The sequence below is a fragment of the Acomys russatus genome, chromosome 29 (assembly GCF_903995435.1).
Source record: "Acomys russatus chromosome 29, mAcoRus1.1, whole genome shotgun sequence".
Classification (NCBI taxonomy): domain Eukaryota; kingdom Metazoa; phylum Chordata; class Mammalia; order Rodentia; family Muridae; genus Acomys; species Acomys russatus.
The window spans coordinates 27,572,390-27,638,078 of record NC_067165.1 but is presented as its reverse complement, the minus strand read 5'-3'; the positions used below and the strand labels follow the sequence as shown (position 1 = coordinate 27,638,078).

Genomic DNA, 65,689 nt, shown 5'->3' with positions numbered 1-65,689 from the left:
TGTATGGTTGTCTTGCCAGCATGCACGTCTGTGCGCCACATGCATGCCTGGTGCCAGCCGAGGCAGGACGCAGAGGAGGGCGGGAGGCCCTGGAACTGGAGCCACAGAGAGCTGTGAGCTGTTAGGTGAGTGCTCGAAACTCGAACCTGCCTCCTTGGAACTTGGACAAGCAGCCAGTGCTCTCTCAGCGGCTGAGCTATCTTTTCAGCTCCACTTATGAACGGGATCTGCTCCTGCTTAGCTTCGAGGTCAAGATCGGACGAGATCAGGTGTTTTCCATAGACTGTTTTTAGGTTTTCTGAGCCAAAGCCTCACGTATCCCAGGCTGGCCTCCAACTCACTATGTAGCCTAGGCTGGCCTCAAACATTTGCTTCTCCTGCTGTTACCTCCGGAGTGCTGGGATTACAGGAGTGCACTGTGACGCCCAACACGGCCTCTGATTTCTTTCTTTGCTCTGGGACAGAGCTAGGGGCTCCCGGTTGCCTGGTCAGTTCACCTTTTTCATCAGTTTTTTGCAAATATGCAGCTGAAAACAGGTGCCTCAGGTACAGAGACCTTGAGCTCTGAATAGAATGGAGGAGTCTGTCAGGCAGTGTGGTCCTGAGAGACACGTGGGAAATCAGCAGAGGGATCCAAAACCCACCATAATCACTGCTTTCCTTAGGAGGGCCCCTGTAAGAGGTAGTGGGTAGCAAGAAGTTGGGGCTTACTCTACCCTGACCACCTGGTTTCCTTGACAACAGCTGAATAACTGGACAACAGTACCGATCGTTAGGAGCGTTGAGGAGGATCTCTAGGGTGCATGCTACACCCCTCACTTGCATAGTATTAGTCAACCTTTCATTAATCTGTGAGACAGAAATATTGTTCATAAAGCCGGGCAGTGGTGGCACATGCTTGTAATCCCAGCACTTGAGAGGCAGAGGCAGGGGGATCGTTGTGAGTTTGAGGCCAGCCTGGTCTACAGAGTGAGTTCCAGGACAGCCAAGGCTACACAGAGAGACCCTGTCTCAAAAAACAAAACAAAACAAAACAAACAAACAAACAAAAAACAAAAAGAAAAGAAAGAAATCGAGCCAGGCGTGGTGGCGCACGCCTTAATCCCAGCACTCGGGAGGCAGAGGCAGGCGGATCGCTGTGAGTTCGAGGCCAGTCTGGTGTACAAAGCGAGTCCAGGACAGTCAAGGCTACATAGAGAAACCATGTCTCGAAAAACCAAAAAAAAAAAAAAAGAAAAAGAAAAGAAAGAAATCATACCACTGGCAGGAGTTAAAGAAATGTGGAAAATATCTGTGAGTCAGGGATTATTACACGCACACCACACACACACACACACACACGCATGCACGTGCGTGCATACACACCATTGCTGATGTCCAAACTGAGGCAGAAAGAAGACATTGATCAGACAGTTGCAGGAACTGTGTGACGTGGGAGCAAGTCACTTTCTGTCTTTCAGTTTCCTTTGTGTGGATATGGAATTGACTCTAGCCAGATGTGGTAGTGCACACCTTTAATCCCAGCACTTGAGAGGCAGTGAGAGCTGTATTTCTGTGAGTTCAAGGCCCAGCCTGGTCTACAAAGTGAGTCCAGGACAGCCAAGGCTACACAGAGAAACCCTGTCTTGAAAAACCAAATAAATAAATAAATAAAATAAGTAAACAAACAAATAACAAGAAGGTACCTTTGTCACCTGGGGAGGATGAAAAGAGCCACATAAAGAAATAATAGATTCGAGAAGAGATACATGCGGGCGTGCTGCCCCTGATGGCCAGCCTTTCTACCACAGCTCATCTGCATTTCCTTCTGGGGTGTAGAGTGGCTCTTCTGTGTACTAGAACCAGCAAGGCCTGTTCTAGGGCATGTTCACAAGGAGCTCTTGCCACACTGTGCCAGGAGCAAATGTGTACAAGGGGCTGGTAGGAACTGTTCAGCTATGTGGTGGCAGCATCTGGAGGCAGAGGCAAGCGGATCTCTGCGAGTTCGAGGCCAGCCTGGTCTACAAAGGGAGTCCAGGACAGCTAAGGCCACACAGAGAAAAGCCAAATATGGATAAATAAAATAAAACCCAAATGACCACAAACCAGAAAGCCTGAGCGAAGTGGCTTAAGGAGAAAGGGTTTGTTTTGGCTTTCAGGTGCAGGTTCTGGCCCACTGGGGTGAAGTTGTGGAAGCAGACGCTGGAGACAGATGCTCACATCCTGCCCGCAGGAAGCCGGGAGCAATGAACACAGGTACTCACATCCTGCTTCTTACACAGTTCAGGATCCCAGCCCAGGGAATGGAGCCGCTCATGCGGGACAGGTTCCCCATCTTAGCTAACCTAGCCTCAAGACAGTCTCTCACAGTCATGCCCAGAGGCAACTCTAGCTCACATCACACTGACAGTGGATTAACCATCACACATGTTGTGTGGAGTGTTTTTTTTTTTTTTTTTAAATAAACTCAAGGTAACTGAGAGCTAAGCAGATATTTATAGGTCATTGTTCATTGTAACAGTATTTTCTTTCTTTCTTTTTTTGATTTTTCGAGACAGGATTTATCTGTGTATCCTTGATCAGGCTGGTATTGAACTCACAGCAATCCACCTGCCTCTGCCTCCCAATCGCTGGGATTAAAGGCATGCACCACCACTCCCAGCTGTTGTAATATTTTTCACATTAACCAAAACAACTCAAGTGTCCAGTAACAGATGGGCGGATAAGCAATATATATATAAATATTGTTTTGTCATAAAAAAATAAATTTCTGATTCATGTTACTCTGTAGATGAACCTTGAAGACATTTATGCTAAATGAGCTAAGGCATATAATAAAGGATAAACACTGTATGTTCCTACTAACAGGAACTATTACTGTCTGGCATATAACTCAGTGGTGGAATGTTTGTCTAAAGTGCATTAGACTCTATGTTCAAACCCCAGTACTGCATAAAATAAAATAAAATAAAATAAAATGACAATGTGAAGTTTTTTCTTTTTTGTTTTTGTTTTTGTTTTTGTTTTTTGAGACAGGGCTCCTCTGTGTAATAGCCCTGGCTGTCCTGGACTTGCTTTGTAGACAGGGCTGGCCTCACAGAGATCTGCCTGCCTCTGCCTCTTGAGTGTTAGGATTAGAGGCGTGCGCCACTGTGCCTGGCTTTTGACTATGGGAAATATTAAGAGTAGTCAGATTGTCAGACACAGAAAGAGTAGGTGTCATTCGCTGCTAGCCTAGAGGTCATGGACGGTGGCTATTGCTTCATGAGGTACAGAGTTCTTGTTTGAATGATGAAACATTTTTGAAATAGAGGTTGTGTAATACTATAAACGCAGTGATTGCAGTTAAAGCGATGCTTCAAAGGGGCTTAAGGGGTCTGGTGTGATGGCTCAGTGGGTAAGAGGCTTGTTACAGCAGCCTGAGGGCCTGAGTTCAAATCCTCTGGCCTCTGCATTCACACACACACACACACACACACACACACACACACACACACCAGCAGTGTGGAAGGCTGGAAACTGGAGGGTTTCAAGTCTGAGGACAACTCCAGATGCACAGTGAGCTTGAGGCCAGCCTAAGCTATACAATGAGACCTAGCTCAAAAACCATGAAAAATGAGAATAAACAAACAAACAAAATCACAAAGAATATGCACAATTTTTTACTTCTCGTTAAAAGCCAACAAAACAAAAGAGGACATTCTGAAAACAAAGCAGAGTGTCTCCCTGGCCTGGAATCCAGCCAGACAAAGAAGTCTGGGATGAGAAGTCCAGATTAACACCCTCTCTCCTAGAGTGTTTGTTTTTGTTTTTTGTTTTGTTTATGAAACACTTTTTTTTTTTTTTTTTTTTTTTTTTTTTTTTTTGAGGCAGAGGAGACAGAGTCTCAAGTCACCTAGGCTGGCCTCAAACTCCCTGGTGACTGAGAATGACTGAAGTTGAACCTCTGATCCCACTCCCTCCCCCAAGTGTCAGGGTTAAGGACCTGCCTGGTTTACGCTAGGATCTCATGCCTGCAGGCAACACTGTCTACATTCCTAACAGAAAGCATTCTTTTCTGTTTTAATTAAAAGAAATTCTCTAGTATTAAAGTAAAAGCCCCAGCACTGAAATAGCTTTTCTTTTTTCCTCCAACTCTTGTGCATGCTGGGCAATCCTCTGCCCACCGAGTCGCTCCTATCCCCCCTGGCCTAGAACACCGGCTTTGTAACCAGGGTCTGACTGCCTTGACTTGAGGTCATTGTCCAACAGCAGTGCTGCTCTGCTGTGTTGGAGTATGCTTTTTCAGTCACCTTCGCTGGTCTCTAGTTCAGCCTCCTGGCTTTGCGGCCTTCTCACCCAAGAGAGATCATCTGGATAAAGATGCCGCTTGTGCGGCTGGACTGACAGAGAGCGCAAGTGGGGTGTAAGGACGCTAACGCAGGTTGGACCTGTTGGGTTTGAGGGTCGTGAGGCAGTCAAGCATGTTACAACTGTACACACGAATGGCTGTTTTGAAGCTGATACACAGCCACTTTGGGGTTCAGGGGACTATAATCAGGCTCTGCAAGTTTCCCGGGGCGTCTTCCCTCGAGGGCTACCCGCCTCTGCTGTATTCTCTCACAGGAGCACTAGGGGGCAGCACATAACAGTGGAAATGGCCAGACAGGGCTCATAGGCTCTGAGTTGGATTTCTGGGTGTGCACCTATCCAGCAGCTGTGTGAACATCTGTAGTGCCCTTAGAGGACGGACTCAGCTTCTACTAAGAAAGCACATTATTTACAGTGTGAACTCTGAAGCCAGGGCCTCTACACTGTGCCTAGCTCTGTTACTGGACTTGTGAATTTGGTTAAACCACTGAATTGCTCTGTGCCTCTGAAATATCTATAAAGTAGTGGGTGGTAGCACACCAGCCTTTCCCTGATTGCAGCTTCCTTTTCTACAGTAACTATTAACGGTATTACAGAGAAATTTCACAAATGAAGCTCAGTATGGAGCCTTCCACCTGTAATACCATAATACCCGAGAGGCAGAGGCAGGCAGATTCTGCCAGTTTGAGCCCAGCCTGTCTTAAGCATTCCAGATCAGCCAAGGTTAAATAATGAGACCATGTCTCAAAACAGCAAAACAAATGGGCTGGAGAGATGGCTCAGTGGTTAAGAGCACTGACTGCTCTTCCAGAGGTCCTGAGTTCAATTCCCAGCAACCACATGGTGGTTCACAACCATCTATATTGAGATCTGGTGCCCTCTTCTGGCATGCAGGCTCACATATGCAGATAGTATACTGTATAAATAATAAGTAAATTGTTTAAACAAACAAATAAATCTTTAAAAAACAAACTCACAAAATTACAAAACAGAAAATCAAAACAAATTCTAGAAATAAACATTCCATGATTTAAAAAATATTTATTTCTTTATTACATATACAGTGTTTTGCCTGCATGTAGGCCTGTACACCAGAAGAGGGCACCAGGTCTCATTATAGGTGGTTGTGAGCCACCGTGTGGTTGCTGGGAATTGAACTCAGGACCTCTGGAAGTACAGTCAGTGCTCTTAACTTCTGAGCCATCTCTCCAGCCCCTCCATGATTTTTTTCAAAGATATTTTTAAATGGTGGGACTGGAGAGATAGTTCAGTCACTGGTTTCCTTTGTAGAGGACCAGGGTTCAGTACTGAGCACCCACATGGTGGCTTACAACCACTCATAACATCCAATTCCAGGGAATTGGATGCCTTCCTTTGGCCTGCAAGGGTACAATGCATGTGTGTGGAGCACATACATACACACATGAAGGCAAAACATGCATGCCCATAAAATTGAATAAATATTTTAAGGGCTGGAGAGATGGCTCAGTGGTTAAGAGCACTTGCTGTTCTTCCTAGAGGACCTAGGTTTGGTGCCCAGCACCCGCACCAGGGGGCTCACAATCACCTGCAACTCCAGTCCTAGGGGATTTGATGCTCTCTGGACACTGAAGACACCTGCACGCACACCATACTCACAGACTCACACACGTTCACATACGTTTAAATGGAAAAAAAAAATAGACAAGCAGTGGTGGCGCACACCTTTAATCCCAGCACTTGGGAGGCAGAGGTAGGAGGATCTCTGTGAGTTCAAGGCCAGCCTGGTCTACAGAGCAAGTTCCAGGACAGCCATAGCTGTTACACTCAAAAACAAAAAACCTCCCCCCCCCCCCACCACCACCAAAAAAAGAATGATCTAGTAGCTCAACTGGTAAGGCTTCAGACTGTGAACTAAAAAGTGTCATAGATGTACACATGTTTTTGTTTTGATCCCAAGTGTGGGATGGAGAACAGACTTGTGAAAGAACAGGTGAGGTTTATCCACTAGAAGACAAACCACCTCCTGCGGGGGCTTTGTTTTTTGCCAGCTGAAACACATCTTAGTACAGACTCTGAGAGGAGATATTTATATGAGGCCAAAACAGGAGGTGAGGCTTTTTGGGTCTTGGTATTGTTTGCCTGTTCATCGCTCCACTTCGAGACACTCCTAGAGAGAACTGTGCCAGAGGACGCTTGGGGCCTCCAGGTTCCAGAAGCAACTTTGGTTGAATTGCTGGTCTGCTGAAATCCTGTTGACTACGCCAGGGGACTCGCTCCCAAGAACTGAGTCCAAAAAGGTCTACTTCTCCTGTTCCCATTAACCTCTTTTCTTTCCTATCTAGGGTAGGTGGGTTGGAAGGGTGTATAAGCATTAAAGAACCTCAAATAAAGTAGGTTTGGAAAAGGTCAAAGCCTACAAAAAGTTTCAGGGTTCAAAACTTCAAAGTGAAATGAAACCAACAAATTAAATCAACAACAAAAACTAAACTGAAAAAAATAAATATTTAAATAAATAAGCAGCCTATTTTGCTGTCTCAGATGAAAAAAATAAAATAAATTATCTGGGCAAGGTTTTGTGCACAGAGGTCTGTAATTTTTTTTTTTTTTTTTTTTTTTTTTTTGAGATAGGGTCTCTCTGTGTAGTCTTGACTGTCCTGGACTCACTTGTAGTCCAGGCTGGCCTCAAACCCACAGCCTGCCTCTGCCTCCCAAGTGCTGGAATTAAAGGCATGCACCACCACGCCCGGCTCAGAGGTCTGTAATTTTATTTTATTTTATTTTTATTTATTTTTTCGAGACAGGGTTTATCTGTGTAGCCTTGGCTGTCCTGGGCTCGCTTTGCAGACCAGGCTGGAGAGGTCTGTATTTTTAATACTTGAGACATAGAGGCAGAAGGATCAGGTAACCCTTTCCTACCCAAGACTCTATTTCCAAAATCAAAAACAAACTAAAATAATGGATAAACTATACAATTATCTTTTGTAAGACACTGATGACAGCGTAATAAGGGAGGTATGGCTTGAGATGTAGCTAGTGGTAGAACATTTATTTACCCAGCACAGGGGAGGTCCTGGGCTCCACCTCCAGCACTGTATAGTAAAAACCCAAACAAACAAAAAAGGTCAACTGGACTGTCTTACCAAGCTATTGATGGGGGCTGGATACTCAAATTCTACATAGATAATGCATACATGTACATATGTGTGTGTGTGCTGCTTATCTTTGCCTTCGATTACCTTTGGAATAGGCTTTCTGTTTTTTGCTGCTTGCCCACCAGGATAGCTGTCCTGAGAGCCTCTGGGAATTTTCCTGTCTCTGCTTCCACTCTCACCACAGGAGTGAGGGAGCGAGAGAGATATAAGTAGACAAGAAAATGCCAAAGTGAGCTCCCTAAGACTGTGACTTCTATTTTTTTTTTAAAGATTTATTTATGTATTTATTGTTATACAATGTTCTGCCTGCATGTACACCTGCATACCAGAAGAGTGCACCTTAACGCATCATAGATGGTTGTGAACCACCATGTGATTGCTGGGAATTGAACTCAGAACCTTTGAAAGAACAGCCAGTGCTCTTAACCTCTGAGCCATTTCTCCAGCCCCAAGACTGTGACTTCTTTTTTTAAAAAAATATTTATTTATTTATTTATTTTTTAATTTATACAGTGTTGTGCGTGCACACAAGAAGAGGGCGCCAGATCTCATTATGGATGGTTATTAGTCACCATGTGGTTGCTAGGAATTGAACTCAGAACCTCTGGAACAGCAGCCAATGCTCTTAACCTCTGAGCCATCTCTCTAACCCCAAGACTGTGACTTTTTTGTTTTTGTTTTTTCCGAGACAGGGTCTCTGTTAGCCTTGGCTGTCCTGGACTCGCTTTGTAGACCAGGCTGGCCTCGAACTCTCAGCGATCCGCCTGCCTCTGCCTCCCAAGTGCTGGGAGTGTGCCACCATGCCCGGCTTGAGACTGTGACTGCTTATGCCCACTGTCTTTTAGCATCAGGCTGGTGGCCTGGGTTCTTTGTCCGGAGGGTCGGACCAGGTGCTGCTGCTTGCTTCCAGATGTTGAGATCAAAGGTCCTATTTTTCACTTAGGGGCAGTTTAGGGTGCTCGGTGTGAGAACCTTGCGCTAAGCCAGGATGTGGAAAGAGTTTTCCATGGAGTGTTACAGTTAGCCCTTTTAGAATGAGATTGCTAGTATCAGTCCACAAGCCCAAGATGATACCAAAATTGTCACAGCCCTTTGTCAAACTGCTGTGCTAAGCATGGCAGAGGAAGTAGGTGAACACCCAAAGTCAGCAGGGGTGAAACCAGCCGGAAGGCAAGTCTGGTGCGGTGAGACGGTGAGACGCAGGCCTGGCGTTCAGCACTGAGCTAGTAGCGATGGAGCAGGCTTCAGCAGCTGCCAAGGCCACTCTGCCATCACTGCCTTGATGGGCAGTCAGAGTCCGGGTGTCCACCAGCAAATCCTCCCCAGAATAAATGATGAGGTTCAGATGGTGACAGTGGAGGAACAACGCGAGCACGCGCGAGAGAGCAAGCCAGCTTTTATTTTCATGAATCAGGGATTTATAAACTTTGGGCAGTGGGGAAGGGTTTGAGGGTGAATGTTTCTGATTCGTTGGGCTCAGAGATGCCAGGATACTTAATCTACCATGCAGTAGGGAGGGGTGGGGGGCAGAGGGGCGGTCCGATGACAAGGAGGAGAACACAGTACTTATCCTATGGGTGAAGAAAGATCTTCCAGGTACAATTAAAGGTCATTTGCTGAAGTCCGAGATCTCCTTAGCATAGGGCGGGGTTATTTCCAGGAATCCCCAGGTGCTTGCTGAACAGGCTCTATCAAGAAAAGGTTGGGCCTGTAATCCTCTCTGAGGGCTGTGTGACACTCCTTAAGGGATCTGAGGCTCCCCAGGTCAGGTGAAGAGAGAACTCTCTGAGAAAGAAAATCTGTCAGAACAGACTGAACTCAGTTGGCTATCCCGGTATGCTCTGACTTCGACCTTTCCAGAAGATCCCTCACATCCCAGAAGACATTGCAAGAAGAAATGTCTGGAAGGCACAGGTGTGTGTGTGTGTGTGTATTGGTATCTAAACAGAACCAGTAGGGGAAAAGGGAGGATCCAGGGTCCCTGTGGAGCACCCAACCCAGATTCTATTTAGCAGACTCTAGTTAAGTGCCCATGCCAGAGGAAGCTGTTTGCACTAAACCTATTTTTTATTTTGTTTTGGTTTGATTTGGTTTTGGTTTTTTGAGACAGGGTCTCTCTATGTGGCCTTTGCTGTCCTGAACTCGCTTTGTAAACCAGGGTGGCCTTGAACTCACAGCGATCTGCCTGCCTCTGCCTCCCAAGTACTGGGATTAAAGGAGTGTGCCACCATGCCTGGCCTACTAAACCCATTTTTCTCTCTTTCTCCAAGGTTGGGGCTTCTAGGTTTGTTGTTGTTGTTGCTTTTTTGTTTTTTTCCCTCGTTCTGTGTCCATCCCATGGGGTGGGCTCTGCAATTCTCTAGATGGCCACCAGGACCCCATTATAGGACCACTGGGGTTACAGGCAGAATCTAACACACTCAGCTGACGTGCATTCTGGAGACACAAAGTGAGGTCCTCTGAGCCATCTTCCTGGCCGCACCCTTTCTTTCTTCCTTCCTCTCTTTCTTTCATTTTCTTTCTTTTTTTCTTTATGTGCATTGGTGTGAGGGTGCCAGATCTTGGAGCTACAGACAGCTGTGAGCTGCCATGTGGGTGCTAGGAGTCGAACCTGGGTCCTCTGGAAGAGCAGACAGTGCTCTTAACCACTGAGCCAACTCTCCAGCCCCCCACCCCCTGCTTTCTTAATAATCTCTTAACCAAGTGTGGTGGCGCATGCCTTTAATCCTAGCACTTGGAAGGCAGAAGCAGGGGGATCTCTGAGAACTTGAGGCCAGGCTAGTTTACAGAACAAGTTCCAGGCAGCCAGGGCTACATAGAGAGACCCTGCCTAATAGAAATATGAATAAATAAATAAATAAATAAATTTCCCCTGATCAATCCCATGAGTGTACCAAGGTGTTCCTACAACTTGGAATTTCACTCCAGCCTTTACGTACATACAATTTATGGTCTTGTACTGTTCATTTCCAGAGCCTTCTGAAACTCACTACTGCCACTGGGAGCCTGCAGCCACATAAGCAAGGAGGAGGCATGGCGTGGAGTGAGTAGAGCGTGGTCTCTGCTCCCCTTGCCACCGTACTGTCTGAATCAGCATCAGATGTCAAGAAAAGCTTGCTCAGCCAGTCTCAGAGGAGGCAGAAAATGCCAGTCACCCTAAACCCAGATGGCAGGGGTAGAGCCGTGGGCTGGCACCATCATCGACTGCCTGTCGAGTCATTTCAAGCAGATGGCAAGGCCTAGAATGCAGAAGCTGATCCAATGTCACCGGCCAAAGTGTCACAGTTGCATCTTATGGGTGGCAGGCCACACAGAGGGGACACACACACAGAGGAACTATGGGTGTGACTTGGCTGAGCAGGATCGCAGCAGCAGCAGTGGGTAGAGAGGACGAAGTTTGAGAAGCCTGGGTAACAGAAGGGCTTGCTGGTCAACCTGGGGCTGAGAGAGTGGACTTTTCTAGGCTCTCATTTTGTCAGTCAGGTAGATGAGACTTCAAGTTTAAAAAAAGTCACCTCAGGGCTGGGGAGATGGCTCAGAGGTTGAGAGCACTGTCTGCTCTTTCAAAGGTCCTGAGTTCAATTCCCAGCAACCACTTGGTGGCTCACAACCATCTGTAATGAGATCTGGTGCCCTATTCTGGTGTGCAGGTGTACATGCAACAGAACACTGTATACATAATAAATAAATACATTTTTTAAAAAATCGCCTCAAAGAGGCTCCACATGACTGTCCCTCACAGGATAGCAATCAGTGCCATCTACAAGCCACTGTGGCGTAGCTCTGGTCTATTCCCCCAGCTCTGGCTTTTCTCCTGGCCCAGTAGCCAGCACAGTTTTGGGACATTGCACTTTGTGTAGATTGAGTCATGTGAGGAGGTGCTGCTTGTGTTTTTCTGTATGGTGGTGGTGGTGGTGGTGGTGTGTGTGTGTGTGTGTTTCTGCTATGTGAACTTTGCTTGGAGAGATGAACAAATGTCTACTTCTTCAAAGGGACCCAGTGAGACAATTCCATCCTAGCTGAGCCTGGTAAACCAATGAGATTAAGTAGGGGTGCTTATAGGAGCAACTGTGAGAGGTTATTTGCAGGAATATGTACACTTAAAAGTGACTATACCACTGGAAAGGAATGTCTCTATATCCTCAGAGAGAGGTGGAGCCTCACAAACTCCTCTCCTCCTTGTGAAGAAGAGGTAGTGGGTTCAGTCTTGGATCGGTCTCTGCCAGATACTTGCCAGCCACTGGGAGCTCAAGATGGCCACTTCATGCTCTGTGAAGTTGCCTAGAAGTGTAGCCGGCATTTACCACATTGTGGGATCTTCTTTCTTCCACCCTTCACCCCCTTTCTTCCACCCTTTCAATCCCCTAAAACTAGATAAGAGAGAAAAAAGGATAGAGAGGAAAGGAAAGAGATCCCTGAATAAAGTCAGAAAGGGGGCAACATTATCCTTAGACTATCTCCTGCTGAGGGGGTCGAGTTCCTTGGAGCAAGGCTGATCCTCGCTGTCAGGATTTCTAATTTCTTCTTTTTGAAGGACTACTTATCAAATCATGACCAATAGCGACCAACAAAGCCCCCCCCCAATCAGTGCTCCAGCATTTATATACCCTCTGAAAAGTCTCCAGGATTCCAAAGGCCACAGTCAGAGAAACTATCTGCAGCTGGCAAATTCACGCCTCTGCTAGAGCACAAGGCAAATCATAGTCAGTTGCTCTAAAGTAGCCCCATATCCCCCCACCCCTGGGATTAAAATGAAAATGTCTTCTTATAATATTTCTGTGTTCTCATGTTTAAGCTGTGTGTAACAAGAAATTGTTTTAAACAAAGAATTTTTCAATAAAATAAATGCTTTTCAGATCAGTGGCCAAGATTTTCAGAAGACCTCTCCTGCTCAGTTCTAATCTTTGTCAGTTTTGTTGGTACCCACAGCTTTTCGTTTCCTGTGGAAATACTAGCAAACACGCATTCCCAACACAAAACTTTTGCAGCCTTTCATTCTGACGTTAACACTTCCTTAGAGTATATAGACCGATTCAATTCCGCAGGGTCTCCCCCCACCACCCCCCCTCTATAAACTGGTGACTCTTCGGCTGCTCCTGTCTGAAATGGCTCATAACTTTTGCTGCGGGCTCCAGCCAGGCCCCCAGGGCCATTTCCTGACTGCAAGAAATTGCGTTGGATATCTCCCTTGGATCTACACTCATTGGCCCAATGGCAACACCTTGTCACATCACCTACACACTCCTGGAAACCTAGGCCTTCTTTCTGGTTTATATTTAGAGAAGCCATTGCCAGCCGGGTGTGATGATACACACCTGTAATCCCAGCACTCAGGGAGTCAAAGGCAGATGGATCTCTGAATTAGAGGCCGGCCTGGTCTACAAAGTGAATTTCAGGACAGCCCGGGTTACACAGAGAAACCTGGTCTTGAAAAACAAAACAACAAAAACAAACAAACTAGGGCATTTCCCTTAGCAATGCCTTGCTTGCAATTTTGTTGCAAATGATTATATTTCCCACAGTTAAGGCACCAAGCATTTCGACATCTGAGACCTTTAGCATCTTGGTCAGAGTCTCTTTGCAAATGACTATATTTCCCACAACTGAAGCACCAGCCATTTTGATGTCAGAGACCTCTAGCAATTGCTTGACCTAGTATACGAGCATGGTACAGGTTAGAGCCAACATTGGCCATATCCCTTATCCACTAGTCCATAGGCGCTGCTCACGCCATTAAAGATCTAACAACTGATCTCTTACTATATTGATTCCCCTTATTCTATTTCACTGTTCAATATTCGTGGCTTCTCCCTTCCACTATGTTAACCATTGCAGCTGTGGACTGGCCTCTAGCACAGTTGTGACCAATCAGCCCCTTCCAGTGTTGGGGAAGAATTCTACTTTGAGTAGCCCAGATATTTAGAATTTGTCTCATATAAGGCCAGTGCATTCCATGTGAAATCACACCCTCTTTCGAATGCCTTAGATCTATCTTTTTTTTTTTTTTTGGTTTTTCGAGACAGGGTTTCTCTGTGTAGCCTTGGCTGTCCTGGACTCGCTTTGTAGACCAGGCTGGCCTCGAACTCACAGCGATCCGCCTGCCTCTGCCTCCCGAGTGCTGGGATTAAAGGCGTGTGCTACCACGCCCGGCCCAGATCTATCATTTCTATAGGACACCATTCTATCTCATCATAACCTTTTCCCACGACATTAGCAGTCACATGCTGTATGAGTGCTGGGAAAGCTGACAGTGATTTCCTAACCCCAAGCCACCCCGCCTCCACTTCCAGATTAATCCTTTCTCTCGGAACGGGCTGTTTCACCAGATTTTCCTCCCTGCCCTCCCAGCTTTTCTCTGACCTGACTGCCCTGTGACGCAGTTTCTTTCCCTTTTTCCTCGTGCAGGGAAACGCTCACTCTCCTGCTCTGTCACCCACCATGACTGAGCCTCTTTGCTTTCCTTTTCCTGGTACTCCTCACTTCCCAAGGGCTTTCACCTCCACCCTCAATCTCTCCAGTTGCACAGCCTGTTCTGCAGCCCTTCCAGCCATGAGAAAGCAAAGTGACCACTTTTATTTTCCCATTTCAGCTGTTGTTGTTGTTGTTTGGGACAGGGCTTCTCTGTGTAGCCGTGGATGCCCTGGACTCACTTTGTAGACCAGGCTGGCCTCAAACTCACAGCGATCCGCCTGCCTCTGCCTCCCCACTGCTGGGATTAAAAGTGTGTGCCACTATGCCTGGCCAGGTCCCTTCCATTTTTATTCACAGTTTTTCCAGCTTCTTAGCCATTCTCCCAATCTTTTTTTTTTTAATAGAATATAGGAAGAAAAGAAGAAGAAGAAGAAGAAGAAGAAGAAGAAGAAGAAGAAATAAGAAGAAGAAGAAGAAGAAGAAGAAGAAGAAGAAGAAGAAGACCCCCCCAACAAAAAAAAATCTCCTCTGGGAGCAAAATGGAGGATACCCCAGTGGTAGCAGCCACAATTAATTTTTAACTGGCATCTTGGGGCATCCCTTTGCCCCCTGCTGTTTTCTATATGGCATTTGAAACCGAGTCTCCCGTTCTACCTTGCCCCATATTGGGTGCCACTTGTGGCTAGTTGTGGGTCTCTGCTGTTAAGGTTGAAGTCTAGCGTTTCCAGATAGCCTCTGAGCTTGATATAAGATGACTGACTCCCTTTCTCAGCTGGGTTCCCTCTCCACCTGGTCTGGGGAACCCCAGAACCTCTAAGGAGCACCACATAGCCCTCAGGGAGATTACAAGCCTAACCCTTTCTTCACAAAAACAAACAAACAAACAACAAAACCCAAAAAACAGTCCATAGAGCACCTGGAGATACCCACCCTATGCTAGTGAAATGTCTTGGTGTCTTGGCTTTCTCAACCAATGACCTTTAACCATACCTGGAGTTCTTCCCCCACCCATAGAATAATTAAGTACTGCTTTCCCTCTTTTACGATAGGGCTATTTTCTTTTTCTTTCTTTCTTTTCTTTTCTTTTCTTTTTTTTTTTTTTGTTTGTTTTGTTTTGTTTTTTTGAGACAGGGTCTCTCTGTGTTAGCCTTGGCTGTCCTGGACTCGCTTTGTAGACCAGGCTGGCCTGGAACTCACAGCGATCCGCCTGCCTCTGCCTCCCGAGTGCTGGGATTAAAGGCGTGCGCCACCACGCCCGGCCATGGCTATTTTCATACATGCAGATCAAGTATTCCTGGCACTCCAAGCCCTAGCGAATCAAATACATTCACCCTCAAAACCCTTCCACTACCCAAGGTTTAAAAGTTCCTGTTTCACACAAAATAAAGGGGCTGCTATCATCCTTTCACCATGACTATCTGAAACTCATCATTTGCTCTGGGGAAGGAAGGGTTCCCCTCCTCCCTGAAGAATCGCCATTGGACTCCTGGGGTTTGGCTGCCGGTCAGTCAGCCACGTGCTGCTGGCCACCTCCAGCTTCTACTATCCACCAGCGGGTTGCTGCTGCGGTCTTTCTAGCACCTATCCACAAACAGCAGTGCCCGTCTGCGGGAGCAAGTTTCTGGCTCTTCTCAAAAGACATTTTGTCTGCCCACACAGAAGCGGGCTCCCACCTCTGCCTTTCTTGCTTCCGGAGCTCAGAGGGAGCCGCCGTTACTAGCAGCTCATGAAGCAGCCACCAACTTGCCCTAGTCAGCCCTTGTTGCTGTCTGGCTCGGGTTCCGCCGCCCTGAGCTCTTTTGACTCAGTGCTTCACCCTTTTCTGCCTGGATCGTGCACTTCCGGTTTCATGCTCAACGGAGACCATGCTTGCCAGGACAGTACCGAAGGACTGACAAAGGCCAGGCTCCTGCCAGGCTCAGAGCGACAGCCGGCCTCTGCTACTTTGTGTGTTCTTCTTTCTTCCACCCTTCTCTGCTTCTTTTTTCTACTCTTTCAGCCCCCTAACCCTAGATAAGAAAGAAAAAAAGGATAGAGAGGAAAGAGATCCCTGAATAAAGTCAGGGGCCAGAAAGGGGGCGGTGTTATTGTTATTCCTACTGATTTTTAAAAAAATATTTATTTATTATGTATACAGTATTCTGCCTGCACACCAGAAGAGGGCACCAGATCTCATTATAGATGGTTGTGAGCCACCATGTGGGTGATGGGAATTGAACTCAGGACCTCTGGAAGAGCAGACAATGCTCTTAACCTCTGAGCCATCTCTCCAGCCCTCCTGCTAATTCTTATAATAAAGAATTAATTCTTATAAATAATTTTTATAATAAATAATAAAATACAATCTTATAATATTAGTGTGCTTTTTAAATTTTTTTGATCAAGATTTATTTATTAATTATTTATACAGTATTCTGCCCACATGTGTGCCTGCCCCACAAGAAGGCACTAGATGTCATTATAGATGGTTGTGAGCCACCATATGGTTGCTGGGAATTGAACTCGGGACCTTTGGAAGAACAGACAATGCTCTTAACCTCTGAGCCATCTCTCCAGCCCTTGTGTGCTTTAAAAAAAAAAACAAGATTCCAGTATTGTCCCTGCATACAAGTTTTGTTTTGTGTTTTCAGTTTCTGAGACATGGTCTCACTAGGTAGCCCAGGCTGGCCTTGAGCTCACAATTTAGTTAGTAGAGGCTGACCACAAACTTGAAATCGTCCTGTCTCATTTCTCACTCCTGGGATTGCAGCTGTGTGCCACCGTTCCCTGGCCTCTCCTGCATAGCGCCTGTGCTGCTTTCACCAACCTGCCCTCCCTGAAATACTGTCTCAGGTATGTTTCCTTCCCAGTTCCCTTTCTCTCATTACACTTTTTCCTGAGGCCATTCGTTCTGTCCTCTGGCTGTAAGTACCATCTGTGTGTTGAAGCTCAGGACGGCTGGACGTGTGACTGCCTGATTGGCAGCCAAACTCAGGGCATTCAGTGGCAATTCTTCAGGGAGCCCTTCCTTCCAGAATAAATGACAAGTCTCAAGTGGTCATGATGGAGGAGTGGAGTGAGAGAAAGTTTATTTTGTGAATCAGGGACTGATAGCCCTTGGGCAGTGGGAGGATTTTTTTTTTTTAAAGTGGGAGGATTTTTGAGGGTGGATATGTTTGATTTGCTGGGGCTAGGGGTGCCAGGGATACTTGACCTACATGAAAAAATAAAACAGCCCTATCATAAGAGGGGGAAAGCCATGCTTAACTATCTTATGGGTGGGGGAAATAACTCCAGGTACGGTTAAAGGTCATTGGTTGAAAGTTAAGACACCAAGACATCTTATTAGCATAGGGTGGGTGTTTCCAGAAATCTCCAGGTGCTTGATGAACTGGTTTCTTATCAGGAAAGGGTTGGGCTATGTGGTGCGCCATGGAGGATCTGGGGTTCCCCAGATCAGGTGGAGAGGGAACCCAGCTGAGAAAGGGAGTCTGTTGTCTCATACCAAACTCAGGAGCTATCTGGAACTGCCAGACTCCACCCTCAATAGCAGGATCCCACCTATCTGGAACTGCCAGACTCCGGCCTCAATAGCAGGATCCCACAGCACGTGATGGGGCAAGACAGTGTAGAGGTTTCTCACCTTATAATCTTGCTGAAGCCATTTCAGGTTTAATCAGGTTTAACTAGAATTTGTTCTTCTTGATGGAGGATCCCATGGAAAACTACCCAACTCTATCCAAGAATCAAAGGCCAGGATAACCCTATCTTAGCTGCTATTAAACTGCCTTTTGGCAGGAACTCCTCCAGCTGACTGCTTGCTTATTTCAGCTTCTGTTAAACTTGCTTGTTTCAAACCGCTTACTTCTGAGAGGCTCCCCTACAACTGTCAAGCAAGATGCCAGGATGTGTTTTTTTTTTTTTTTTAAAGATTTATTTATTTATTTTATGTATGTGAGTGTTCTATCTGCATGTACACCTGCATGTCAGATGAAGGCATCATGCCAATATAAATGGTTGTGAGCCACCATGTGGTTGCTGGGAATTGAACTCAGGACCTCTGGAAGAGCAGACAGTGCTCTTAAACAGCTGAGCCATCATCTCTCCAGCCCCCAGGATGTGGTTTTAAAGCCCCCCATATTCTGGACACTCTGGAGCACACCTAAATTCCCCAAACACTCAGGTATAGTCCCCAGATAGCTGTGCCTGAGTGATTGTCTTTGGTGGGCTCGCTGTAACAATGGCTGGGATTACAGTGTGTGCCACCACGTCCTAGCTCCTCCTGCACGGCTCCATGCTGACTTCTGCATGCCGCTCCCAGCTATTCCAAGCGGTATTTACATCTTTGCCACTGACTACTCACCTCCTCCCAGGGAGGCACAGTGTGCGTGTGGGGGTCAAAGGTCAGTTCCGTAGCATTGGTTTTTTTCCCGTTCACCTTCACTTGGGTTCCGGGGATCAACTCAAGCTGTCAGGCTTTCATAGCAAGTGCCTTTACCTGGAGACCCATCTCATCAGCCCTAACATAAATCCCTGACCTTAATTTCTCTACCCACCTGCCTCTCCCCCTGTTCTCCTCTCTGCCAGGAACACCATAATCCATGTGCTGATTTGTGGGCACCCCCACCCCACTAATCCATTCTCAAGCCCTCTCCTTTTCAAATTGAACCCTAACCCATCCCCTCTGGGCCCCCCTAGCCATTAGGCCTGGCACTGGGCTCTCCCCCATGGATTACTAACGAAATCTCCTAAGTCATCCCTCGTGGGGCACCCCCTGTCCCCTGCCCAACCCCTTCCAGTCTAGTCTCTCCACTCTACCTAGCAACAGCCTCACCTTTTAGAAATGAATTAGATCGCATTGATCCCCAACCTGTAGGCTCTAGCTGCACAGAGTAACATCTGAAGTCTTCCCTCTTGGCTGAAGGGTAGGCTCCTTCTCAGAGCTCAGTCCTCCCGTTCTCCTGCAGGCTCAGCAGACAAATGAGCACGCTGACCTTTCTGCATCAGGGTCTTTGCACTTGCTATTATTTTTTGATGAGAAATCTGCCTCCCCGGTTCCTTAAGTCTATTTGCCCATCATCACCTTCCAGGTCTCAGATTAAATGTCACCTTCCTTCGCGGAGGAAGCCCTCCCTGACTGCCTTTCTTACCAAGTCACCAGCTCCCCCCTGGTTTCCTGGGAGGCACCTTCACACTAGAACTAGATGGTGTGGGATGGGATTCCACACTCTTTGGCCATGTGACACTGGCCACTCCCGTCTGTCTTTCTTTTTCTTCATTTATAAAAAGCCAAATGCAACAGCATCTCTGGGACCTGTTCCCGGCAGAGAGGGAGCACGTGGGAAATGATGTGAGATATTTCATTATCCTTTTAAGGTACCTTCCCTAAGACTTGGTTGTTTGTTTGTTTGTTTACTTCTGAGACATGAGATTTGTCAAACGAGGACCTTTTAACTTCACACAGTGGCTGTTTTTTTTTTAATAGAAGTTACTTAATTGGGTTGTTGAATGAATACATGAGAGGAGGCATTTCCCCCCCTCCTTTTGTCCAGACTGTTTTAGTGATGTGAAAAGTGGAGCCCTGTCCGAGGGTGCGGCTCAGTGGTAGAGTGCCTGCCTAGCACGCAGAGGCAATTAAAAACAAAACAAAACAATACCCTCCCTGGAAAGAAAGAAAAAAATTAAAAAGCCATGAGATCCTAATGGAGGCTTTGAGAAATGCTGCTTAGAGGGGGAGAGAACATGATTTCCTACTTGTCAGAAATGTGATAAGAAGTCAAAAGCATGTGGCACCTGCCGCCTCTACTGTGAACAGTCACAGCCTTTTTATTCCGGGAAGAATAAGTAGGGCAAAATTTTCATCACAGAAGAGATTAAAAACAAAGAAAGCCTGAGTTCCCTGTGTGCAGCAGCAGGCAGAGTGCAGGCTGTGGGGTAGATGACATTGGCAGTGTACTTGTGGCTTGCTGGGGAAGACAGCCAGTCTCCTGTCCAAGTACTCCCCCACCCCACCCCCACCCCGGACATTTAGGAACCAGAGGTCTCATATTACCAATGCAGGCAGAGAGAGAGAGAGAGAGAGAGAGAGAGAGAGAGAGAGAGAGAGAGAGAGAGAGAGAGAGAGGAGGAGAGGAGGAGAGAGAGAGAGAGAGAGAGAGAGAATATGCCACTGTGAATGAACCCAAAGGCAGGATAGCTTTAAGCCTTAGCAGATTCCAAGGCTCTTAGTGGATTCCAAGGAGAGAAAGAGCAGGTGAGCAGAGGATGAAGTGTGAGGTGTCGTTGGTAGGCCAAGTGCTGACTGTTGTGCAGAGCAACACGAGACACCTTGGAAATGCCTGGCTGTCTTATTTTCAGAACTGCTATCTTTGTCTGCATCCGCTAAATTATTAAACTGCTATCACATCCTCGAGGGTGTCAGGCCAACTTGCCAGGAAGATGCAAAGGTGGGGGGTGGGTTGGGACCTCGAATCTTCTAGGTGGGAAGAGAAGTGGATTTCTCAAGACTTGACTTTTCTCTTATCCCATGCTCAGCTGATGGAGGGTCCTGGTAGGACCGCAGCCACACTTGCTGTTCCTTCTATGCCCCCCCCCTCGGTTCCCCTCACAACCATGCTCCCCAAAGGTTGTTCTGAGAGGGGCTGGTCCATACTGGGTGGGACTCTGGAGACTGGTCTACTGGCTTCTTTGCCTCCAGTGTCTTGGACTCAGACCACAGGCTTTGAGTCAGGTAACTAGGAAGAACTCTAAGATCTTGCACAAACAGGACCAGAAGTTCCGAGAAGATGCCCTTCTCAGCTTCGCTGACATAGGGAAGGGCCAAACAAGCTCCCTGCTCACGTGCTCTCCCACACCACCGTTTACTTTCTAGTCATTTTGTTGTTTCTGCTGTTGTGAGATAATATTGTTTTGAGACAGAGTCATCTCGAAGTAGCCAAGAATGATCTTGAACTTCTGATCCTCCTGCCTCCACCTCCTGAGTCCTGGGATTACAAGTGTGGGCCACCTTGCCCGCATACCCAGTTTTGTTTTGTTTTGTTGGGTTTTCAAGACAGGGTTTCTCTGTATAGCCTTGGCTTTCCTGGACTCTCTTTATAGACGAGGCTGGCCTCGAACTCACAGCGATCCGTCTGCCTCTGCTTCCCCAGTGCTGGGATTAAAGGTGTGTGCCACCACCACTCCTGGCCTAACACCCAGTTTTTGTTGTGCTAGAGAGTTGAACCCAGGGCCTTATGAATACTAAGCAAGCATTCCACCAACTGATATCTCCAATCTTTTTTGTTTTTTAATTTTATTTTTTTCTATAAGAAAAATGTGTAAGTTTTATAAAGGTCAGAAATATGTAATAGTCATAATAGCCCCTCAGAAACATTTCCTAGCTGGACATGGTGGCAGACATGGGCATTTCAGCATTAGGAAAGTGGAAACACGTGTGTCAGGTGTTCAAGGCCGGCCCCACATGTCCAGCATATTTAAAAGCAGCCTGGAGGGCCGAGCGTGGTGGAGTACCCCTTTAATCCTAGCACCAGGGAGGCAGAGGCAGGCGGATCGCTGTGAGTTTGAGGCCAGCCTGGTCTACAAAGTGAGTCCAGGATAGCCAGGGCTACACAGAGAAACCCTGTCTTGAAAAAAATAAAATAAAATAAAAATAAAGGGCTGGAGAGATGGCTCAGAGGTTAAGAGCACCATCTGTTTTCCCGAAGGTCCTGAGTTCAATTCCCAGAAACCACATGGTGGTTCACAACCACCTGTAATGAGATCTGGTGCCTTCTTGTGGTGGGCAGGCACATGTGTGGGCAGAATACTGTATAAATAATAAATAAATCTTAAAATAAATAAATAAAAGCAGCCTGGAGTCTTGGCACGGTGGAACATGCCTGTAATCCCAGCACTTAGGGAGGCAAAGGCAGGTGGACCACTGTGAGTTTGAGGCCAGTCTGGTCTACAAAGTGAGTCTAGGACAGCCAGGGCTACACAGAGAGACCTTGTTTTGAAAAACAAAAACAAAACCAACCAAACAAATAAATGCAGCCTGGGTACATGAGCCCCTGTCTCAATAAGACAAAAGTAGTTCAGCAGAGTGGTACAGAGAGGCAAAAGCACTTGCTATGCAAGGTTGAGGACCACAGGTAAATCCCTGAGACCCATTGGTGGAAGGATAGCATCACCTCCCACAAGTTATCCTCTGACCTCCAAATGGGACAGTAGCATGCACATGCAGACACACACACATACACACACTCACACACATACACACACTCACACACATACACACACGCGCACACACAAGTAAGTAAGCAAATAAATTAAAAAAATCTTAGAGCTTTAAAAAACAAAAATTAAAAGTACACTTTGTAAGGTTGGCCATGGTAGCTCACACCTTTGATCCCCACACTAGGGAGGCAGAGGCAGACTCTGTGAGTTCAAGACCAGGCTGGTCTAAACAGTACGTTCCAAATGCGGTGAGACCTTGTCTCAAGGGGGAAAAAAAAGTATCGTTCTGGTCTGAATTACATCCTAAACTCTGGAATTATAGGTTGGTGACACCATCCCTGCTTCAGTGGTGCTGGGATGTATCCAGGACCTCAGGCATGCCTGGGCAAGCTCTCTCCCAACTGCGTCACATCCTCACCACTCAGCTTCCTCAGCTTGGTAGGCTAGCTGTGTACTAGCAAGTAGGCGGCTGGCTGTGGTTCCTGTCAGCTCTTTGGAGTTTGGAGATGGGGGAGGAAACGGGCAGTTGCCAACCCTCTCTCTCCACTGGTCTTTTGCACATGGTTCTCCTACCCCGAATCTTCCCCCACCTCACCTCCATATTATTCACATTGACTCATCCTGTGGTTCTCAGTTGAAATGTCACCTCCTGTACCTCATCTTCTCCAGCCGGTCTCACTGGGAATAATGTTCCTGCAGCCTCCAGTTTCTCCCGTGAAAGTACAAATGATACTGAGCCGCCATCCAATCACCTGTCTGTTTGCCCCGCCCCCTTCAGTCACCATGGGCGGGGCTTATCCCATTATGGCTGTGCCTCATATCCCGCCTGTCAGCCCAGCAGAGGAAGTGAGTAAAATGAGTGAAAGAAGAAAAATGAGGAATGAATGAAAGATAGAAGAATGGATGAATGAATGAATGAATGAATGAATGAATGCCAGAGGGGATGTCTCCATGGTGATGATGCCTCATTGTTCTTCAATTCAAACAAACGCTTGTTAGGCTGGTGGTGAATCTCTGTGGTAAAACTCTTGCCTACTGTGCACAATGCCCCAGGTCCAAGTTCCATATCTAGCAACACACACACACACACACACACACACACACACATGTGCTTTTAGACCCAAACACTCTACTAAATGTCAAAGGATTCTAGCAATAAGGAAAACTAGTATAGGAGGGAGACTCCATCAAGTATGAAAAAAAATTATATATATCACACATGTATCAAATACCTCAGAGAATAGGAATAAAATATTGAATGCCTGATGTGATGGTATCGACTTTAATCCCAGCACTTGGGGGGCAGAGGCAGGCGGATCTCTGTGAGTTCAAGGCCAGCCTGGTCTACATAGTCAGTTCCAGCTTAGCCAAGATTACATAGTAAGAACCTGTCTTTTAAAAATGTTAACTTTGGGCAGGAGAGATGGCTCAGAGGTTAAGAGCACTGTCTGCTCTTCCAAAGGTCCTGAGTTCAATTCCCAGCAACCACATGGTGGCTCACAGCCATCTATAATGTGATCTGATGCCCTCTTCGGTCATGCAGGTGCACTTGCAGGCAGAGCACTGTGTTTACAATAAATACATCTTTAAAAAAAAAAAGTTAACTCTGCTGTGTGATGGCGGCACACACCTTTAATCCCAGCACTCGGGAGGCAGAGCCAGGTGGATCTCTGTGAGTTCGAGGCCAGCCTGGTCTACAAAGCGAGTCCAGGACAGCCAAGGCTACACAGAGAAACCCTGTCTCAAAAAAGAAAAAAGAAAAAAAGGAAAAAAAGTTAACTTTAAAACAGTTGTTGTTTATTATTGTTGTTGCCTCCCCCCTTGTGTGTGTGTGTGTGTGAGACTGTGTGTGACTGTGTGTGTGTGTGTGTGCGCGTGTGTGCGTGCGTGTGCGTGCGTGTGCGTGCGTGTGCGTGCGTGCGTATGTGCGTGTGTGCGTGCGCGCGCGTGCGTGTGTGCGAGTGTGTGCGCGTGTGCGTGTGTGTGCTATGTGCGTGTGCGCGCGTGTGTGCGAGTGCGTGTGCGTGTGTGTGCTATGTGCGTGTGCGCGCGTGTGTGCGTGTGTGCGCGTGTGTGCACATGTGTGTGTGTGTGTGTGTGTGTGTGTGAGAGAGAGAGAGACAGAGAGAGAGAGAGAGAGAGAGAGAATGCCACACAGGGAGTTTTCAGGAGTTGGTTCTTTTTTTCCATCATGAATTCTGAGGATCAAACTCATGTTAGTTACCCGGCTTGAGCCGCATGGACTTTTAGCTGACTAGTCACCTGGCTGGAACATCAAAAAGATGCTCTCCATCTTTTTGAGACAGGGTCTCACACAACACATTACACTGGCCTGGAACTCAGTATGTTGCCCAGACTGGCCTCTGACCCAAGGCATTCTTTATTACCTAACCCTCCTGACCACTGGGATTACATCTGTGAGCCACTGCACCCAGATCAATAAGGTAGCTTTGAGGGCCTTTAGTTTCCTATTAAGAAGAAAAGCTTTTTGACTCCATGAGACAGACAACACTATGGTGCTGGGGATTGAACCCAGCTTGACTACTGAGTTCCACTTCCAGCCTGTAGTAAATATGCTTGGACCATCTCCCTTTAAAGAGACCAATGCCCAGCCGGGTGTGGTTGCACTCATCTTTAATCCTAGCACTTGGGAGGCAGAGGCAGGTGGATCGATGTGAGTTCAAGGCCAGCTTGGTCTACAAAGTGAGTGTAGGACAGTCAAGGCTACACAGAGAAACCCTGTCTCAAAAAACAAAAACAAAACAAAAAAGAGACCAATGCCCAAGGTCTCTAAAGGAAGTGTGTGGAGGTTGCTTGTTTGTTTTTGTTTTTCTGAGACACTGTTTCTTTGTGTTGTCCTCACAGACTGCCTCTGCCTCCTTGAGTGCTGGGATTACAAGCATACGCCACTGCACCCACCTTAGTGTGTGTGTGTGTAGGTTTTGAACTCAGATCTGACAGGTTCTCTGGATGTGACCAACGGTGGAGTTCTGTCTTGTTCCCCACATACACACTTTTTAGGGTTTTTTGGTTTAGGTTTTCTTTCTTTCTTTGTCTATTTATCTATTTTATTTTTTAATGTTTTAATTTTTTGGTTTGGGTTTTCAAGACAGGGTTTTTCTATGTGTGTGACCCTGGCTGTCCTGGAACTCGCTCTGTAGATCAGGGTGGACTCGAACTCATAGAAATCTGTCTGCTTCTAGCTCCCCAGTGCTGGGATTAAAGGCACATACCACCACCGCCCAGGTCACTCTCATTCTTTTTCTTTTTTCTGTCTTTTTTTTTTTTTTTCTTTTTCTTTTCTGAGACAAGGTTTCTCTTTGTAGGTTTGGCTGTCCTGGACTCACTTTGTAGACCAGGCTGGCCTTGAACTCACAGTGATCTGCCTGCCTCTGCCTCCAGAGTGCTGGGATTACAGGCATGTACCACAGCACCCTGGCTCATTATTTTTCTTTAAAAGAAGTTACATTGGGGCAGTTAAGAGCACTGGCTGGTCTTCCAGAGGTCCTGAGTTCAATCCTTAGCACCCATATGGCAACTCAGAACTGTCTATAACTCCAGTTCCAGGAAATCTGATACCCCCACACAGACATACATGAAGGCAAACCATAAACATGCACATAAAACATAAATAAATACATAAAAAGTTAGAGCAGGTGCCTTTATCTATGGAGCCATCTCAACAGCCCAAGATAGGCTCTTGCCTGTCTAATACTCAAAATGTATTAAAAAATATTTTTAAAATTACAATATAATGACACCATTTCCTCCTTCCCTGTGTTTCCTTCTTCTCTCTCAAATTCAGGCCTCTTTTTGTTTTTTAATTGTTTATATTGTAGGAATTTTGTATTCCTAAAAGTGCTGTAGATGAGTCATTTGGGGCTGGATACCACATGACCACTTGTTCTCTACATTTGATCACCTGTGGTTTTCTTTCTTTCTTTTTTTAAGACTGAAAAAAGGTATTTTACTTTATGTGCATTGGTATTACAGGTATCACATCCCTTGGAACTGGAGTTACAAACTGTTGTGAGCCACCATGCGGGTGCTGGTCATTGAATCCAGGTCCATTTGGAAGAAGAGACAGTGCTCCTAACCACTGAGCCATCTCTCCTGCCCAAATCACCTGTGGTTTTCTATAATGGTTCTCTATTGCAAATAAAAGTTTCTTTGATGAGGAGAGGAGGAGCTACAACCCCACCCATCTCTATTTGAGGCTAGTAGATTCAATAATCTACTTTTTATTCTATAAATCCCTACCCTCCCTTATATCCTTCCCCTATTCCCCCTTTTTCTCTAATGCTAGATAGGATAGAAAGATGAAAGAGAGAGCCAGGCGTGGTGGCGCACACCTTTAATCCCAGAACTCGGGAGGCAGAAGCAGGCGGATTGCTGTGAGTTCGAGGCCAGCCTGGTCTACAAAGTGAGTCCAGGATGGCCAAGACTACACAGAGAAACCCTGTCTCCAAAAACAAAAACAAAAAGAAAGAAAGAAAGAAAGATGAGAGAGAGAGAAGGATAGAAGAATGGAATCCTTAAGTGAAATTTTTATTAACTTATAGCTAGCCCATCCCCCAGGCAATTTTACACTGAGAGATCAAAGGTTGATCTTAAAACAAACCCATATTTAGGATGACACCATGGGAGACAGAGGGCATTCCTTCTAGCTAGAGACAACCTGACATTTCCTGAGCCCTGGGTTTCCCTTTACCCCCACAGTGCTTGCCTCTTACCCCTCACCCCCATCGCTCGCCACGCACCTACGCATCGATTAACCCACAGCCTTGGGTCCTATTATTGAACTGATCACACTGAGCTGAACGGCTCTTCCTCTTCCTCTGGCGGAGTCATCTCCTCAAGCCAGTCTCTCCTCTGGGCGCGACTCCAGTTCTCTGAGCATCCGTTTACTACCCGCGAGTTGTCCCTCACCTCTGACTCTTAACTCCCCTCACCCTCCTTTCCTCCCTCAACTCCCTTCGGGAGCTGCATCTCTGGAGACTTGGCAGTGATGCCCAGAGTCCCCGTCATTTAATCAAAGGCACTTAGAGGAGCGGAGGGGGGAGGCACTAAGGCTTTTCCCCTCCCCCAGCCAGACTCGTCTTCATACGCTTTGACCTTCAGGGCGCTGACCACACATTTGGCAGATCCTCTGAAACCCGGCGGGCCGCTGCAGTCCTTTCCAATGGGGTGCAATGGGGTTCAGAGCTGCTTTCCCGCCCTCGGGACCTTGCCCCCACCCACCACGGACCCCTCCCATCTCTGATGGCACTTTCAAATAGATATTATCAGAGGCAGGGCCTTTGTTGTTAGCCAGTGTTTGGAAGGGGAACAGGAGAGCTACTTCTGCTGTGGGGAAAGAGAGTGCGCAGCCAGGATGATTAAAATCCTAGATATGGAGTCACGCGCTTGGGCATTGGGGGAATCCAGGTATTTCAAAGGCCTCTGATGAATGGTTGAGCTTGCTCATTTCCGTCCAGATTTACCCACTACCCAGCAATTTGACCTTGAGCAGGGCGTCGCGCCTTCTTCTGAGTCACCCCCCGGCTTCCCCCCCCCCATGTAAAAGGTATTGGGGAGGTGTCTCGTGTGCTGGCAGGTGCGCACACGGGCAGAGTTGAAGCTGGAGAGAAAAAGCTCGCACAACTTCGGGTTCTTTAAGGGCCGCACGAAGGTTGGCGGATGCAGCAGCAGCGGCTGTGGCGTTTGCTTGGCAAGCCAAGTGCCTTCTTGGTATGCAAGTAATCTAATCATTCGCCCGTCCTCAGGTGGACGCCAGTCGTCCCACTAGCTTAACCACCCCCACAACCCCAGAGAGATGGTGTAGGGGAGGTGGGGGGGGGGGAGGATGTCCCAGCAAATCTTGTGACCTATGCGACCCGCAGCGCTAAATTCTAGACTAGACTCTCACTGCCATCGGGCGGGGATGGAAAGCGGAGGGCGGCGGGGGGAGGGGGTGACGCCCAACTAAAACCCTCCTCTGGGTGGAGACTGAAATGTATGACTTTTAAGCATTACCCTTGAAGTTTACTGAGAAGAGTCTAGGGGAGGTAAGCGACTGCCACTTATCCACCCAGAATTTGGGATGATGCCCAAATAGGGCCAATCTGGGAGAAGGACTGGGAACCTGAAGCACTTAGGGGACTAGCTCGGTGGTGGGAGGTAGGGCAGATGAAGACATCCCAGTCTGGGATTGGCTGTGCTACCCAGCGCTCCGCCCCATGTGTTATAAGTTGCTGGGCGGCGCGTGCGGCCTGGGTGTGGGCTCTGCGGCCGCCTCTCACTAGTCTCGTGCCGAGCATCTCTCCTCCCCGCGCACCTACTGCCCGGGGCCGTCGCGGGGCGGGGGAGGGGGGATGCCGGGCTGCCGCATCAGCGCCTGCGGCCCAGGGGCCCAGGAAGGGACGGCAGAACCGGGGTCGCCCCCGCCGCCACCCCGGGAGCCCCTGCCGTCCCTCCAACCCCCGCCCCCATCACCAACCTCCACTCCGACCCCCACTCAGTCACCGCCGTTGCCGGAGGCGGCCGAGACACCGGCCGAAGGGCAGGAGCTGCAGCGCTGGCGCCAGGGTGCTAGTGGGGGGTCGGGGGGCGCTGGCCCGGCGGGGGTCGGGGGCGCGGGCGCGGCGGCAGGGGCAGGGGGCCGCGCGCTGGAGCTGGCTGAAGCGCGGCGGCGACTGCTGGAAGTGGAGGGCCGCCGGCGCCTGGTGTCGGAGCTGGAGAGCCGGGTGCTACAGCTGCACCGAGTCTTTTTGGCTGCCGAGCTGCGCCTGGCGCACCGCGCCGAGAGCCTGAGCCGCCTGAGCGGCGGCGTGGCCCAGGCCGAGCTTTACCTGGCGGCGCACGGGTCGCGTCTCAAGAAGGGTGCGCGCCGCGGCCGCCGGGGTCGTCCCCCCGCGCTTTTGGCCTCCGCGCTCGGCCTGGGGAGCTGCGTGCCCTGGGGCGCCGGGCGGCTGCGGCGCGGCCACGGCCCGGAGCCGGACTCACCGTTTCGTCGCAGCCCGCCCCGCGGCCCCGCCTCCCCCCAGCGCTGACCCCAGCACCGGGACCCCTTGCCTCCCGAGACAGGCGGTCCCCTGGATGCGGAAGTACGGACGGACGGATCCAGTTGCTGGCTAGATGGAGGGCGTCATCTACGCGGAGACAGCCGGGGAGGCCAGGGGCCCCTGAAAATGAGACTGAGGTGCGCTTTTGTCTGGTGCTTTCTGGGGTACAGTGTGTGTCTGTGTCGAGGGGTGCAGTATCCGAGATCTTCCATGTCTGGCATCTGTGGGGCCCTCATCGAGCTGTCCGGTTTATTTTGTTGGTCCCCTCCCCCCGTGGCTTCTTCCTTCATAGCGGGTTAGATGGCCAAGTCCCCTTATAGAACTGAACTAGTGGAGAGTGTTCCGGTTTCCGGAGTGATTTGGTGGCAAACTTTAATCAACGGAAGCCTGCTGCAACATTGCCACATCTGCCACCCTCACCTGCGCTTGTGTGGTCTCTTCCTGGGTCCCCTGGGACTGTAAATAAATCCCCACCCTTCAAGTTGCTGCTTTCTACACAGCCCAGCTTTCCTCTCTTTCGGAGGGAAGAATAATAAGGTCCCGGGATGGAAGGAGGGCTGCCTCAGGGCTATATGACCTCTCAGCCCCTCCCCGTCTCCCATTGCTAGAAGGTTTGTCCCTGTCATACTTTTGGCCTCTCAGCTTCTAACAGTTTTGTGACCTGTGTTTGGAGCCTGGTGGAGATACCCAGAATGGCTTGTTTGTCACCTGCTCAACCAACAGCCCTCCCCAACGCATCTCTAAGATGGCTCTGCCAGGAATGGAGCCAGGTGACACTCTTTAACAGCCCCAAGGGGGCGGGCATGGCACCAACTTCTACAAAGGGGGGGGGCCTTAAAGGGGCCAGACTGGAAATGTCACCTGCTTCTTCCTGACCAGATGCCCCTCAAGCCCCGGCTCCTCTGTTTCCACTCAGGAGTTTGTGGCCTGGCGGCAGCCTCGCCCATCACTGAAAAGTGGATATATCCGCCTCTCAGTAGGGCTATGGGGAAGCTAACTGGGGGGGGGGGGTTGTAGAGTTCTCTTTCCCACTGTAAGTCAGTCATGGTTGGATGTATTACCTGTTTACATCACACCCAGAGACAGGTGTAGCCTCTGCTCGGGGCCAGGAGCTAATTAAAGTCCTCATCTTACACACTGGAAAAGGGGATTTTTCAAGGTCACATGCGGGGGCAGGGGGGGGGGGAGAGGAGAGGAGAGCTTGGTCCCAGGCCTGTGTGTGTCACCTTCCTTTTCATTCTTGTCCCTGTTAGGGAGAGCTGACCTCTGAACTCTGTCTACAGTGACTTAGAACGATACTGTCCCCTCTCTGGGCCAGTTTCCTCATATCTCTGAATATTGTCCCTCCTGTCAGGCTTGAGGGGGGAGAGGAGGGGGAGGGTGTTGGAGCTCCAGGAATACTGTGATCCAGTGAGCCGGGTATATGGTTGATAGGCAGAGGTCCTCAGCTGACCCTCTCCCCATCAGGCCTTCCCTCCACTTAACTGCTGGCTTCTCACAAGACCTTCCTGACGCCTTCTTAGCTGGAGACCTCAGAGCTTCTGGGAAAACCACAGCCCAGGGGTCTGTGGGGGACTCTGGCATGTTCTGGCCTCTCCAGAAAGGGAGGTTATTTCAAGTCCTGAGGGCCAGAGAACACAGGATTTCCTGGAGGTGACTTAGCTGGAGTTCTGGCTGCAGTGCTGGGCTGCTGCCAGGACTGCTGGTTTCTGGTTTGCAGGGATGGGGCCTTCATCTGAAGAAGCTTTTAGCTAATGGCACAGAGATTCCCTCTGGGTTTTATCGTAATCAGCTTTGACCTGATCCAGAGGCGGATCATGCATGAAGGGTTAGAGATGACACTTGCTGGAGAAAGGTGGGTGGGGAAGTGAGGGTACAGGCAGCTCTGGCCCCCTCCTCCCCCTGCCAGATGCAAGGATGCTGCCCCCCCCCCCACAAGGGGAAAAAAAAGTCTGGGACAAGGCACAGAGAATTCAGTGACCTGAGCCTCAGATGATAGTTAGTGCACTGCCCACCTCTTCTCATCCGACTAAGCCTTCTCCCCATGGCTGGCCCTCCTAGCATCCTGTGTAGAGTTCCCAGGTCTGGTTACTATCAGACACAGGTCTCCACTTACTCTGTGGAAAAATGCACCAGTGGGTCTCTGCTTTAAGGGCCTGCCTTCCGGACCTCTTCCAGGTAGCTTTCTCTGGGTGACACCATCCCAGGGGACGTAATTGGAGCTCAGATTTATTTATTTATTAATTAATTTATTTATTTATTTATTTATTTAGAGACAGAGTTTCTCTGTGTTAGCTTTGGCTGTCTTGGATCTCTTACTGTAGACCAGGCTGGCCTCCAGCTCACAGAGATTCCCAAGTGCTGGGATTAAAAGCGTTTGCCACCACCGCCCGGCTAGGCCTCAGATTACTTTTAAATTTTATTCTTTTGAGACAGGCTTGCCTTAACCTCCATAGATAGCTGAGGATGACCTTGAATATTTTTTTTTAAACATTCATTATTTGCGTGTGGGGGGTGGTGGTGGAGCAGGCATGTGCCGCAGTGATGTGTTGAGGGCAGAGGAAAACTTGCAGGAACCCACTCTCTTTTTCATCAAGAGGGTCCCAGAGATTGAGTTCAGGTGGTCAGGCCTGGCGGCGGGCACCTTTAGCTGCTGAACTACCTATGTGATCCCAACTGCGAGCTTCCCATCTCTTGCCTTCACCTTCCAGGTGATGGGGTTTCAGTTGCACAGCCCACCACGCTGTGTTTATGTAGTGCTGGTGTTGGACCCGGGGCCGGGTGCATGCTGTGCAAGCAGTCTGGCAACTGAGCTACATCCGCAGCCCCTAGGAATTATGTTTTAGATTTTAGCTAATATTACTTTACCCCTGAGCAGAAAACACTCTTCCCACAGGACTCCCTGAACCCCCTCCTCCTCCCCGTCCCCCTTCCTCCTCCTCTTCTTCTTCTAAAGCCAGGGTCTCACTGTGTTGCTTTGGGTGAAAACTCTCTTGGTGGCCCCTAGCCTGCAGATGGGCAAGATCTGTGCACTAAGGACATTATGTCAACCAGTAAATCTGGGGGCTCAGAAAGGACAAGCCCTCTTTTCTGTTTGCTGGGCTCAGCAGCTTAGCGGTACCACCAGAGGGCAGTGTGGAGCTGCTTCGTGAGAGTTAGGGGTGTGGCCTGGAACCTATTCGGTTCCGGGTGGCCCAGTCCTCTCTCATCCTTGTCTGTGGTCCTGGGGATTTCTGCCTTTGGGCTATAAGAATCCTCGGAATAACCGGACGGCGGTGATGCACGCCTTTAATCCCAGCACTCCGGAAGCAGAGGCAGGTGAATCGCGAGGCCAGCCTGCTCTACAGAGTGAGTTCCAGGACAGCCAGGGCGACATAGAGAAACTCTGCCTTGAAAAACCAAAAACAAACAAACAAACAAAAAGAGTGCAGAAAAAACATTGGTGGCAGTCCCCGGGGCCCAGTTATGGCTTCCAGCTTGAGTAGGCTGGTGTGCATCCATGACCACAACTCTAGGAGAAGGGCGGGAGAGAATCACCTAGCAGAGACGTCTTGGAACAAGGCTTGGCTGGGGCAGCTCTGCATTCACAGATTTGTTCCGCTGACGACAGCACCGGGTCTTGCCACCACCTAACGACCAAGGTGGCCTCCTAGGCATTAGGCTAAAGCGACTTGTTCAGGCAGTGGGCAGTGTCCTGTGCTGACAGCTTGAACCCTAGAGACCCACTCAGCAGGAGAGCCTCCGGGGAGGGAGGGAGGGAGGAAGTATTTAAGAAAGCTAGGAAACCCCCAGCCTATTTCTTCTCCCATTTTCCCCTGACTACACCCTGGCCAGAAGTGATAAGGGAAGAGAACCCGTAGTCATGGCTCTAAATTAACCATTTTCCTCACACTGGGCACCCGTGCTAAGCACCCATTATATGTTCATGTTCTTTCAAACAGTCATCAAAGCAAGGCTCTTATTACTCATTTCCTACCCCCACCCCACCCCAACTCCATGTCTACCAATGAGGGCCCAAGGTGACCAGATGGCTTCCTTAAAAATGTAGCATCTGTTTAAAAAAAAAAAAAAAAGTTCAGTGGGCTAATGGGCTAATGACAGCATCCTTTGGGGGGGGGGGGTTCTGGGTTCTTGGTTTTAAGGGGTCAGGTCCTGGAGGGGTTGGTATGAGATGTTGGAGGGGTGACAGTGTCTCGTACCTGCCCCCCACCCCCAGGACTAGACACACCCTTGCCAGGCTGTCTGGGTTCTGGGGGTGAGTCAAGCTGACTCAACATACCTGGCTTATGGCAAGGGTAGGCCAAAGATGACCAGGGCTGCATGCAGGGCTGTCTTCCCTCCCTGTGGACCTGGGCAGGAATGTTTGGTGCTAAGGGAGGGAAGAGCCCAGACAGCAGAAGAGGCACTGGGACTGAAGATTTGAAGATGGTGTGCCACCACCACTGAGCCTTCTTAAAAAAAAAAAACCTTATTTTTGTTTTAAAGTGTGTGTGTGTGTGTGTGTGTGTGTGTGTGTGTGTGTGTGCGCGCGCGCGCGCGCGCAAGTAAGGCTTTTTGATGTGGGTGTTGGGAACTGAACTTGGGTTCTTTTTTTTTTTTTTTGAACTTGGGTTCTATACAAGAGCGCAGGTGTTCTTTTTCTTTTTGCTTTTTCAAGACAGGGTTTCTCTGTGTAGCCTTGGCTGTGCTGGACTTCCTTTGTAGATCAGGCTGGCCTAGAACTCACAGCAATCCGATCTGCCTGCCTCTGCCTCCTGAGTGATAGGATTAAAGGAAGGCGTTGTGCCACTGTGTCCAGTGTTCTTAACTCCTGGGCCATCACCACCCCTTGAGGTTTTTTGTTTTTGTTTTTAATTTATCTATTTATTTGTATACAGTGCTCTGCCTGTATGTACAGCTGCAGGCCAGAAGAGGGCACCAGATCTCATTACAGATGGCTGTGAGCCACTATGTGGTTGCTGGGAATTGAACTCAGGACCTCTGGAAGAGCAGGCAGTGTTCTTAACCTCTGAGCCATCTCTCCAGCCCCCCACACCCCCTGAGTTTTGAGGGAGGTCAGGACACTAGAGAAGGGCTAACTTCAGGTATAAGACTTCCTAATGCAGCAGGGTGGCGGCGGTGCAGGTGCACGCCTTTAATCCCAGCACTCAGGAGGCAGAGGCAGGTGGATTTCTGAGTTTGAGGCCAGAGTGGTCTTAAGAGCAAGTTCCAGGTCAGCCAAGGCTACAAAAAGAAAGCCTGTCTTGAAAAACCAAACCAAAAAAAAAAAAAAAAAAAAAAAAAAAAAAAAAAAAAAAAAAAAAAAGAAAGAAAGAAAGAAAAGAAAAGAAAGGAGCCGGATACGATGGCACACACCTTTAATCCCGGGAGTGGATCGATTGCTGTGAGTCTGAGACCAGCCTGGTCTACAAAGTCCTGGACAGCCAAGGCTACACAGAGAAACCCCATCTTAAAAAAAAAAAAAAGGAAAGAAAAAGAAAAAAAGGAAGAAGTAGTAGGTCCTACTGAGTGCTTCCTAGTGGGCCTCTGTGGGTGATGGGAGCACTAAGCCTAGGACGGAAGAGAATCAAAGGCCACACCATCAGAGAGAGGAACAGTGCAAACCCTTCGATTCTTCAGAGCAGCAGTTCTCAGCCTGTGGGTCCCGACCCCTTAGGAGTGCCATATCATATTCTGCATATCAGATGCTTACATTATGATTCATAATGGTAGCAAAATTAGTTTTGAAGTAGCAACAACATAATTTTATGGAGTGGGGGGGGGTTGGGAGGGTCACCACAGCTCCAGGAACTGTATTAAAGGGTCTCAGCGCTAGGAAGGCTGAGAGGAGCGGCTCTGGAGCATGACCATATCAGGGATCCCTGGCACAGCCCTGGAGAGCTCCATAAGGGGAGAAGTGGCGGAGGGGCAGGCTCCTCGCTACCAGAACATTCCATTCCAGCTGCTCAGACTAGTGGGGATCCCAGCCAAGGGCAAAAGACCCAAGGGAACCTCTGCTTCCTCCGAGCCCCTTTCCATAGCTAACTCTCCTGCCCTGCCTCCAGCCACAGTCCTTCCCAAGTGCTGCGAAGGCTCCGGGTGGGGCGGGGCAGCTTCCGGAGAAGGTAATTAAGGCTCTTGGCATTGCTCTTCCAGCTCCTCAGAGCCTCCACTTTATGGGTCTGGACTTCTGCATTCCGCTTCTCGGGACACCGCCTTCAGGAAGACTTCCAGGACTGACTGTACCCAGGCTCTGCCGCCTCCTCTCAGGAGCCCTTCCAGTGGCAAGGGACTGACTGGGTCCTGGGAACCTGCTATACTTTGGATTGCTGTCCGTACACTGCATTTTCAGTTCTTTGCTTACACAGAGACCTAGTATGCTATCCAGTTAGCCGAGACCGCAGCAGACATTGTGAGTGTGATAAATGTCGTGTAGCTGGAGCCCCGTCAATGCCCCTCGGTCCAACAGCTCCAAGAGGCCCTACTGGAGGCCCATCACTGCTGTAGGAAACCACCGCCCCCCACCCTACCCCCATTTTCCCTCACCCACTGTCCCTGTCCTCCCCATGTGGGTGAGGACATACCTGTAGCTCTTTGCAGACAATCAGCTGCTGCCTCCTAGGGGGACACCTCTTTCTCAGGATGAGGTGGTGGCAGCATCCCACATCCAAAGCCAACTTAAATGCACAAAGGAAATCGACTTCTTCATGTACCCTGATAGAGGGGAGGAGGCACATGCACTCACACACCACCCAGAACCTGTAGGCTTCTGTTAAGTGGCTATATAGCAACTCAGTCCCCGACTGTATACACACAGGAAGAATAAATCTGTTCCATGAGGCTGAGGCGTGTGGTGTTGAGGTTCTTGTTGCTAGTGTACTCTTTCAGTTGACAGTTCCCTGGGAGGCTTCTGTTGGTTTTGCAGTCTGAGCCTGGGGACTGGCTTACAGACTGCTTTTTCCCTTGACTTGGCTCAGAGCTGACCCTCAGGAAGTTTGTTACCAAGGGTGTGATGAAGAAGCTCAGAGACAGATGCCTGTGAGACACTGACAGCTGCAGAGGCTGGGATGCTGTGGCTTGGCAACAGCCTGCCCTTTGGGGTTCCCTGGGAGACTGGTGCATTGAAACTGGGAAGAATTCCTCCACCCCTTGGGTTTTGTTTTTTTTTTTTTTTTTTTGAGACAGGGTTTCTCTGTGTAGCCTTGGCTGTTCTGGACTTGCTTTGTAGACCAGGCTGGCCTCAAACTCACAGTGATCTGCCTACCTCTGCCTCCCTGCGTGCTGGGATTAAAGTGTGTAGCACTGTGCCCAGCTGTTTTCTGTTTGTTTTTGTTTTCCTAAGGGGCTCTTTCTAAAGGTGTGACATATGCATAAGACTCTAATAAAGGAGAGCCAGGCCTGGTGGCACATAGCTGTAATCCCAGCACTCAGGAGGCTGAGGGTAGAGAGATGGGAGAATTCAAAGCTAGCCTGGGCTACACAGGGAGACCCTGTCTCAAAAAAACAAAAACAAACAACAACAACAAAAAATACCGAAGCTGTAAGTTCAGTTGTAAGGTATCTGCCTAGAATGAGGAAGGCCCTGGTTTCCAGAGACAGCTCATGAGAATAATCTCCCCACTGTTGGGCCCCGCAGAGAGGCAAGCATTAAAGGGCTGCTGCCATTGCTGGAGGGGTGTGAACCATGACAACCTGGGAGGGAGGGAGCAATGACAGTAAACACCCTGTCCTCTCAGGCTCACCTAGTCACGAACAGCAGGAAACTGGGGAACAAGGGAGCCATTGATGACATCCGGCAGCCTCCCCAGGGCCCTGAGCAAAAGGGTGGACATTGAGTCCAGAGGGGACAGCATGCCATGTGCCATGTACCTGCCTGGGTGGGGGGTGGGGGGGAAGATGCTTGCCTTCAAGCCTACTGGCTTTGGCCCTCTGCCTTGCAGACTGGTGGGTAGGAAGGGCAGGTGGGTTGTTGCTGCCACAGCCGTTGGAAGGACAGGGCTGTCCCTCTGGCTGATCCCGAATTCCTGATGCCTACATGGCGCATGCCAGGTGGTGCCAGGGATGGTCCGCCAAACAATGTCCTGCACAGATTGTTTTTCTCACACCCGGAAAAAAGTGTACCACACCCACGGGCTCCCGGGTGTGTTGTTGCCACAACAGGTCCCAGACAGTCACCCCAAGCCATGACTATTGGCATAGATACATCAGAAAATGTATGTCTTGGCACATTACTACACTCTGCAGTCATACAGAAAATAGCCCGAGCCTTGCCACATATGCACAGGAGACAGGCTGTCACGGTCATTCATGTGGAATTACACTGCAGAGGTGGAATGGCATGTCTCTAAGTCTGCCTTTGACCACTTTGGCCCTCTGTTTTTAACGTGTAAAACAAACAAAACTATTCTCTGGGGGTGAAACGGGAAATGCTGTCAGGGTATACCTGAGCGTGGCTGAAGAAATCAAGCTAGATGGCTCTTGCTGTGAACTTTGCCCCTCCCCCACCTCCTCACACCCATGCATGTGTAAATAGCAGCTCGAAGAGAGCACTCACACCCACACAGGGCTGGCCAGACATCCTCAGGCGCACGTGCCCTCCTTCGGACATGTCTGCCAGGGCACGTGTGCATTCACAGACAAGTTCCCTTGGCCCCAGAACACTTTCTCCAGACAGCAACATGGTTCACTTCCCAGAACCTTCAAGTCGTTGGTCATTGAATACCATCTTTCAATGAGGGGCACCTTGTGTTAAGTCCCTTGTTACATATGTTTTTATGCATCAGTGACCATCAAGGACCAACCACACTGTGTATCTACCTTAGTAGGGTGTAACTGTCACAAGGGTAGAGAGCCTAAAATCCAGAACCATAACATGGTGGGCTCAAAACGGTGCTTAAGGAACAAAGACAGGGACTTTTGGGTCTTTCTTGTCTCTTGAGCCAAGCACATCTGGGTGAAATCTCAGCTGCACTATCTATCCCAGGCTCACATGTAGGCTGGCATGGCCAAATCACAAGGTAGGACAAGCCATGTCTCTGCAAGAACCTTAGGTAGGTGGCCGCAGCTGGCTAGGATAGAAAAGGCCCCCTCAGCCGCCTTCCCATCCATTCAGACCACAAGTGGAAGGGCCCAAGGCAGCTAACCAAGCCCCACAGAGCAGGTGAGGATTCCCTCTGATGACCTGAGGCCTCCTGGGCTACATGATTTTTTTTCCCACCCTGGCCGGAACCCACAGAGTCACCACTTCAGAGGAGCCTAATGAGGCTGGATGTGTTAAAGGCTTTGCAATCCCCAGATCAAAGAGGCAGGGTAAACAGTGGGCAGCGTCCAGAGGTGAGTGGCCAATGCCCTGGGGACCAGGTCCCCAGAAGTTGCACTCCTGGACCACTTAGCTGGCCTCATCTGGCTTCAGAGAGACCCAGCCCCTCTCCGAGGGACCTGTTTACAGTAACCCAGAGCATGCCCAGGTCCACTTGTTAGGGAGACCCTCCAGGTCCCTCTGCCTCAGCTGTCTTTCGTTCCAGATTCACCCTGCTTGCTTCCTGGGGAGATGAAGTGGGCAGATCTCGAGTCGTGCGTGGTGGCGCTCGCCTTTAATCCCAGCACTCAGGAGGCAGAGGCAGGCGGATCACTGTGAGTTCAAGGCCAGCCTGGTCTTCAAAGCAAGTCCAGGACAGCCAGGACTACACAGAGAAACCTTGTCTCGACTTGCTAAGACATAAAGGACCAGCTACGGTTCATACTTGTCAAGTTGTGTACAGGAGAGACTCCACAGCCACTCCTTGGCCCCTCCCACAATGCAAGTCAAACTCAGCTGGGGAGACAGTGCCAGCCAGCCCTATGCCACAGAGAACCCTTCCCAGGAGAAAGATATAGTTATGCTCAGTGTAGGCAAGCTTTATTGTGGAAGAGTGCAGAATAGCAACAAATCCAGAGGAATGGGAAAAGAGATGGGGTATGCCACCCTCCTGTTATGTGGAAGTCCTATAACCAAGCAAGTTGGGTGGGTGTAGACGGCTTGATTGTGGCAGCTTTCCACCTGGCAACCTCCAACACAAGTGCCCAGACAGCAGGACACCGGGGAGGCACGAGGGAAGGGAGAAGGGTGACGCATGGGGAAGTGCATGGCTTGTCATCCTATTCTGGCTATTTGGAAACTGTCCACTGTCTACCTCAGCCCACAACAAGTCCTCACAGCTCAGGGCAAGGACACAGATTTCTGGAGACTGAATTCCCATCCCTCCGAAAATCCAGGAAGCTGCCCTGTGCCTTAGTTTACCTGTTGCTAATGATCAGCGAGGTTGGACCAGCAGGCTCTGTGAGTCACTCAGCTGAACCCCCCTTCCCAAGTAAGTAGCCCTGTTACATAGTATATTTTAGCCAGTGCAGAGGCTTCCTGATCCCTGTGGGCTCACCCCTTCTAGGCTATGGAAATCAACCCAACTTGTTGCTACCACCCAAGGGGACTCTGTGTCTTCATGATAAGCAGCCTCTGTGTCCCCACAGTCATACAGGCTCAAGAGTGTGGTGTGATGACCAAATGGGCCTTCTGTTCAAAACCCCGACTAGGCTTTAAAGCCCATAGGGAGCCTCGTGCAGGAAAGTCTGGTCTGTTCAAAGGCCCAACCCTACTGTGCCGGGCCAGCTGGCACAGGCGGCCTGTGCCTGGTCACATCCTCCACGCGTACCTGCTCACCCCACCCCACCCCCATGAGACTCATTCCCTTCTGGCCAGGATCAGAGTCAGTTGCAAGGCAGCCAGGTGGGATAGGAGTGAGCCCGGGGCAGCAGAGGCTGCATGGGGGTCACGTAGTAATTAACAGTGGCTGGTACAACCCCATCTGAGCCCGGACGTCGCCAGGCCAGGGCAGCGGCAGCGGCGGGGCCCTGCTCAGCTAGTGCCTGGAGAGCCAGCATGGTGATAAGGTCTAGTGTCTGGCGGCGCTCATGGTTCATGAGGCACACGGTGCTTTCGTTGACCACCTGATGTAGTGTCACAAGGCAAGCGTACCGGCGGGCTGCCTCTGCTCCACCAAAGTGAGCCTCCAGGTAGCGCTCCAGGATGCGCCTCTGCTCCACCAGGTCCGGGAAATCGATGAAGAAACGGGAACACATGTATCGCTGTAGGGCGCGAACGTCGGTGCTGGGCCTTGGCCGGAAACCCCGAACCAGGAGGTGGCAGTATTTGAGGAGGCCACCGCCCCGGATCTCCTCGGGGCTGCGGGTGGCAATGACGCGGTGCTGCAGGTGCTCCAAGGCCTCAGCGAAGTCCCCATAAAGGCTCTCGCCTGTCACGGTTGGGTGGAAGGCCTCTGACATTGGTGTGGCCGAGCACTGGCCGAAGAGGAGCAGGGAATCCAGGACGATCTGAAAGGAGTCGATGCTGAATTCGAACTGGCGCCTCACGGAGTCCACGAACTTGAGTTCCACGTTCTTACCGCTCTTGTTGGATAGCGAGATGAGGCTCCAACGGTCGAGGTCCGTGCACACTTTCACCAGCTTCTGCACGTAGGCCTCCTTGAGTGTCAGCGGCGTAATCTTGGCCCGGCTCACACCCGCTGGCAGGAAGTCCAGCAGGCAAGCCAGGACCACTGCCTTGGTCAGCTGGAAGAACGCCTCACTCGGCAGGTCCACCTGGAACACCAGGTCCAGGTCCTTGTAGCCGAGGCCACTCTCGGGGTGCAGCACGTGGCTGGCAGCTGAGCCGTGCAGCCGCACACTGTGTACATGCAATCCCTGTTCCTCGAGGCTGCTGCGGACCACCTGCGAGGGAGAGGGGTGGGGGTGGGGTGTCAGGTGCCGGGGGCCCCCTTAGGTCAGCACCAAAACCTTCCAGGATTAACCATCTTGCCACCCACCATTGTCACTGATGACCTCTTACCAGCTTCTGTGTCTTCGAGAAACCTTGTAACTTACAGAGCCTCCATTAGATTTGCCAACCCTGACCCGGAGAAGGGCCCAGTTAAACGGGAGTGACTCAGAAGAGCAATAAAGTGACAAAGGCAAGCTGAGGACTTACTAACACACAACCTCACTTAATCTTTATAATTAGCCTGATGAGGCAAGGTTTATTCCTGCTTCACAGGTTGGGAAATAGAGGCACGGAGCAGCCTGAGAGCTGCCCAGAGTCACACAGCTGGTAAATACGGAGCTGGGCATTTGGCTCAGAGCCTTGGTCTTTCCACTGTGCTTTCCGACCTTCCTACCGCTGCAAGTCAAACACCTGGCATCAAACACTGTGTTTAACCAGCTTGGGGGGGGGGCAGCCTGGTTAGTAGCCCTTATCCCTTCACGCATTAACTTCCGTGATAATCCCTTTTGAAGACGACTGTTCCAGTGGACAGATGGAAGACGGGAGGTACAGAGGTGCAAAGAAACGCTCCCAAGGCCATAGGTTACTTAGGCTAAGACCAGAGCCCAAGTTGGCTAGATTTTCAAGTCCACGTATGCTCTTTTTAATTTTTTGAGTTGTTTTGTTTTGTTTGAGACAGGGTTTATACGTGTAACTCTGGCTGCCCTGGAACTTGCTCTGTAAATCAGGCTGGCTTCAAACTCAAGTGATCTGCCTGCCGAGTGCTGGGATTAAGGGCCTGTGCCGCCATCTTAAAATTTTCAAAAAAAACAAAAAACAAAAAACCATTTATTATTTACATGTCCAGGGTTCTGCCTACATGTATGCCTACACACCCGAAGCTGGCACCAGATCTCCATATAGATGGTTGTGAGACACCATGTGGGTGCTGGGCATTGAACTCAGGACCTCTGGAGGAGCAGCCAGTGCTCTTAACCTCTGAGCCATCTCTCCAGCCCCAAATTTTTCAAATTTTAAAAGATTTATTTTTATATTGTGTGTATGTGTGTGTGTATGTGTGTGTGTTGCCTGCATGTACACAGGTGCACCACCCATTGGAGGCCAGAAAGGGTCTTCAGATCTCTTGGAATAGAGGGGTTATGGGATGTCATGCGGGTTCTGGAAACAAGCCAGAACTCTTACCTGGGGGGCCTTCTCTCCTGCCGTTCGACTATGACTCACACATCTCTTCCCACCCTCACAAAGAACCTGGGAAGCAAAATACTACAGGAACTTTCCAGATCCAAGCTGTAATCCCCAGCCACTTAGAAAGCTGAGGCAGGAGGATATGGAGGACCCCACCTGGAGCCACAGGGCTGATGGCATGGGGACACAACAGGGACATGTAGGTCTTCTGGAACTTGGCTCTTACCTAGACCCCTGGGCATCAGCGCCCATGGGAGAAGAGTGAAGCTGGGGCAGGGGTGAATACAGACATTAGGTTTCTCAGCAACCCCAAGCCCTTCACACACAGTCCTGAAAGTGACCAGGCAGCATTCCTGCCCTTAGTGACTCTGCAACCCCACCTCAGTGCCAAGTCAGCGCGGGGCTCTGGGGCAGGTTGTTCCCCAGGGAATTACTGTAAAGAAGAACGCATCTTAAACGCTGAGGAGGCAATCCGAGGCGGGCGGCTCCCTCCAGGAAGACTTCCGGAAGGAGTTGTCATGGTAATGGGGGTGGGAAAGAAAGGACTGGGCCACCGGGAGCCTTCAGCACAAGGGTGGGAAAGGGAGGAGTAGCGAGGTTGTTAGGTATTTAGTAAGCACCAGACACAGGCCCTGAGCAGAATCGATGGGGGGGGGGGTTGGGGGGTTGGGGGAGGGGAGGAGACGCGGACTCCATTCCCAGCATCAAATGCTAGCAGAAGTAACCTGTCAGCCAAAGGAGAGCCTACAGGGCCATGTCTGTGTGATCTCCATGTTTCAAACAGGGAAACTTGAAGATCCATCCCAGCTATGGCTGATTCCAAACCTGCCCTTTTCTTTCACTGCTGAGTGAACTCACTCTCCACAGCCAACCCCTCTCCCCGCTTCCAGCCTCGTCTACCCCCCACCCCCAGCACGCTCAGGCCCAGGTTTCAGAAGCAGCAGACTACGCACTTGGGGTTCTAATCCCCCCACCCTTTCAAAACTTCAGCTGGGCATGGTGAAGATTGCCTGTAATCCTAGCACTTGGGAGGCTGAGGCAGGAGGATTACTGAAGAGTTAGAAACCAACCTGAGATACAGCAAGACTGTGTGTCAAAATTAAAAACCAATTTCTCTACTCCTACCTACCTACCTATCATCTATCTTACATAATTTTATTATTATTTTTTTTTAGAGACAGAGTCTCAGTAGCCCAAGTTGGCCTCAAAGTAGTTGAGGCTGACTTTGAACTTCTAATGTCCTACACCTCCATTTCCTAAGAGATGGAAACACACACACACAAAGAGATGGAAACACAGGTGCAACGGCACACTTTTTTTTTTTTCCAAAGTGAAAATGAACCTCAAATCACTGAGGTTGGTGGTGGGAAGGTGGGGTGGGAAGTTACTGCGGCCATCATATGGCTCTTTCGTTGCACACCTTGGCAACTGTCCCCAGGTAGCCAGTAAGAAAAGCCCATCCCCAACCCCGGGTTCCAGATGAGCTGACTGGGCCTTAGTGCCAACTCCTGCTCCCCAGTGGATGCCCACCCCAGGGCATGGCATCTGGCCTGGTAAGCAGGTAGCAATCCCCTCATTAAATCCCCTGCGTCAGGGCCATGGGGCCAGTTTTGTCAGCCAACCATTGGTTGTTGTCTCTTTCCTAGGTGTGACTATAGCCAGTTTGACAGGTGGCCACCAGATACTGCCACACCCAAGCACTGCAGGGCAGTTTGCAGTCTCCCAAATCAGACTTGCCAGCCTGGGGGTGGGGGGCAGTGACTGTCGCCTCACTTCCTTTCTCCCGGGTGAGGCGCTCAATTCCCCAAACTGCTCGGTCCAAGGCTGCTCTGCTGAGACCTCCGTCAGGAAGACTGAAGAAGACTTGCAAAGCTTGCAGGAGCCAGCCCTCTGGCTGCAGCTGGGGAGGTCAGATTGTTCAGTTCAATTCTCTGAGCCCAGAGAAAGCAAATCGCTCGTTCAAGGGCACAAAATCAGTAACTGGCTAAGCTTCAACTAAACCTGGTCTCCAGGGCTATATTGGAGGGTGTTCCAGTAAGAATGCGGGCACAACAAACAAGGATGTATTTCTCTGTTGCCATGGAGGAGGAGACCTGGCTGAGCGTAGAGGCAGAAGGCCCCCTCCCGCTCCCCACCGCCATCCTTCATATCTCCACAGCTTCAAAGCTGCTAGCTGGGGGACCCCACCAGGAGACAGACTGGCAGCATAGGCAGTCGGGATATTGCCAAGTAGTCAAATCCACTCCTGTTGAACAGATAGAGGAGGCCCACTAAGCCCACGGGGGTGGGGTGGGGGTTAAAAACGAACCCCGAAGCCTGACTTCTCAGTGTAGTCCCCCCCCCAGGTCTCTGCCATCCCTCCACTCCACAGCCAACAGCTTCCTGGTCTGGGATGACTGTGCCCCCAGTTTAGGAGGACCATGCCGTGAAATTGGCTCCCACTGACTCACTCTGCCCTCACATGACTGGGAGACAGAGGTCATATTTGTGCTCTTAGTGTCCGTGTAGACACTTGTCCCTGCAGGGAGGCATAATCACGCTGGGCACCCTCTTTCCTTCCATCTATGCCTGGATTTACTATATTGCAGGAAAGCTAGCATAGTGGTGAGATATACCTGTAACCCCCTGGCTACTCAGGAAGCCAGGGGCAGGAGGGTCATTTGAGCCCACAAGTTTGAGAGGAGCGCGGACAAAACACAGGAAGCCCCTATCTCAAAACAAAACAGGCTAAAGCTGGCTTCTTAATAATCCGGAGGGCAGCGGGAAAGCGAGGAATGCCTCAGCCAGCCACACTGGGACAGCCAGTGAGTCAGCCCAGGAGAATCTGTCCCCGCCCCCTCCTTCTCATTCCTTGCTCCTAGGAAGGGAGGTTAAGACTATGGGCGGCCAGCAGCCACCCTCCCTCTCTGTTGGAGGCTATCGGAGCAGGGACCATGTCCAGTTTACGCGCCTTGCGTGTAAGTGCCCATGATTGGCAGTAACACACAGGAACCATCACTCGGCTTTTCTTTTTCTTTTTTTTTTCTTTTTTCTTTTTGGTTTTTTCGAGACAGGGTTTCTCTGTGTAGCCTTGGCTGTCCTGGACTCACTTTGTAGACCAGGCTGGCCTCGAACTCACAGCGATCCGCCTGCCTCTGCCTCCCGAGTGCTGGGATTAAAGGCATGCGCCACCACGCCTGGCTCCATCACTCGGTTTTTCTGGTTTCCATTATCTGGGGACTCCCCTAAGCTCTAGGTGTCAAGCTTGGGAGCCTGGGGAGGGACGGGAAACTCTTGAACGTAAACCATCTGCTCCTGGGGAGCATTAAGGATTCCCTGAGCTTGACTTCCACCTTACTGGGTAGCCTGGGGTAGCCCCCCCTCCCACCGAAGGCCTCAGCTAGAAGGGGGGGGGGCAGGTGAGAATGGGCACCTTCTGGTATTTCAGAATACCTAAGTGCTGAGGCTATAACCGGAAAGAGCAAGTTTGTGGTCACACAGGCTTAGGGAAAAGGAAGAGCTGGGGTTCTATGGAGGAAGCAGCTGCCAGAATCTGATTCCGGAGAGAGATGGTGCTTTGGGGTCTAACCCTTAGACTGGCCTTCATCACCAGTCTTAAGGGAGGAGGAACACCCAAAACGGAAATTTGATGCTATCTTCAGGGGTTGGGGTCTCCGGGTCTGGCCACAACACGTGGGAGGCAGAAAGTCTTCCCAAGGATTTCTGGGCTGTTTCGCCTAGCCAAGGTTTCTTGAGCCAAGGGCTTCTGGGACACAAAAGGGCAGAGTGTCCCTAGAAACCTCAGGGTGCAGGAGGTGCAAGGCAGTGGAGTAGAGGGAGAAAGCTATTTTGTAACCAAGCATAAACATTCCTCATTGGAAGCTGCCAGGGCATTCCCCCATCTGGTGCCTCTCTCATCTCTCCACCCCGCCGCCCAGCCAGAGTCTTGGTGAGTAGTTCCCAGGGAATAAGGGCTCCCCAGTATGGTGAACAGGCAAGCTCAGCAGTGTGCACAAAGAGCCAAGTTGGTAGCCCGGGTTCCAGTTCCTTTAGAAACCTGACCAATCGCAGGCTCCCGGCGGACCGCCCCTCGACCCTGTCAGCGCCCCCTCACCTGCACGATCTGTTGGGGTTGCACGCTCAACGTGGGGAAGTTGCCTCGCCCGTGAATAGGGATTGGCTCTTTCAGCAGCGCGTCCAGCCGCTTCACCTGTGGCCAGCTCAGCCGGCTCTGGTGACGTCCCAGGCCGGCGGAGGACGCCTCCGGGTCCGAGCCGCCGCCGGCCGCCCCAGCCGTGGCCACTGTCGAGGCAGCATCCGTCCCCACCTGCGCAGCTGGCTGCTCCGGGCTCTCAGCTCCACTCTCCGACGGCATCATTCGCCCGACCCCGGCGCCCCGACGGCAGAAACCCGGGAATGGTGAAGGCGAGGAGGGCAGGGAGAGTGGCTGCGCACGGGCCAAGGCGGGGTGCGGGGGGACCCGGCGGCGGCGAGGGAAACCCAGGGAACACCTCCGAAGGCAGCGAGGACTAACAGACCTTAGAGCCAGGTGGATGGGGGCCAGCTGACACTTATAGGCCGCGGGCCGCACGCCCATTGGTCGGCACAGCTGTCACACAGCGAGAGCTGCCCCGCCTCTCGTCCCTCCCCCTGCCATTGGCAAACAGTTTTGCAAAGGAATCGCTGGCTCCCAGGGGTTTCTGATTGGTTGAAAGACACGCCCCTTCCCCGCCCCCTCTCCCCGGCTGAATTCCCTCCTTTGGTCTTTAAAGAACTTCTGTCGCTTGTGATTGGCCCCAGCCTGTCGGACAGCGCCCTCCAGCGGCAGAAGGGAGGGAGGTCTCTACAGAGTAATGTTGGCAGTGTCTCAGGAGGCGGCTGCTTTCTAATTTATTCCCTTGATTGGAGCTTCGAACCATACAGAGTCGATGTTAGGTGAGGTGAATCCTGCTCAGAGACAGGGCGTTATTATCCATCATCACATAGCGTGTTAGTGCTGTTATGGTCCTGATGGAGGTGTAAAACCCTATGCAGCACCCTCTCTCCTCTCCGTCTGGGTAGACCCAAGGTTTTTCTGATGGATATATTGCCCCTCCCCCTCTCCTCCAGATCATAGAGGCCGAGGTTCATTGCTACTTTTGAATCCCCCCCCCCCCAATTTCAGATTTTAAATATATGTGCCATGAGGAAGAAGACGACTTGAAATCCAGTCACTGTTCATCACTGCAGTGTTTTTTCTTGTCATTCTCCTAATATATCAAATAAGGCAGGGTAAGATTGAAGGAGGAACCAGGACTTAGAAGCAGCTACTACGCCCCAAGTCTGAGAGGACACAGCTTGGCCTGCCTGGGACCAGAACATTCATTTCTTCTTTCTAAACGCCCTGGCCTCTCCTGGCCAGGTGAGCTTGAGCAAGGCCTGTTTATTTTCCCCACTGAAGATGCTTGGTATTTTAACTTTTTTTTTTTTTTTTTTACATTTACTTATTCTTTTATTTATTTATATTTTATTTTATGTTTTGGAGACAAGATCTCATTAGCTACCTCACTATGCAGATCAGGCTGGCTAGCATTCAACTCAGAGATCTGTGAGCCTGACTTCCAAGTTCTGGAATTAAAGGCTTATACCACCCTTCGTTACGTTCATTTATTGCATGTGTGTGTGTGTGTGGTGGTGAGGAATATCCAGGGATTAAATTTAGGTTCTCAGCCTTGGTGAAAAGTTTCTTTACTCCCCCAGCAATTTTGACAGGCCACTAGTTTTGTTATATACACTTTTTTTTGTTGTTGTTGTTTGGTTTGTTTGTTTTTTTGAGACAAGGTTTCTCCGTGTGGCCCTAGCTGTCCTGGACTCACTTTGTAGACCAGGCTGGCCTCAAACTCACCACCTGCCTCTGCCTCCTTAGTGCTGTGATCAAAGGTGTGTGACACCACACCCAGCTATGTTGTATATACTTTTTTGAAGGACACAAAACAGATAAAGGGATGAGAATACGGCTGGACTGGTGGAGGTCTTGCCTAGCATGTATAAAGGCCTACATTTGATCCCTGAACTATATAAACCAGGCATGTAAACCCAGCATCCCAGCAGTGGGGGCAGGAGGATCAGAAGGTCAAAGTTATCTACATGTTCAATTCTGAGTCAGCCAGGGCTACATAGTGAGACCCTGTCTTCAAACGAGGAAGAGGAAGAGGGGGAGGAGGAGGAGGGGGAGGAGGAAGGGGATGTAGTGCGGTGACCAATTGCCTGCCCAGTGTGCTGGAGACGCAGGCTTCAACCTCTGGTGCCACAAAAGGGGAAAATACAGATGACATCTCCTTTAGCTTCGTTGTCCCTGAACCCTAGACCTACCAAGATCCCTGAGGTTACTGAGTCCAGCCATGACAGTCTCCTGTGTATGGATTTGGTTCAGAGGCTCAGAACGCTTGCCTAGTGTTTGCAAAAACCTCGCTCTAATCCCTGAGCACCAAAAAACAAAACAAAACAAACAAACAAACAAACAAACCACCCCAAAGCTACACCACAGCCCTGCTACTCTCTTCATCCCCCAGTGGAAGGGGGGGAGGGGGGATGGGCAGGGAAGGAAACCTCTAGTTGGCACCAAATCATGTTACATACGGACAATTAATTTCTGAAAATATGCCTCGGCAGGTGAGATAATTTTTCTAGATATGCAGATGAAGAAACAAAGGCTCCAGAGGTCAAGTGATACTCTCAAAGTCATACAACCACTAATTGGCAGTATAAGGGCTTGAGTTCAGGCCTCCTGACTCTATTTTCAACCCCTCCTCTTAGAAGTTGGTACAGGTCACAGGGTCATGCTTGGCCCAGCCCTGGCACCACCCACAACACCCACCCATCCATCTCTTCATTCTTCAGTCAACATAGGTACACAGGGAATCTATTAGGTACCAGGTACTGAGAACGAGAGATCGGACAGGCAAGGTCCTTGTCCTTCTAGAACTTTCGACTGTACATAGACAACGGTGAAGTAAGCAAGACATTTCAGACCGTATGCTAAGAGGAAACTAACATGGAGCCACAAGAAGAACAACTGAAAGGGAAAGAAGAGACCTTAGATGGTTGACCAGGGCAGCTTCTTGGCACGGTGACTCTCTGCCCGATCTACGCTGTCTTTGTCTCTGAATAGCCAGGGCATGTAGAGAGATAGCAAGCTACACACTCCTAGAAGCCTAAAGGCTCCCGCTAAGAGGGCTGTTGGCAATCACTGTCTTCCTCTTCTCAATTTCTAAATGGAGGAAGTAGGGTATAGGAAAGTAGGAGGAATTTCTCCCAGGTGGGTCAGCTAGGCTGAAAACCGTTCAGTGGCAGGCCAGAGCAGTGGCCCTCTTACACACTTGATCAAGTTTCCTAAGGAAATTCAAACCTTCGTTTTCTTTTCTTTCTTTCTTTCTCCCCCCCCCCCCCCCATCCCCCTTTTGTTTTTGGTCTTTGGAGACAGGGTTTCTCTGTGTAACAGCTCTACCTGTCCTGGAACTCACTCTGTAAACCAGGCTGGCCTCGAACTCACAGAGATCTGCCTGACTCTGCTTCCCAACTGCTGGGATTAAAGGTGTGCGCCGCCTCCACCATCCGGCTTTGAACCTCATTTTCTATCTCCTTTCTTCTGTCTTCTTCTTTCTAGGGAGAGCAATTAGCCAACGCGTGTACAATGAACCAACTTGTGTCGATGCTTCCACTGTAAAGCTGATGCCTTCTATGTTTGCCCACTGCGGATGTAGGAAGGAGAGAGGGGGGAAAGAGGAGAAGAGAAGAGGAGGGGGAAAGAGAGAGAGATGAGAGAGCGGAGAGAGGACGAGCGAGGAGAGAAGAGCGGAGACGGAAGGAGAGGAGAGAGGAGGAGAGAGAGAGAGAGGCCATAGATGTGCCCAGTAAGGTCTTTTGGTTCCGTTAAAACCAACTTTGAAGTAGCCAATGAACAGAGGGAATACACTCTGGGGGAATACACTCTGGGTGCATCTTGAGTCCAGGGGCTTTGGGGTTCTGTAGGTGAGCCTTTGCCGGGAGCCTGTACACAATCTCCCATCTTAATCATGACACAGCAGCTGATTTTAGAAGCAACTATAATAGAGTCATAGTAGTGGAGGGCAGCCCCTTTGCCTGCCTGTAAGACGGGAGAGAAATAGGAGCCGCTTCTCCTGTTCAAACCACCTGACTTGAGGACTAGAAGAGAGAGGCCCGATTGCTACATCAGTGCCTCAGTTCTGGGAATCCCAGAAGAGAGCATTCTGGGAGCCGGTGTGTGGCTACTTGATAAACCCACATCTCTCAGCGTGCTCTCTGCCTTCTGCTTGCCGGGCCTCATCAGATTTCAGAACACTGTCTCTCGTGAACACAGGAGCGATCGCTCACATTGCGGGAGAGGAAGCGGAGGCTGAGGAAGTGAAGTCATTCGTGTGGAGCCTCAGAGTTAAGGGGAGACTTTATATCGAGGTCTGGCTTTGAATCCCAGGACCTCACCCGGGAGGGTGACTTTGGCAAGCCAAATTGTGCGCAGGTGATTCTTCCCTGCAGAGGTTCACCCGGTCCCTCCCTCTTTCTGTGGCTCTTGGCCTCCAGCCTGCTCCATGTGCCCCTGGCTGAGGTAATGGACGTTGTCATTACTGGTAATTGTACCCCTAGCTGACATAATGTTGATATCAGCATCGCCTCTCTTCAACTTACACTCACAACCCCAACTCCATTAGCTTTTTTGCCACCAGGTCCTTTAATCCACCCCCCCCCCCATCCTCCTTTCTCTCACGTTTCCTGGACTCCCTCATGTCCTTGGCCCCCTCCTCCGACCCCCCCCCCCCAGCATAGCCAGCTCTTAGTCCACAGTCATCGCTGCAATTACTTCCTTGCATACAGCCTCAACCCCTTGGTCCCTGCTCATTAAATTGCCTCCACCTGGCAAAACCACACCCTGGCTAATCCTCCACAGCTGGCTGAGGCTCAGAAGGGCCACAGACCTGCTGATCTCACTTAGCATCGGGCCCACCACCTACCACGTGACTCGGCCATCTTGTTACTCTCTCCAGTCATAGAGAACAGGGCCAGACCTTCTGGTCTCTCCTCAGCTCCTGTGTCCTCTTCTGGGGGATGACCTCGCTCCTCCCTAGAACAGTGGTCCTTAATCTTCCTAATGCTGCAACCCTTTAATACCGTTCCTCACGTTGGGGGAGGGAGTGCCCCCAACCATAAATTAATTTTTGTCACTACTTTATACATTTGCTACTGTTATGAGTTATAAATGTAAATATTTGTGTTTGTTTTGTTTTCTTTGTTTCAAGACAGGGTTTCTCTGCATAGCCTTGGCTGTCGTGGACTCACTTTGTAGACCAGGTGGCCTTGAACTCATAGCTCAAACTTCACAGCGATCCAGCTGCCTCTGCCTCCCGACCGCTGGGATTAAAGGCATGCACCACCACGCCTGGCTAATATTTGTGTTTTCTAATGGTCTTAGGTGACCTCTCAAAAGGGGTTACTACCCACAAGTTGAGAATGCTGCCATAGAAAAACAGACACACGCACCCCTCCACCCATCCCGGCCTCTGCGCTTGGGTTCAGCCTCCCTTCCTGCTACAAGGATGCGCCTGCTTGCTCCTCCCTTGAGTGTCCCCGGTCCTTTCTTCTAACCTGCATGTTACTCCATTAACTTTCCCTCCCTTTTTGACTGGATCTTTCTTATCTGCATTAAGACATAATTTCCAAAAAGCTGGGTGTGGTGCTACATGCCTGGGATTCCCCCGCACACAGGAGGGAGACATTTAGTTCCACCCTTCCACCTAAACTGCCTTTGCCAAGGTTGAGGTCACATTGCTAAATCTAATCCTCAATTCTCTTGCCTTTTTTCTTTTACCCTCTTTCTTTTTTCCTTTTCTTTCTTCCTCCCTTCTTCCCCCCCCCCCCCGCCTCCATGTTACAGGGTTTTTTTTTCCAGTGCAGAAGAAATCAAGAACAAGCCAACATCCCTTAAAGTGATGTAAAGAACAGAAGGAGGAAGGAGGAAGAAGTACTGCCTGGACCAGCCCCCGCAGGACTGGGCAAACTTCAGGATGCAGGGGAAGGTAGCAAGAGTGAAGGATGCTGAAGAAAGCACCCAGAATCCAAAAGCACAGATTGGAGGAGGTTCAGCAGACACCTGGATCCCTCAAGGAGTCATGCCTCAGCTTCCCAAGGCTTTGGGGCCTCATTATTAGTCTCCAGGGCTCCTCCTAGCTCCAGCTGCGGGGCAGCATCAGGGAAGCAGGAAGTAGAGTCAGGGTCTCCTTTTGGCCCCTTTGGCATTTTCATGTGTCTTCTGCTAAGAGTGTTTTGTTTGTTTTTTAGTTTTTTCGATGAAGGAGAGATAAACATGGTTTTTTTGTTTGTTTAGATGACAAGTGTGGGATGTGAAAAAGACTTGTGAGAGAGCAGGTGATGTTTATCCCCTTAGAAGTCGAACCATCCAGCCAGGTGTGGTGGCACATGCCTTTAATCCCAGCACTCGGTGGCAGAGGCAGGTGGATCGCTGTGAAGTTTGAGGCCAGCCTGGTCTACAAAGCAGGTCCAGGATAACCAAGGTTAACACGGAGAAACTCTGTCAAAAAAAAAAAAGGCGAACCATTGTGTGAGGGAGATTGGTTGTTAACCAGTTGAAAAAGATCCTTAAACAAATTCTGAGATGTGATAATAAGATATAAATGTGAGCCAAAAACAGGAGGCGGGGTCTTTGGAGACTTGGGATAGTTTTGGCTGTTCATCGCTCCACTTTGAGAGATGCTCCTAGAGAGAACCGCTTGAGGGAGGGCTTTGAGGCTCTGGCTGACGCTCCGGGTTCCAGTTGCTCCAGGTTCCAGCAGAAGAAATCCTGCTGATTACGCCAGGAGAATTGTTCCTCGGAACTGATATCCTTAAGGTTTCATTACTGTATTTTTTTAATCTCCTCTTCCTATTGTTTATTATGTTAGTTGGGTTGTAAGTGAGGTACTCTCAGTTAATAAGTTCGTAATAAAATGTATTTGTTAAGAAAATTGAGCCTACAGTTTTTTGTTTGCTTGTTTTTTAGTTTTTTCAAAAACAAGGTTTCTCTGTGTAGCCTTGGCTGTCCTGGATTCTCTTTGAAGACCAGGCTGCTCTCTCTCTCTCTCTCTCTCTCTCTCTCTCTCTCTCTCTCTCTCGTGGTTTATCAAGACAGGGTTTCTCTGTGTAGTCTTGGGTGTCCTGGACTTGCTTTGTAGACCAGGCTGGCCTTGAACTCACAGCGATCCGCCTGTCTCTGCCTCCCGAGTGCTGAGATTAAAGGTGTGTGTCACCAAGCCCAGTTGAGTGTTTTCTTTTAAATTGCACCAGGCATCGTGGAGTGTGCCTTTAATCCCCGCACTCAAGAGGTAGAGACAAGTAGATCTCTGTGAGTTGAAGGGCAGCCTGGTCCATATAGTGAGTTCTGGGCCAGATAGGGGCTACATAGAAAGACACTGGAAAACAAAACAAAACCAACAATAGAAAACACCACAAGGCCAGGTGTGGTGGTGCAAGCTTTTAATCCCAGCACTGGGGAGGCAGAGGCAAGCAGATCTCTATGAGTTGGAAGCCAGTCTGGTCTACAGAGTGAGTACCAGGACAGCCAAGGCTACACAGAGAAACCCTGTCTTAGGGTAGTGGGGGTATGTGGAGGAAGAAAGAAAAGAAGGAAATAAGCAAGGAAGGAAAGAAAACACCACAAAATAAGATTATCCTTTTACTCAGTCTTGACTCTGGGTAGCACAAACATTTTTAGTTTGGACTGCAAAGTTCTGGATTCATTTCACAGGCATTTCTGTGTGAGTGGCATCTTGAGTTGCAAATCATATGTAAAAGCCAGTCAAGGTGCCATCACCTGGGTAACAGCAGACTTCAGACAATGAGATGGATGTTCATGCCACCAGGACCCACAGTGCACACACCCCTGCCAGAGTGTCCACAGGATTACCAAGACCTGCATCTCACACACACACACACACACACACACACACACACACACACACACACACACACACACACCCCTGCTGGAGTGTCTACAGGATCACCAGGACCTGCATCACACATACCTCTCACACCTCTGCTGGAGTGTCCATGGGGTCACCAGGGCCTGCATCTCACACATACACACACACCCACACACACACCCCTGCTGGAGTCTCTACAGGATCACTAGGACCTGCATCACACACACACACACACACACACACACACACACACACACACACACACACCTGCCAGAGTGTCCATGGGATGGCCTCTCTTTTTAAAGGGATGACCTCTGGCTTGGGATTTGGCACGCTGTTCCATGAAGCCTCTGCAGAAGTCACTGACAGCTCCACAGATTTCAGACTGTACTTACGCTACCTGGCAGTGAGACCGTACAGCCTGGGCAGCGGCACAGCCACCTAAGGCAAGGATAGAGCATAGTCCTGTCCCTTTCCCAGCCTGTGGCTGACATAGCCTTCCCCATCTGTGTGCTCCCCATCTGAGTGCAAGGAAAGCCTTGCCAACGGACCACAGTTCTTTCTTTCTTTTGGTTTTGTTTTGTTGGTGGTGGTTGTTTTTGTTTTGTTTTCCGGTTTTTGTTTTGTTTTGTTTTTTTCAAGACAGGGTTTCTCTGTGTAGCCCTGGCTGTCCTGGAACTCACTCTGTAGATCAGGGTGGTCTTGAACTCAGAGATCCTCCTGCCTCTGCCTCCCAGGTGCTGGGACTAAAGGAAATTGCCACCACTGCCCAGCTGATCACACCTCTTACAAATGGAACCCAAGCACAGGCAAGCTTCACAAACCCTCAGTCCAGGACTTCCACACTATGTATGCAGAGTTGGTACATCAAGTGGTGCCAATTGGCATCCTTGGCCTGCGAACACCTCATGAGTGACAGACAGGAGCAGGGCAGGGACCCAGCACAGACAGACATGGGCGCAGTGAGTTGGAAAGGCGGCACGTGTGAGGGCCACGTGAGAGTCAACCTGTCTTTGTGGCTAGTAGAAGTAATCTCTGTGGGCATACATTTTGGGAGAAAAGTCGTAAGCCAAAAACCACATATTGGATTCATACGTAAACTGCAGAATCAAGCAAAAACATGTTACATACAAAAATTCACGTATAGTATATAGCATGTAACAGGACCTTGGTTTTTTCCAGTGCAGACGACTGAACCTCCCCCCCCATCACTCCCCCCACAGACATACTAAGAGTGTGTTCTACCACCCAGCCACACCCCAGTTTGGGTTTTCCTTTTCTGCCAAATATAATTTACTGGTACACGATAGTTCATGTTTTATTTATCTGTTCATCGGTTGATGGACATTTGGGTTGGTTCCACTTCCGGGCTATTATGAATGTTGTGACTGAGTCGGTGTGCTACATGTTTTCTGTGTTACATGTTTTTATTTCTTTTGGGTGTGTTCTCAGAGGTAGAACTGCTGCGGCGATTTTTGTTAGGCCTCATGAGTAAGTGCCAGACCGTCTTCCAAAACAGTTGCACCACTTTACCTTTCATTAGTCCAGTGACTCTAATTTCTCCTTACCAGCACTTGTTATCATGGGTCCTTTTTTATTATAGCCATCTTTGTCACTATGAGATAGTATAGCATTACGTTTTTTTGTTTTGTTTTGTTTTTTTTGTTTGTTTGTTTTGTTTTGTTTTTCGAGACAGGGTTTCTCTGTGTAACAGCTCTGGCTGTCCTGGACTCACTTTGTAGACCAGGCTGGCCTCGAACTCACAGTGATAGGCTTGCCTCTGCCGTTCGAGTACTGGGATTAAAGGCGTGCGCCACCACCAACGCCCCGGCTTGGTCTCCATTTTTCTGAGGCTGGAAATGCCTTTTCAAGTGCCCATTGGTCTTCTGAGGTTTTTAAAGGAATGTCTTCAGGCCCTTTGCTTCTTTTCTTTGTTTCTAGTAATCAACAAGCTCCTCCTGCCTCTGCCTCCCACAGGACTCCAGTTTACAGGCCCAGCTTTTTGCATGGGTTCTGGGGATTTGAACTTAGGTCCTCGTGATTGTGCCGCAAGCACTCTCAACCTGTTGAGTCATCTTCCTCCCCCTCCCCCATTTCTTGAGATGTGTATCTCAGGCTGGCCTTGAACTCATGAAATAACCAGTACTGTCCCTCAGTTTCTAACCCTCCTAGGACTTTCTATTTCCTGAGTGCTGGAGTTGCAGGCGTGCACCACCAGGCCTGCTCTCTTCTTAATATTTTTATCAGCATATAATTGCATATTATTATGGGGTACAGGTTGTACTTTAATATATGTGTATATTATACAATGATACCTTCATTTCTTTTTGCTGGAATCATTTGAAATCCTCCTTTTACCTATTTGGAAATAACTGTTACATAATCTAGCCGGGCAGTGGTGGCGCACACCTTTAATCCCAGCACTTGGGAGGCAAAGGCAGGAGGATCTCTTTGAGTTTGAGGCCAGCCTGGTCTACAAAGCCAGTCCAGGACAGCTAGAGCTTTTACACAGAGAAACCCTGTCTCAAAAAACAAAAGCAAAATAAAACAAAATATAAACAAACAAACAAAACAACAACCAGGGGGAAAAAAGCCAAAACCGAAACCAAACCAACCAACCAACCAACAACAACAAAAGCAAACTCATGATGTGCTACATAATAATCTACTTCATCAACATAATCTGTCGACTGTGGCCCACATCTTCCTAAACAGAACTCTAGCGTTTACTCCTCCTGCGACTGCTAGCTTTGCATCCACTGTCTAACCTTGCCTTTTCTTCATTCTGCTCCCCCGAATCTTTGGTAACTACTGTTCTGTTCTCTACTTCTATGAGAACAGTGTTCTTTTTTTTCTTTTTTCTTTTCTTTCTTTCTTTCTTTTTTTTTTTTTGGTTTTTTGAGACAGGGTCTCTCTGTGTAGCCTTGGCTGTCCTAGACTCAATTTGTAGACCAGGCTGGCCTCGAACTCATAGCGATCCACCAGCCTCTGGCTCCCAAGTGCTGAGATTAAAGGCATGCGCCACCACGCCTAGACCATGAACAGTGTTCTTAAAAAAAAAAAAACCAAAAACCCAGCACTGGGGAGACAGAGGCAGGCAGATTGCTGTAAATTTGGCCAGCCTGGTCTACAAAGAGAGTCCAGGACAGTCAAGGCTACACAGAGAAACCCTGTCTCAAAAACAACAACAACAACAACAACAAAAAGATTTTTTAAAAAGATTTATTTAGTATTGTTTTGTTTTGTTTTTGTTTTTGTTTTTGTTTTTTGTTTCTCTATATAGAACTAGTTGTACTCGAACTCACTTTGTTAGACCAGGCTGGCTTTGTGTGACTCTACCTCCTAAGTGCTGGGATTAAAGCACTATCACCTAAGATTTATTTAATTTTAAAAATTAGTGTGTGTGTGTGTCTGCACACATGCATGCGGTACCCAAGGAGGCCGGAAGAGGACACTGGATACCCTGGAGCTGAGGTTACAGGAAGTTGGGAGTTGCCCAATATGAATTCAGGTCTTCTGGAAACTGAGCCAGGACTCTGAACCTCCAAGGTCTCTCTCCAGTCCAAGAACCGTTCTTTAGGTTCTATGTTATATATGAGATCATGTATTTTTGACTCTCTATCCATATGGCGACGATGACTATCTCCAGAGAATGCTAATCTGGGGCAAGTTTCAGACAGGTGTGGTGTGTTTTCATTTTGGTGGAGAAAATAGAGAGAGGGAGACGAGAGGGGAAGACCGCCCTTAGGGAGCACCAGAGGACTGAAAGCTTAGTAGTGCCGGACAGGAAGATAGAGCAGCTGGCAGGGTCAAGCCTAGGAACCAGTCTCACCTCACTTCCCTCAACCTGGCAGTTAGAGAAGGCCCGCCTTCCCCTGAGCGCCACTCAGGCCATCCAGTCAAGAGAGGAGGCAGGTGCAGAGACCAGGTGAAGAAGGTGAGGAAACTGAGGCTTCTGAAGGTGACAATTTGCACCTCTCTCATCCTGCCCTCCCCCCAGCGTGGATGCTCTTTAGGTTCAAAGGCTGAATGCACCCACTTCGGTCCCCAGGGGACTGGCTGGGCTGAAAACAGGAGCGCAGGAACGGGTCCCCGAGTCTCAGTCTCAGCGATCCATCCGGACCCTCTGCTTTTCTTTCTTTTCCTTTCCTTTTCTCTTTTCTTTTCCGAGACAGTTTCTCTGTGTAACAACCCTGCCTGTCCTGGAACTTGCTTTGTAGAACAGGCTGCCTCTGCTTCCCCAGTGCTGGGATTAAAGGCACGCGCCATCACATCCGCCTCCAACCCCCCACCCTCCCTAACAAACACATCGCAACTTGCTTTCATGCAGTAGAAATCAATCCATACCTAACAACCTATGGATACACTCCCAATTTGGGGTGTGGGTTGTTGGAGGAGGCAGGGTCTCAGGTGGTCCTACAATTCTAATGCTTCTGCCTCCATCTCCCAACTACTAGGAGCTCTGGCTGGTGCCACCCCTCCAGGCTCCATGAGGAGAGGGAGGAGAAGGGAGAAGAGGAGGAAGAAGAGGAAGAGGAGGGTAGAAGAAGAGAACAGGTAGGAGGAGGGGAAAAAATCAATGTTTTGACTGAAATGTGAAGAAATACTGGGAAATAACTAGTGTCCCTCTGTCTCTCTGAGTGGTCTGTACTCAGGTTGACTTTTTGTCACGTGCGTGCCTACGAGTCACGTGGGGACCGATTGATGCAGATTCTGAAGTTATCAGCCTGTGGGGGGAGCTGAGAGTACATTTCCACTCCCGGCGGCCCAGCTGCTGCTTCACCAGCTGGAGGCAAAGGCACCCCGCTCCCCTGCAGCTGCGGGCGGCTCCGGCGCTCAGGGCGCCCAGTCCCCAGTATAAGGCCCTCGCGTCAGAGCTGTCCCCTCCGTCCTGGACCCGCCCTGCCGCTCAACCTCATTTCCCGCACCACAAGGCTGGGCACCAACTGCAGACACAGCAGTTCCCACGGGACTCGTGGGTCCTAGGAACTCACCGCGGGCGAGGGAGGGGGACCTGGGCATTGACGTCAGAGGGGCGGAGCCTCTGTGCCCCACCCACCCGTCCCACCCTCTACCAGGTCCCAGCTTGGGTCGGGAAATCCCCGGGCTGGCGTAGATTCCCCTGTCTCCCTTTTCTCGCCCCTCAGCTCATCTTGCCCTGTCTGGTCCAGGACTCTGCAGTGGGGGGAGTCCGAGAAGACACAGCTGTCCCATTCCTGATCCCCTTGCAGGAAGGCGACCTCGAAGAGCTAGTGATGGTTCTAGGTGAGGGACGGGTGCGTTCTGGGGAGGCTCTGAGCTCTTCAGAGTGAGCCCACAGAATGATCCCCACCCTGCACTGTGCTGGCTGGTGAAGCTTTCGCCCATACTGACAACGCCAACTGCTGCCCTTTCCTGCCAGGAGGATTACACTCTACACTTATTTTTTTTTCTTTTTCTTTTTTAATTTTTTTAAAAAAGTTTTTATTATTAATTTATTCTTGTTACATCTCAATGGTTATCCCATCCCTTGTGTCCTCCTATTCTTCCTTCCCTCCCCTTTTCCCCTTATTCCCCTCCCCTATGACTGTTCCTGAGGGGGATTACCTCCCCCTGTATATGCTCATAGGGTATCAAGTCTCTTCTCGGTAGCCTGCTGTCCTTCCTCTGAGTGCCACCAGGTCTCCCCCTCCAGGGGACATGGTCAAATGTGAGGCACCAGAGTATGTGAGAAAGTCATATCCCACTCTCCACTCAAGTGTGGAGACTGTTCTGACCATTGGCTAGATCTGGGTAGGGGTTTAAAGTTTACCACCTGTATTGTCCTTGGCTGGTGCCTTAGTTTGAAAAAATATGGAACGCTTCACGAATTTGCGTGTCATCCTTGCGCAGGGGCCATGCTAATCTTCTCTGTATCGTTCCAATTTTAGTATATCTGCTGCCGAAGCGAGCACTACACTCTACACTTATAAAGTGCCTGCTCTAATTATAAAAGTTTCCAAGTGGGGCTAGAGAGACGGCTCAGCAGTTAAGAGTGCCTACTGTTCTTTCAGAGGACCTGAGTCCAGTTCCCAGCATCCACATTGAACGGCTCACAACCACCTGTAGCTGCGGATCCAAGGGATCCAGTGCTTCTAGCCTTCGAAGGTACCTGGATACACGTGCAAACACCCGCACATATAAGTCGAAAAATAAAATAAATCTTTAAATGCATCTGGGGGCTGGAGAGATGGCTCAGCGGTTAAGAACACTTGCTGCTCTTCCAGAGAGGGTCTGGGTTCCGTTCTCAGGACCCATATGGGTAACTCAGTCCTACGCGATCTGGCGCCCTCTGCTGGCCTCTACCTGCACCGAGCACATGAGTGCTGCCCATGCGTCCATGCCGTCGAAACACCCATACCCACAGGATAAAACTAAATATTTTTTAAAAAGAAAATGATGTTGTGTATGACGGCGGTGGCTGGCATATGGAGATCATAGAATGACTCTGTACAGTCCGGCTCCATCGCTACTTTTTTTTGGTTGCTTTTCTTTTTAATTTTAATTGTTTACTTTTTGGTTTTTCGAGACAAGGTTTCTCTGTGTAGCCTTGGCTGTCCTGGACTCGCTTTGTAGACCAGGCTGGCCTCGAACTCACAGTGATCCATCTGCCTTTGTCTCCCAAGTGCTGGGATTAAAGGCAAGCGCCACCGTTGCCCGGCCCATTGCTACCTTTTACTTGGCTTCCAGCTGTGGATCAGGTCCTCAGGCATGTGTCACACTTTACCCACTGAGCCATTTTTCCCCGACTCCATCACCTTCACAGACTTGCTGTTATTGCCATCTGACAGATGACAAAACTAAAACCCAGAGAGGCCAAGTCACTAACACAAAGTATATGGGCTAGGAAATGGGTCCAGGATTTTAACCTTATAAGTTTCCTGGGTCTCCTGGACCTGGCTTACACAGGAAGTCGAACCGTTGCCATGATTTCATTGAGGCTCTGATGGCCCAACAAGATCTTTAAGTTCTGGATGTCTTACTCTCAGGTCAGGTAAGGTTCTAGACCACACCCCCACCCCACCCCTCCCTAGGCTCTCAGTCTCTAGGTCTGTCTCCTGCCCACACCCATGGGGCAGTTGGATCCAGGAGGTCAGGGTTAGGGTAAGAGTTCTCCAAAAGATCAGAAGAGGAGCCTGACTGGAAGGGAAAGGAACTTAACGCCTCAGAAGATGCATTTGGCCCTTGGGCTTTATTTCCTAAGATGAAGATGCATCACAAAGTAAGAGGGAGATGTAAGGGGGTTAACTGGTCCTTGTTTATTCTGTGGCGCTGGGGAGCAAACCCAGGCCTGACTCATGTTGGGCAAGTACTTGGTCACTAGGCCACACCCCCAGCCCGTGCTCTTTTTCAGGCATAGGGTTACTATGCAGCTCAGGCTTAGCTGGTCTCTACCGACCAATCCTCCTGCCTCCATCTCCAAAGGGCTGGGAGCACAGGTCTATATATGTCACTATGCATGGTTTTAATCTGGCTCTATTTATCTTTTGTTTGGTTTGTTTTTTGAGACAGGGTTTCTCTGTGTAGCCTTGGCTGTCCTGGACTCACTTTGTAAACCAGGCTGGCCTCGAACTCACAGCGATCCGCCTGCCTCTGGGCGTGCGCCACCACGCCCGGCTTATTTTTATTTTTATTTTTGCATGTTTGGTTTCCCAGGCAGGAGACTCGGGGCCTGGGCTGTAGAGGTGAGAGATGCTGAGGCAGCCGCCCTCGGAGCCTGTTTGGGCTCATGGGCCAGGTTTTGTCATGACTTTAGAGTTGAGCTGGGGCCTGCTTTAGGTTCGGATGGAGGTACAAATGTTTTCTCTCCACCCATCAGGCCCCAGGCTGGAACAGGAGCTACCACTGAGCCTCGTACATTCCCTGCCAACATACTCAGGCTCAGCTAAGTGACCAGGACCAGAGCTCATCCTAGGATATGGGAACAGGGAGACTCAACCTTCCTTGGGCCTTCCCAGCCCAGGGTCCCTACTCCAGGAGACTGAGGTGGGGAAGTGGCTTGGAGCCCATAGCCTTAGGCTCCTGGCAAGGCAGTGGGGTGGGGTGTGTGTGGCTCATCATCAGGTGAGCATCCCTCACCCCGGAACACACCTGCCAGGACTCAAGTGTGTGGTTGGCATCTTCCTTTGCTTTCCCACTCGAGGTTCTGCGGCTCGCAGAGGCTGGTGGCACCACTCTGACTCCGCCTAGGGATAGCTGGATGAGACCAGCTCTGCCATGGTGTGCAGGACTCTGTTCAGACAGAGGTGTGCATCCTGGGAAACCACTGGTTGAAGACAGTAACTGACGGTTGCTCCCCACCCTCACCCCCTCACCCTGCTCCCCACCCCCAGCTCCCTGTTGTGTCCCAGGACAGCTCTGGAAGGGGCTGGGCCCCTGGTGACCTGCCTGGCTAGGGTGCTGGCACCCTGGGAAGGTGGCTGTAACCACTTTTCGAGGGCTTTAGTTGCTATTGTGGTTTTGATTCTTTGTTTGTTTGGTTGGTTGGTTTTGTTTTGTTTTGTGGTTTTTTTTGTTTTTGTTTTTGTTTTTTTTTTTTTTGAGACAGGGTTTCTCTGTGTAGCCTTGGCTGTCCTGGACTTGCTTTGTAGACCAGGCTGGCCTCGAACTCACAGCGATCCGCCTGCCTCTGCCTCCCGAGTACTGGGACTAAAGGCATGTGCCACCATGCCAGGCTGTGGTTTTGATTCTTGAGGCTCTCCTTTCTGGTCCCAGTGACAAAGAGTGTCTCTGTCATTCAACTGACAATGTCCAGGAACTTAAAGGCCAGTTGAGAGCCAAGTCACTTAGGGTCATACCGTGACTCCAGCTAAGACACTTGGCCTGCCTGATATGACTAGTGACATACCCTTGTCCCCTCCTGCTCTCTGTGGTGATGTCCTGGCCTCACTTCCCACTGAGGAGACAGGAGACCACCTCACTCTGCTCCTTTTGAATCCATGTCCCCATTTCTTTGTTTGTTTTTGCTTTTCTTAGGGTTTCTCTGTGTAGCCTTGGCTGCTCTGGACTCAATTTGTAGACCAGGCTGGCCTTGAACTCACAGAGGTCCGCCTGCCTCCTGAGTGCTGGGATCACAGGTATTTGTCACCTCACCCTGCTCATGTTCCCCATTTTTTTAAAAGCAGTTATACCTGAGGACATGTCCTTTGATTTATTAAAGGACACCCTCCGTGGCTTCCGGTGGACAAGAAGAGAATACTAGGTCTTCCCCTGGCCGTCCGTCTCCCTCTCCTTCCTGCTCCTGCTCTGCACTCTGCTGCCATGTTTCTGCTTTGCAAACTCAGCAGGCTTGCTCCGCTTGGGGACTTTAAGGCACGCCTGTCCCCCAGTTTTCCCCAGTGTCTAGTTCCTCATTCCTTCAACCTTAGCTCAGAAAAGCTTTTCCAACCCTGCCTGCCCTCTCCACAGCACTCCCCAACCACCCCCACCTGCACCTCCCCCAGCTGGCTCAGCATCCCACCCTGTCCCTTGCCACTTTGTCTGGTCTGCTTTCTTTATTGCTGGTTTGGAGGCAAGATCTACCTCTGTAGCTCAGGCTAACCTCCAGCTTCGGATCCTCCTGCCTCAGCTTTCTGAAGAGCTTCGATTCCAGGCCTGGCTGCTAGACAGGCATTTAATCCAGGGAAGTAGGGGCTTGTTCACTCATTAACCAGGGAGGCTAAGGGAACCAGACCTCCCCGTAATGAGCTCTATACCACACAGCACTGACCTACCAAGAGAGCTCCAAGCAATCCCAGAGCTCCAAGCAGATGAGCACCCCGGAAATGTCACTCCAGAGCCCTGAAAGCTGGGTCTCCGAAATGCCCACCACTGCTTCCTTTCCCCCCCTCCAATCCTCCCCACCCCTCCCCGTCACTGCACCTGGAGCTGGGCAGGCAGGAAGCTGGACGCCTAAATGTCTACTGACATCACTCATAGCCGCTGGGTGGCTCTGCAAAAAAGCCTCGTGTTACTGCACTTGCCGGCTGGTGAAACAGCTAGAGGGTGGCAGGAAATGCTAGACACACAATCCCAGTGGCAGGCGGTAGCCAGAGAGTGATGGTGCTTTTTTTTTTGGAGCCGTTCCTGTTTCGTGACCATCCTTGCTCTATCCATTTATTTTTTGAGGCTGGTCTCAAATGCTCTACATAGTTGGGGATGACTTTGACACAAGATCCTTCTGCCTCCACCACCTGAGTGCTGGGGATAGAACCCAAGGCTTCATGGGTGTTCAGGCAAGCCCTCTATACCCTACCCAGCTATCCCTATTTTACAACGGAGAACGTAGCCAGAAGGGTGGTGCCCCATTTCTGCCCTCTGCCTCTTGCTTGATTTGAGCCACTGCAAGGGACACCTTGCCCGGCTGCTTTACATTTCTTTATAGGTCTCCGCTCCACTCCCCCATCCTCCAGCAAGCCTGCCCTGAAGGTCTTGTGCCCCATCTTGCCTCTCTGGCAAGGAGGGTATCATAGGAGCATTCAACACCAGGGTGTGGTGGCACACACCTTTAATCCCAGCACTCGGGAGGCAGAGGTAGGGGGATCGCTGTGAGTTCGAGGCCAGCCTGGTCTACAAAGCGAGTCCAGGACAGCCAAGGCTACACAGAACCACCACTTACTCTTTACCAGCATAGTCCCTTCTCCTACTGTCACCTTTTCCACCTCTGGCCGGCGTCACCGGTGATGTCACCGTTGCTGCTGCTGTGATTGCTCTCATTATGTCGCTTCTCAGCAGTGGGGGTATCCAGCCCGCAGCGAGGTCACTTCCTGGCCTTGGCACTCACATCACACGGTACTTGCTTAATGAGGTGGTTGTGCCCTAGCATGCTGCTTACCTGCGCTCTGTGGGAATCTTCCCAGATTCTGTGGTTGTGACCATAACTTCAAGGATCCCAAGAGCCCTCAGGAGGTCATTCTTTTATGAAATATAATATGCACCACTCAACAGATATGACATGGAATAGCATGGGGAGAGAGGGAAACAGGGGAGGGGTACCCCAGAGAGCGACAGAGACATAGGGAGAGAAAGAGAGAGGTGAGACAGAAGAGAGGTAAGAGAGAGAGGGGTGAGATGTGTCTGCTTTTTATACAGCCCTGGGTAGGGCCATGTCCTGTGGCAGGTCGGCAGTGACATCACAGGGGCAGATTGAAGCAGAATCCTAACACATTCTGTCCATCCTCCTGCCTCACTATCACTTTGTTTTTGTATAGAGAAAAGCAGCATCCTGGGACAGTTTAGAATTCTAGTGTCCCAGCCAGGTATGGTGGTGCAGGCCTTTAATCCCAGCACTATGGAGGCAGAGGCAGGCAGATCTCTGTGAGTTAGAGGCCAGCCTGGTCTACAAAGAGAGTTCCAGGACAGCCAGCGCTATTACACAAAGAAATCCTGTCTCAAAACAAACAAAAAACAAAAAACAAAATTAAAAAATAAAAAAGACTTCTAGCAGCAGCCTGTGACTCATGCCTGTAAATCCTAGTACTTGTGAGGCTGAGACAGGAGGATTACTTTGAGTTCCAGGCTAGCTTGGCCTATAGTGTAAGATCGGGCTCAAAAACTGAAACCCAAACCAAACGACAACAAGGAGCACTTACTGGGTGAGTCGTTCTGCCCGCAAGTGACCTCACCTGGACACCAGAAACCCAACCCCCCCCCCCCCCC

The 65,689-nt window shown here is 49.8% G+C and overlaps 2 protein-coding genes and 1 non-coding gene across 3 annotated transcripts; 1 reads left to right on the top strand and 2 right to left on the bottom strand.

Moving 5' to 3' along the window:
* The first annotated feature begins 28,413 nt into the window (after window positions 1–28,413).
* Window positions 28,414–35,379, top strand: Trnp1 (TMF1 regulated nuclear protein 1). Its single transcript, XM_051171871.1, has 2 exons — window positions 28,414–29,247; window positions 35,246–35,379. The coding sequence occupies exon 1, from the start codon at window positions 28,421–28,423 to the stop codon at window positions 29,096–29,098; it is 678 nt and encodes a 225-aa protein (XP_051027828.1). The 5' UTR covers window positions 28,414–28,420; the 3' UTR covers window positions 29,099–29,247; window positions 35,246–35,379.
* A 3,820-nt stretch (window positions 35,380–39,199) lies between these two features.
* On the bottom strand, window positions 39,200–46,600 carry Tent5b (terminal nucleotidyltransferase 5B). Its single transcript, XM_051171774.1, has 2 exons — window positions 46,180–46,600; window positions 39,200–40,852 (listed from the first exon to the last, which is right to left on the bottom strand). The coding sequence occupies exons 1-2, from the start codon at window positions 46,441–46,443 to the stop codon at window positions 39,833–39,835; spliced, it is 1,284 nt and encodes a 427-aa protein (XP_051027731.1). The 5' UTR covers window positions 46,444–46,600; the 3' UTR covers window positions 39,200–39,832.
* Window positions 46,601–59,860: 13,260 nt separating this feature from the next.
* On the bottom strand, window positions 59,861–59,967 carry LOC127212115 (U6 spliceosomal RNA). The gene has a single exon (XR_007833498.1). It is a non-coding gene; the product is annotated as a U6 spliceosomal RNA (small nuclear RNA).
* Window positions 59,968–65,689: the final 5,722 nt, after the last annotated feature.

Coding starts and splice junctions, on each gene's coding strand:
- Trnp1 (XM_051171871.1), top strand. CDS start 28,421: ATGCCGGGCTGCCGCATCAGCGCCTGCGGCCCAGGGGCCCAGGAAGGG.
- Tent5b (XM_051171774.1), bottom strand. CDS start 46,443: ATGATGCCGTCGGAGAGTGGAGCTGAGAGCCCGGAGCAGCCAGCTGCG. Junction 40,853..46,179: donor AACCCCAACAGATCGTGCAG/GTGAGGGGGCGC, acceptor TCTCCCTCGCAG/GTGGTCCGCAGCAGCCTCGA.